At 33.3% G+C, this 72,089-nt stretch overlaps 5 protein-coding genes across 6 annotated transcripts; 2 read left to right on the top strand and 3 right to left on the bottom strand.

Moving 5' to 3' along the window:
- Positions 1-666: 666 nt before the first annotated feature.
- Positions 667-12,174, bottom strand: LOC133303798 (uncharacterized). Its single transcript, XM_061503773.1, has 9 exons — positions 12,031-12,174; positions 11,716-11,908; positions 11,391-11,472; positions 11,121-11,196; positions 10,371-10,451; positions 9,609-9,745; positions 6,241-6,493; positions 3,152-3,215; positions 667-1,692 (listed from the first exon to the last, which is right to left on the bottom strand). Exons 2-9 carry the CDS (start codon positions 11,885-11,887, stop codon positions 1,061-1,063), a joined length of 1,497 nt encoding a protein of 498 aa, XP_061359757.1. The 5' UTR covers positions 11,888-11,908; positions 12,031-12,174; the 3' UTR covers positions 667-1,060.
- A 17,316-nt stretch (positions 12,175-29,490) lies between these two features.
- On the top strand, positions 29,491-31,340 carry LOC133303797 (uncharacterized). The gene is made up of 5 exons (XM_061503772.1): positions 29,491-29,715; positions 29,818-29,872; positions 30,066-30,314; positions 30,357-30,555; positions 30,668-31,340. The coding sequence occupies exons 1-5, from the start codon at positions 29,491-29,493 to the stop codon at positions 31,338-31,340; spliced, it is 1,401 nt and encodes a 466-aa protein (XP_061359756.1).
- A 4,803-nt stretch (positions 31,341-36,143) lies between these two features.
- Positions 36,144-44,250, top strand: LOC133303796 (protein GAMETE EXPRESSED 3). The gene is made up of 10 exons (XM_061503771.1): positions 36,144-36,168; positions 38,773-38,942; positions 39,464-39,772; positions 40,494-40,740; positions 41,352-41,636; positions 41,737-41,823; positions 42,067-42,099; positions 42,834-42,893; positions 42,970-43,112; positions 43,810-44,250. Exons 1-10 carry the CDS (start codon positions 36,144-36,146, stop codon positions 44,248-44,250), a joined length of 1,800 nt encoding a protein of 599 aa, XP_061359755.1.
- A 1,226-nt stretch (positions 44,251-45,476) lies between these two features.
- Positions 45,477-55,628, bottom strand: LOC133303790 (isoprenylcysteine alpha-carbonyl methylesterase ICME-like). 2 transcript variants are annotated; one of them, XM_061503765.1, is made up of 11 exons: positions 55,274-55,628; positions 53,035-53,111; positions 50,340-50,409; positions 50,177-50,257; positions 49,439-49,513; positions 48,884-48,985; positions 48,648-48,788; positions 47,465-47,530; positions 47,238-47,381; positions 46,674-46,764; positions 45,477-45,973 (listed from the first exon to the last, which is right to left on the bottom strand). In XM_061503765.1, exons 1-11 carry the CDS (start codon positions 55,507-55,509, stop codon positions 45,812-45,814), a joined length of 1,245 nt encoding a protein of 414 aa, XP_061359749.1. In that variant the 5' UTR covers positions 55,510-55,628; the 3' UTR covers positions 45,477-45,811. The 2 variants fall into 2 exon arrangements, 1 of the variants encoding a protein (XP_061359749.1); XR_009750513.1 differs by having other exon boundaries at positions 45,917-45,973; positions 46,674-47,048.
- Positions 55,629-64,190: 8,562 nt separating this feature from the next.
- LOC133303799 (uncharacterized) lies at positions 64,191-68,763 on the bottom strand. Its single transcript, XM_061503775.1, has 9 exons — positions 68,538-68,763; positions 67,943-68,063; positions 67,687-67,787; positions 66,959-67,084; positions 66,741-66,861; positions 66,505-66,589; positions 65,696-65,809; positions 65,537-65,576; positions 64,191-64,685 (listed from the first exon to the last, which is right to left on the bottom strand). The coding sequence occupies exons 1-9, from the start codon at positions 68,712-68,714 to the stop codon at positions 64,533-64,535; spliced, it is 1,038 nt and encodes a 345-aa protein (XP_061359759.1). The 5' UTR covers positions 68,715-68,763; the 3' UTR covers positions 64,191-64,532.
- Positions 68,764-72,089: the final 3,326 nt, after the last annotated feature.

The raw sequence follows: 72,089 nt of genomic DNA, 5'->3' as shown, positions 1-72,089 counted from the left end.
TTATTATTATTATTATTTGATATATCCATAGCAGGTTCATCGGTTATCCAATTAGTTCGGTTCAAGCACCGTCTGAACCATTTATAAGGGGCAGCTTTCCGAAAACCATTTTCTACATTTCCAATATTCGAATTTGAGACTTCTACTTAAGGAAAACAAACTCTTTACAAGTTGAACCATTGTTGGTAAATTAATTGTTTTTCTAAAAAATATAAGTTTAAATTAATGACGGAACACCACTTTGCATTGATAAATAAAAAGTACCTTGTAAAATATACGAGGTCCCCCCCCTCCCTCCCTCCTCTCCTCTTGGAAATCGATCTGGTATTTTTACTTCTATTGGATCTTCCTTCTTGATCTTGGTGCCTTTAATCTAACTCTACTTGCTTATTTCACTTGGACATTATTTTGTATTATCTTTTCCTTTACCTTATCTACATTCGATTCATATTTATTTTAATTTTTAGAATTTGCTTTCAGGGTTCAAAATAACAAATTGGTGCTTCGATGATAGTGATTCTGCCATAAACTAAGGGACGATGCGCACAGTTCGAAAATTGACCAGTTCATTCTAGACCAATTTATTTACACCAGTCCAATCAATTATGTTTGAAATATTTCAAAATGGCATAATCACAAGATCACAAATTGCCTTGCCTTCGTATTTATCAAATCAATAATAGTAATTGGCAAACAGCAACTACCATGTTTTTATGAACTCTAGGGTTGATGACACTAAGGATTTCCTTTTGGATATAGGTCCACATACCCTGATAAAGAGACAGACAAAAAGAGAAAACTACAATGAAGTGATAATTAATCTTTACAAATAACCATATTCTATTCCAAAGATTTTAAACACAGGCTGAACATCCAGGGGTTGCAGCTGATATAGCCTAAAGATGAGTGCATACATACCAGAAATGGCTAAACCTGCCAACTTCCTTATAACTTTGTACAACCCCAGCAGTCCCTAATAAGGTGAGGTTAAATAATTTCAAGGTATGCACGACAGAAATGTACCTTTTCAACCTACCAATATGATATTGTTGATGCCATCTCACCTCCCACTACGATAGTGACGGTCTTCTGACTTGTCCTTAAATCGAGAAGAAAGATCTCGGTCTCTGTCAAAAAGGCTTTCCGGCGTCCAGCTTCCACGCCTACTGGAATCGCGGTCCAAGGGTGAAAGAAGCCTCTCTGAAGATGAATAATGAAGAGAATGGAAAGAAATAGGCTTTGGGGATTCTTCATCATGCAAAGGACTTCTCCGGTCTGATTGGGACCTTGACATCGAAGGACTTCTTGGTACAGAATCATGACCACCAAACCTAGGATGGAAACTATACTTGGATGAATTATATCCTGGGTCCCCTGGAGGACCATCTTCCCTGAAGTCCCCTAACAATCTTTGCTCTCGATAATAGCCTCTGCTGCCATATTCAGGACTTTGATTCCACCGATGCTGTGACCAGTTTCTTGGAACATCTGAACTTGAGGGTCCAGTCACAGCAGCCCACAATCTTTGATCGGCATTTCCAGGAATAGGTGCATTTATTCCGGGAAATTCAACAGTCATTTTCCGTTTTGGTTTTGAAAAATCTGCTTCCATAATCTCCCCATCCTCCTGTTCTGAAATCTCCCTATCAGTGTATATTGTAATGCCTGAAGGCTGATCCTCATCATCCACATCTAAATTCAAAAACATGAGTTATGAAGATAACTAATTTCATATATCAAATAAGAAAAAATGAAAAGGAATGAAGGATATATCAGAAAAAGGTAAAAAAGAAAAAAAGAAATAAGATTGAAACTTAAAATATATAAATAATAGCACAAGTTCATTAAGTTAAGAAAGAAACTTGTGCAACAACCTCATAGCAGATTTTTCAAAAATTTATCCAGGAAACTTATACATACAACATTAAATTTAAAATATCAATTAGAGCTTACCAAAAAAAAATATATATATCAATTAGATATCAATGCACAACTAAGAACCCAAGATGACCATTTGTGTCAGGCAATGCGATAGGAATACACCAACCTTCACAATGCTGAGTGTTCATAATAAATGAAGGGATATTATTATGGGAGGATTCCGTATAAATTATAGGTGATTCTGTATTTATGGTGTCGAATTATATGTGATTGGTTACGTAATTATGGGTGATCAATTTTGTAGTTATGGATTATGGATAATTGACTACGTGATTATTGGTGATTGATTCCTTTATTAAGGGTGAGTGATCATGTATTTATGGGTAATATGTGATAAATATGGTAGAAGGAAGAGGTGACGAGAGACTATTGAGTATTAGAAATTGGGAGTTGGGGGAGATCAGGTGCCTCTCAAATACCTTGGATGTGAGGTTGCAGACCCTCGAAGTTCTATAGTACTCAATCCTAATTATATCTTATTACCAGTGTTTTGGTTCATTGTACTTGGGATTTATCCCTATTTCGTTATAATAAATAATTTTTATTCCTATCACATTGTAATCAATATCTTTAGTCTTTGCCCTAAGCACAACTTCAAGTATTGTTAAAAATGATATTAGAGTAGAAGAATATATTTACCTTGTATTTCGTTTATGCTATCTGATTGTAGTAGGTTAACATTAAATGTGTTGCTTTTAGCTCTGTACAGCTGGCAACTATTGCTGCAAAGCTATTTTGTTAGAACTGTCATATCTAAGTGTAACTGTCTCATCTGATAAGCTTGGGTAACAAGCTTCTCTCTGAACTCTACATATATCAGTTCTGTGCTTCCGAACTGTGTGATTTAACAACACAAGATTCAGTAGAAACACTTTCTCTCAGATTCTTTCATTTTTTCTCCTCTCTCTTCCCTAACTCTTAAATGAAATGCAATTAGATGCAATCAACATTTTTCAGGGTTAAAAAATTGAGTATCAGATTCTATGCGATTACAATCATACCGCCATTTGTATTGAATTCCATCTGCAAATGTTAGGTGTTTTGTCTTGCAAGTGACAATAAAACAGCTTACCCTAATGGCTGTCATATGAACAATTTCGTACTTAATTGGCTTACTGTCAATGCTTCTACAAGGTGATCATGAAAACAAGAAATACAACTTTATTCTTCCCAAGAATGATGTAATTGAGGTCAAAGAAATGTATTTTACCAAGATATCCAGGTGGGTATCCTATTTCTCGCATTCTGTTAAGCCACGGAGGTGGATCAAGCTCCTGCGTAACAGAGAACATTTTTCAATTTCATAAAGACTGAAAAATTCTGCCACATCACAGAAGTCTCCATTGTAAAGTTTAGTTATACTCCAGCAAAAGTAAAATAACAACACTATAAATAGTGTAATTTTCAAACTATTTACCACAACACAACTAATTTTTCCATTCTGCCACTTTTATTATAAGCTTAGAAACCATCAGTTGAAAAAGCAATTCATAAATTACTACACCTAACATATTCTATTCAATAATTTATTCCAATATTTTTACTTTAACACTTACACATCCAATTTACAATTCAAAGGTTGAGTAATTTGTAGAACCAAGTTCAATTGATATATATTTTGTTAAAAAAAATTATGTACATATACCTATATGTATGCTAAAGACTATTTAGTGTAAAGCTTTAAGTGAAGTCTTAGAGGTTAAGAGAAGGGTTTCCTCTTGTGCATCTAAAGTCTAAACCAAATTGTACAAGTGTCATTTGGTTGTCAAAGTCTAGTTTAAAAAGTTTAGGTTCAGTATGAGGAAATACACTCCATTATCAAGTCTTCAGCAAATCTATTTTCCATTTCCCACTCCTCTCTTCACCTTTTCATGAAATTATGTATTTAAGGATCTTAAGTTTCTGGTTCATAGTTATCAAATGCGGATTGCGGCATGTCGCGGCCAACCCCAAAAAACGTTATAGCGTTATAGCGAGTCGCGGTTGCGAAAATAGTGGAATAGCTATATGATAGAAATAATGACAAAAAGAAACATTTTTTAAAGACAGAGATAGCAGAAGTGACAGAGAGCGACATGGATAGACTAAAAAACCCTTAAATTTTTTCTGTCACACATTTAAATTTAAGACAAAATTAACAGTTTGCCTTATGACAACAATATGGCTGCAAATGCAATGGCAATGGCCACTATTGCGTTCCGGTGCAGCGCGGAGCGGTTTCTTGCGACGAGGCACCGCAACGCCCATACAGCGCGGCTCGCGGCGCTATTAACTACTATGTTCTGGTTTATGATGTGATGCTACCTATAGAGTCACACATCATCAATTCATCACGATGGATTGTGGCTTACTTGCAAGAGTTACATTTTTCTGCCAGGAAGTAGTGGCATTGAAGTTAAGTGCAAGGTGAAACTAGGAAGCAATAGAGTTTGTTTTTTATGACAAATTGTTAGGACCCATTTGCAAGGTATGGGACTTGGAGTTCCACATTGGTTGTATGGGCAACTAATGTTCATCACGATGGATTGTGGCTTTCTTGCAAGAGTTACATTTTTCTGCCAGGAAGTAGTGGCATTGAAGTTAAGTGCAAGGTGAAAACAGGAAGCAATAGAGTTTGTTTTTTATGACAAATTGTTAGGACCCATTTGCAAGGTATGGGACTTGGAGTTCCACATTGGTTGTATGGGCAACTAATGTGGGGTTTATAAGACCTTGGGCACTCCCACCTTTTGAGCTAGCTTTTGGGGTGGTGCACCTCAAGGTTCTTATCACAAACATTGTACATAGCTAATTTGGTTTCCAACATTACTTATTTCTGTTTTAGTCTTGGCTCTGGTTCTGGTATAGTTCTTGGTTTTGAGGCTTGGTGCTGCTATTGCGTCCGCTTTTGGGTGCCAATTTGCAATTAGCAGGTTTTCTACCAGGGTAATCTCATAATTTGATTGACTTAAAAAAGGCCAGTTGGATGGTTCTGGTAGGTGTTCTAAGATTTGGTTGGAAGCTGGAAAGTGTCTCATCTTAGTTGGATTACTTCTTTCTGGATCATTACTGGGCTCTCCTATAGGTGTTTAGATCCAATTCTATTGCTGAAATCTCAGTATATAGGTGTGCACAGTATTGTTTACTTGAGACATCAATAGGTCTGACTGGAGATCAGAATTTCTGGATTTTATTTATAGCATGTATAAGGATGTGACCCCCCAATTAATTTGGATAAAGGTGTTGTTGATGTTGATGTTGATGATGTATAAGGATGTGACCCACAGAAATACACACGGGCTGTTTTGAAGATAATGTGTGTGCATTACTGGGTCTAGAAAGTGAAGATGATAGTGTCAGATGCCCTGGCTTTGGTAGGCAAGCCATGTGCTTGATTATATTGTCCACGTAAGTATGGAGTTCTGATTTGGAATTGCTGGTGACTTTTCTGTGGAGTTCATCGTGTTAATTCGGAATTCAGCATGCAGCTTTGTAGCTTTTTAGTGTTTTGGCTGGTTCTTTGCAATTTTCTGATATAGAGATTGGACTGAGTTATATTGAGGTGATTGCAGTCAATTAATGGTTTTGAAGTGGTGCCCTGGTGTTTCAGAGGTGTGGCTGCAAGGAGTGTAGTTAAAGGATCTGATGTGGGATGATGTTATAAATATTGGTTGGGTATTCCTTTGTTGTTTGATTTGTTATGGTTCAAAATTCAAAGCTCCCTCAAAGATCAAGAAATTAGCATGGACAGCAGGACTTATCAGGGTTAACACAAATGACATTTTGCGCATTTGTAGACCCTGAACTGCTCTTTCCCCTGATGTTTGTGTGTAGTCCTAACTCAGAAATAGTATAAAACATTTATTGCATTGTAAGGCTGCTACTTTACTTAGGAACAATCATTTTGAGGGTTCCTTGGTGAGCACTAAGTATGTCCTCTATTGGAGCATTTGGTTTTGGAATGTATCACTCTTTAATAAGGGTACACATTTGATCATAAACCTTTTATGAGATCAGCAGGTTGTGTTCATGGCTACCCTCTAGGGTTCTTCTCAGGGCTGTTTCAAGGGATATGCTATCTCCGATATGCAGTCGGATTGGGCAGCTTTGCTGCACTGCTGATTTTTTATTGATTATCATCAGTTTGTTTTTCCTACTTTGGACTTTGAAGGATGTCCTATCCTCACCTAGTTGCATTTTCCCTCGTGTCGTTTCAATAAAACTTCTTTCTCAATCCAAAAAATATAGTAAAGAACTAAGGGTGGAAATATATTATAATACTTAAAATAACATCAAAACAGAATTTTCAATAACTCTTACCCCCATGCCCAAGAGTTGACGTGTTACATCATCAAGAGCACCTGGCCTCAAACCATCATACTTTCCAGCTGGAGAATTCTGATAATATCGAGTTGGATTGCGGGAAGAAGCATTCTGGTTCCGTCGGGACTTGTGTTGTTTGCGAGCATTATTGACAGCAACATTGTTACGAGGCTTTGGACACTCGCGCAACGAATGATTATAAGAACCACAATTGAAGCACCGGGCAGCAGCATCAATGATCTCCAGACCACTATAATATTTAAAAATAAAAAATAAAAATCAAAGAAAGCACAACATCATGATGGAAGCTAAAAGTATATTTTGTCAACAAATAGACAACAGCATTAATGAACAAGACACTGATGGAACCTAATATTATTCATAAGAAATTGCAGAAATATAAATGGAGACAAGCTCCTTACAAGGATAAATTGCAGAAAATATAAAGGAAATACAGAAAATAAACACCAAAAGACCTCACTCACTCTAAAGCCAAATACCTAGGCCAAAGAGATCCCAAGAGATCCTTTCTCAAAACCCCACTCCAAATATTCTGAATACATGAATACCTCACACTCTCACACCCCCTCCTTATATCCTATTATTTAGGAATATTCTAGAATAATTTCCCTAACAAACTAGCTAACTAACTAATTTTGCATTGCTAAACTTGGGCCCACTAATCCTAGCCCATCAATACTCCCCCTTCAAAATTCACCTTGTCCTCAAGGTGAGGAAGATGATAGGGGATGTAATTGAACATCCACCTGGGTCCCATTGCTTGAAGCATAGTGTTCTATTTTTAATTGCATTTCTGCCCATAGAACAAAGTCTTTTGGAGGCTCCATTAACTTTAGTGTGTTTCAGGCATAAAGAAAAATCCCACACATATTGCATCCATTTGAACTGATCCACTAGTTCTGGCCCATTTAGCTTGCTTTTGCCTTGGCCCACTTCTATTTGAAGCACTAAATCAGATTTAACCCTTTCAATTTTTGGGCCTTGGTCCACCCAACTAGCTGGAGTTATCTTGATGGGTTGGATATAACTTTTCTTCTTTTTTCTTAACATAAAATAATTTTGGGCCGAGCCCATTAACCCAAAAAATTGACCTAATTTCCAGAATACCATCTCTGCCCTTCTTCTCTCTTTCTCCTTTTCTTTGACGCTTTGTTCACGCTGCAGGTTTTCTCTTTTTTTGTTTTCGTCTTGTATTTTTTTAGCTTCTGCCTTTGCCTCTGCGTCTGCGTCTACTTCTTCCTCCCCTCCTCCTTCTTCTTCTATTTCTTTGGGTTGCTCATGGTCAAGCGCATCCGGCCAGCAGCTCGTCTTCATTATTGGCCGTCTCTGGTGAGCCGCAAAACCTGCCGCTGCCCCTGCCTCCATTCGTGGTCGTAGCCACTGTTCGCGCGCGGTCTCCCTGCTGTTTCCAGATCTGTTCGTGCGTCGTCTCCTTGTTCCAGATCTGACTTTGTCGTCTGCTTCTGTTGCGTCTCCCTTTTCTGCTTCTGTTGCGTCTTCCTTTCCCGCGTCTTCATCTTTCTCTAGTTCTTCAGCTGTGTTTTCTTTTTCTGATACCATTTGTAGCGCTGTCATAGTCTCTCTGCTGATTTTTGTTTCGTTTTCTATTGCCATTGCTGCTGCATCTTCTTCCTCTGCACTTTTATTTCTTTTTTCTTTTTCTTCTTTTTCTGTTTCTTCTTCCTTTTTTTCTGTTTCTTCTTTCTTTGCTTCGATCTCTATTTTTTTAGCAAAAGTTACTGCTTCTTTCTCTTTGCCTTCCTTGATTTGTTCCTTTGCTACTTTATCACCATCAATTGCTGGATCTGTTTCTCCATCATCTACCAATAAAATTTCCGGTAAATATTTCTCTATGAACGCCTTCTCAAACTTCTTCAAGTTTGCGGTAAGATTCAACCACTTCCAACCTTGATACCAATTGAACGCACTCCCTCTTAGCCCTCTCACCGTTTCCCTATATTTTTGATCTTCATTGATTCCTTCGATCTGGAAATATTGTTCCAAATCGATCAGCCATCCCCAAGCATCATCTCTTTCTTCTCCAAAGAATTTTGGAACATCAGTAAATCTGAACTTCATTTTTTTTTTTTTTTTCAGATCTGGATCAAGAACACCCCTAGATCGGAAGTGCTCTGATACCAAATTGATGGAACCTAATATTATTCATAAGAAATTGCAGAAATATAAATGGAGACAAGCTCCTTACAAGGATAAATTGCAGAAAATATAAAGGAAATACAGAAAATAAACACCAAAAGACCTCACTCACTCTAAAGCCAAATACCTAGGCCAAAGAGATCCCAAGAGATCCTTTCCCAAAACCCCACTCCAAATATTCTGAATACATGAATACCTCACACTCTCACACCCCCTCCTTATATCCTATTATTTAGGAATATTCTAGAATAATTTCCCTAACAAACTAGCTAACTAACTAATTTTGCATTGCTAAACTTGGGCCCACTAATCCTAGCCCATCAGACACTCTTTAAAATAAGTAATTTAAAAGCTTCCTTAGAATTAGTAACAGACCACCAGAACACAAAAATGCATGCAATCTAAATGTTAAATCAAGACGCTAAAAAAAAGTAAAGCACATAAGAAGTGAAAGCAATGTAAAAAGGTCTGAAATTCAATTGCACCATAAAGAATCCAGAGAAGTTCCCATATTCCCAAAATTTGACCTCTTAACCCAATAAAACATTTTTCTCTTAGCCCATAACCCAATAGAACAACATAATTCACATAATCAAAGCCCTTGTACCATAGAACAAAATGTTAGCCATTCTACAAGGAAAAAAAAGAATTAAAATTGTTAGTCGGCTTGGAATGTTCTTCCTTCTATAGGACCAAAAATTCAAATTTTGCAAAACTAAATAAACATTTCTACAAAGAATTAAAAATAGGCTTTCCATCTGAAATCATCCCAACCATTTAAAAAATCTAAAAAAACAAGCCAATCTAACACTGTCAAAAATATAAAGACACCAATAAGACATATAAAGATGTAGTTTAATGCTAAACCTACTTAAAGTAGAACTTTGAAATAAAAACAAATTTTTGCAGTACAGAAGATCCAGAAAGAACAAATTCTGTAACAAAACTGATTGAGGATTTTATTGAGCCTCTGAGAAAAGGTTTCTATATGCCGGGAAACATACAATTGGAAAACCAAAAAACAAGCTAGCAGGCTAATCATGATATTAATACAAAGCAGATACTTCCACTAGTCATATTTCATAATATTGTATTTGAAACATCACATGATAACATGAACCACTAGAACTTGTAAGCTAAGTGCACCTATAATTTCATCCTAAGATAATACAAGTAACAGGGCATACCCATCCACATTACTTGAACCATCAGCTGAAGTCAATCCCAAAGCATATCCGCGATCATATAGAGGCACAGAATCACCATCTAAAGGAATGAAATCTTTATTCTTATCATTTCTTGTCTGGTTCTCCATCCAGAATGACTGCAATTCAAAGAAATCGTAAAAAAATAATGACATTGCAAACAAACATTTCCTTTTTACATTGCAACATAAATAACCTCAAAATAAGACAATGCGGGTGTGTATTAGCTAATACTATATCATGTCTGTTATCCTCATAATGGTTAATGGCGTAGCTATTACTCAAACAGGCTTACCACAACAACCCTACAATTCTCACGATGCAATAGTTAGAAATAAAGGAAATCAGGAAAAGGCAGCATGAATGCCAAATAAAAATTAATAAAGATAAAACGATGATGGAACAAATGTCACACTTGAAGAAGAGTTAAAAACAAAGAATATTAATAAAGGATGAGGCAATTTTTACAAAACACAGAATTCACACCGCGATGGCTACTGTAACCTTAGCCCTATTAATACAACCAACTGCACGTAGTTGCAGTTGAGGGCCACAACTAAAACCTTTATTCCAGATAAGTCAGATTTAGACCATGAAAGAAATTGGACAATCCAAGAACAACTCCAGCTGTCCTAACACTTGAAACTAGTGACAGAAAAGTTTCCTAGCAGTGGAATTGAAAGCTCCACAACCTGCAATTTTCCAGGTTCGCATAAACAGACTGAACAAACTAAGTAAACTTACCACGGAAGAGGTCTTTTCAAGTCCAACATGTAGAGCAGGAAAAAAAGTCTCTTCACCAGATTCCAAAACTTCGCTAGGATCCTGAACAGAAAACATAATAAACTTATCTCATTCCATGGAGAACTAAAAAAGCAAAACTGCATTTGTTAATAGCACATTTGCCATTCATTTCCTTGCCAATACACCAAACTTTTAAGAATCCTTCCATTGGATGTTCTCTAAATCACTCGAGTTATCTACAGGTAAATTTTTACAATATTGTGTCAATCTCAAGTCTAAAGCCAATTATAAACAAAAGTCATTTTTCTGTCGCGTGATATATAATCATCTCCAGAAAATAAAGATTTGTCGGATTGCCACATTTTGATAAGGGTTATTATGTCTGAAGACCAAGAATCACAACTCATCATCAATGCCAAAATCATTGGCCATGCATCAAAAACAAGCTTCAGGCTTAATTTGAAATTGAAAGCACCCTCACCTGCAATGGTCATATAGTTTTTTAATTGATTGTAAGCACGTCTTTGTATTTGTGCTTCTTTGTCAATCATTAGTCATTATTTGGATTACAGCTCAACAATGATAACTGTTCAAACTCTAATTTCATTTCAAATACTTATATTCACACATTCGTTCTTTTTCCATGTTTTCTTGTCATGATATTTTATTCTCTATCCTATATTTACTCATTTATTTACTATTAAGAAAAATCTTCTTTCACCATGAAAAATGAAAAATAATTGGCCTTACATTGGATGAAGTAATGTGTTTAGCATGCCATTCCGACCACTGTTGTAGTAGTTCCTCAAGCTTCTTTCTACTAGCTCTGAAAGTGTTCAAACACAAGGCAAAATATCAATCAAGGAAACCATACTGCAGGAACGTACAATCTAACATTAAATAATAATAAATAAAAAAACAACATATATAGCTCTTCTTCTTCTTTTTCACTTTGGATATATAGACCATACCCCATTGTACTTTTGAATAACTTGTAAAAAGGGAGGCAATACAACAAACCTTGTTAGGGAACTATAAACGAAATGAACTGAAGGTTGATGTTCATCAACAGTAATCCGAGCTCTTTTAGCACCTGATACAGCTAACATATCATGTTAAGGGATCACATAATAACAGGAGATAAAACTGTTCCAAAACAGTATTGAAGTAGAACTAGGAAGATGACTGCATAGAACTAATCCAAGCAAGCAATAAGTAAAACAGATTATAATAATTAAGATGCAAAAATTGCACTAAGTACATAAAAAAATCTAATTTACTTATGTAAAGTAAACTAGTAGAACCTCAAAGAACATCTTTTCATTGGGAATTGATAGAAGGATACATCTTCCATTCTCAGCATGCATGGTAACAGTCTCCGTCAACTCAATACCAACTTGCAAATCCTCAGGTTCAGCTTGGCATGACTTGTTCTCGTTATCTAAAGAATCACTTCTTTTGTTTTCAGCTTCAGAACCAGAATCTCCAACAGCATTCAAATGCTCATCAACATCCATATCCAATGAACCTCCTTTTTCCTTCAATTTCAATAACATGAAAATTTTATCACACTGAAAATAGCTCTCTCTCTCTCTCTCTCTCTCTCTCTCTCTCTCTCTCTCAGAACAAAGCGCAAAGAGAATTGTGAAGAAAAACATACCCTAAGAGCAACGAAGAAACGATAAGTTCGCGGCGAACGACGTCGTACGGCGTGGCGGAGCAGAAATTGCAGAGCAACTGAGAGGAATGGGAACCCTAGAAACCTAGCTCAGCTTCGAATTGAATTTGGGGTGGGCGAACCCTTTTCCTTAGACAAAACGCAGCGGTTCAACGAGCTGGTGCATTAGATTGGGGATTGACTAAAAAATCCATGAGTATTCGATTGGGATTCTATGGATTGAAAAAAAATTATGTGGTATTTAATTAAGATTTTAAAAAATTATTTTAAAATCTGTTCAAATATGTCAAGATTTTAAACAATTAAAAAACAATTCTGTGATGTTCAAAAATCTACTAATTTTAATAGATTTTTTATTAGTGTGAATTTTGTGAGACTTTTTAGTAAGAAATATAAATAGGATGTTTCTCCCACAATTTCACAACCTCTAGGTTTCTTGATATTTATCTATTGCAGTGTTTTCTTCTTCCTTTTGCATGTTGATCTGCTCGAAATCGAGTTCCGCCACGAGAGTTTCGTCAAAACTCAATAATAACTTTTTTTTTAGCGATTTTCATCACAAAATAACCTAGAAACAACAAACTAACGAGATTTTAATATAATCTATCTCAAAACAGGATATTTTTGAGAAATTTTAGAAGTTTAAAAAGTTATTTTTTAAATTATAGGTTGCGATTTTTCTTGGCGCAAAAAGATGTGATTTTTGTATTAAGAGCAAAATAAAATAGTAGAAAAATAACAGGAGAATTAAAACCCTCAAACTAATTTTCGTTTTATATCAATGAAACAATATCAATTTAAAGAAAGATTGAGACTTTCATAACATGACCCCTATATTTCGTAAAAAATTTCTTCACTGTAGGAAAAAATTCAAACAATCTTTGTATCAATATATAACTAAAAAATTATTTTTCAAAAACCTCCAAAGCAATTTAAGGTTTCAATGTATCGGTTGAAAAAAAAGTTTAGAAATTTTCTAAACTTTTATGTAATAAAACTCAAAAATTCATATTCGAAATTTTCTTAGAATATTCCATTAAAATATGTATATTATATGGTTAGAAAACTCTCATCACATAGAACAAAATTCTCAAGGTTTTTAAGATCAATTACAAAAAATTCCAAACAAAAATTTATCATGAACTTTAGGTTCTATATGTAAATTTAGAATTATTTTAATAATTAAAAAATTTGGGTCTTATAATCATATATGCATAACTTTGATACCAAATGAAGAAGATAATTTTCAACGGCCAAACCGAAGAACAAGAACGAGAAAATAGTAATGCATGGAGGACTAGTATAACTTTAGATATGTGAAAAGCTGTTGCTTAGTAATTTTGAATGTTTGTTAAAAATTAAATTATGTTTGATTAATTGATAAAATTATATTAGATTTTACTTTTTTTATTAATTTCATTGCATTTCTTTGTTTTTTTATTAACTCTTGTAATTTTGAATATTTGTTAAAAATTCTTATTGTCCTTTCAAATCTTGTAAATCCTTATTGTCCTCTCAGATCTTATAAATTCTATTAAAATACTTTAAAATCCAACCTTATAAAATCTTGCTTGTAAAAAAAATCTTTTAAAAAAGTCTTTAAAGTCCCTCCAATTCTAAATAGTCTTTTAAAATCTGTAAAAAAATTTATCTCAAAAAAATCTTTTAAAATCCTAATTCAATACCCCTTAATCTTGAAATGAATTAATGGATTCTTTGAATGAGTTTTGAGGTTAATGAATTATTTGAATGATTTTGGATGTAATCTTGAAAAATTATTTAACAGATAAAATTTTCATTAAAAGTTAAAAATAATTTATAACTTCAAATGGTAAAAAAACAGAAGAGAAAAGATTTTTTTTTTGGAGTTACCCAACCCTAATTATCTCTTTGAGACGAGTTGGCTCCCTCCGGTATCCCCACGAGCTTCGACTCTTTGAGCCGGCTATGAGACTAATCCGGAGTGCGGGGGAACAGTGATGGCTAAAGGTTCAGCCCCCTCCCCAAGAATGCATTCAGCGGGAATCGAACACATATCCAACCCCACTAACTCAGCGCCAAGTTACCAACTGAGCTGCACCCATTGGGTCACAGAAGAGAAAAGATAAATAGTTTAAAACATAAAGTTTACAATGAAAAAAATAATTACGTTCACAAGTAATCACAACCAGGAATTACATATAATATATATAGAATTAGGGAAAAAAGTTTCTGATGTTACTTTAGACAATTTTATCTAATGTTCATCGAAACGACGTCGTTTTAAGATTGAAAAATTAAAAAAATTAGAATGATAAAGACTATTATAACCCTGAAATAAATTAAAATTACAAAAATATCAAGATTTCCGTCCCAAAACGACGTCGTTTCGATGAACATTAGATAAAGTTATCTAAAGTAACTTTAGAAAAAACAAACTCATAGAATTAATAGAGTTAGGATATTCTTACTACCTATTTTTTTTACTATCACTTCACTACCACTCTAATCATCATTGGATTAGAGTAAAAGTTGAATGAAGAGAGAGAGAAAAAATAACTTTTGAATCCAATGGTAATTAAAGTGGTAGTGGAATGGTAGTAGAAAAATTAGTAGTAAGAATATCCTACCTCGAATTAATAACATATCTGTCTATAATTTTAAAAACCGCTTGTATAAAAAACCACGTTTACTATTATATTTGTAACAAAGTTGGCTAAAAAATAATTAAACTAGATAAATATGCCTGTAAGTTGGTAAATAAACGAAATATATTAGTTACACAGGATCATTAAAAAAAATCATTTTAAAAACTTCGTTCCAAATATATACAAAAAAAACTATCCCATATAAGAAACGAGTACTATAAATTTATTGTAGATATAAATTGGATTATGAATATATAAAGAATGGTTAGTCACTTTTACTGTTGATGCAGATGAAATTTTTTGTAGCAATTTGATTTATATTAGGATGCGCATGCGAATCCTGATGTTAAAAAAAAATAAAAAATCAGGATCCGCATGTGTATTTGACTTTTTACGTGTTAGTGCAACAAGTTTCTTTAACAAAGTTAAAAATTAAAACACAAAATAAAAATAAAAATAAAGTATATTTTTTATCCTCAATATAAATTATGGGACGTAATTTAATACCTTAAAAAAAAGTTGACTTGTTGTATCTCTAAAATTCAAAATAGACTCAATTAATCAAAATCATAATCTCTCTGAAATTCAAAGAAGATCCATCTTAGTCCCTTTGATCTCTTTTGGAATTCAGATGGACCACGAATCAATTTTCGTTTTAAAGGATTAATTTGGGCCCTGTTATATTTGTTAAGAACCAAAAAAGATATTTTACTTAACCCCAAGGGTAGCTCAGTTGGCAGCTGAGCTCCCAATGGATTGCTTGGTGCAGGGAGCAAACCCTGCCTCAAGCAGTTTCTTGGAAAATCTTTGGGGGCCAGAGGATAAGCCAAAAAATCTTCGGTTGGGGGATTAGTCTCGTCCTTTCTCCGGTTGCGAAGCTTAGTGCACCCACTGTTACAATGAGGGGCTAGCTCAAACGGGCCGTATCCCGAGGGCATGGTACCCGGAGAAGGTTGAATGGGGATACCTCCTGACAATGTACCAAAAAAAAAATATTTTACTTTAAAAATAACTAAAATATATTTTCTGAATTTGATTCTAAAATTAAAAATAAAAACAATTACAATTTTTTTTTTTTACAAAACAGGCTTTATTAAACATATTTTTTTTTCTTTTTTCTTCTGAAAATAAAAAAACAATTTTTTGAGACAGATTTCCAACCGGCCTATAAAATCAAATATGTTGAATTTTTTTACCATAAAAGATTAAAAGTAAAATAAATAATAGTCTAAATTTGTAAGACCCTCATTGTTTAATATATATATATATATATATATATATATATATATATATATATATATATATAGGATCAAGATCATTGTATATCGGTATAAGACTAATAAGTCTTACACCACATCTCAACCATTGATTTTCTTGCATCGAACAGTTATAATTTAGGAAGTCATACGAATTAATTAAAATTAATTAATAATTAATTATACTACAAATACAAATCGATGATTTTCGACTATCAACGGTTGAGATGCGGTGTAAGACTTGTTAGTTGTTAGTCTTATACTAGTATAAAAAAACCTACCCCATATATATATAATAGTAAAAAATACAAAGAAATAAATCCACCTAACACTTTAGATTCATGAACCTAAACAAAAGATAGCGCTGATACTTTTGGATCAGTACTAGATTCAGATCCTACATATAATTTATCAAAGATTTTAAAGACATCATCAACGTCACACGCTATGTTGCACCGACATCGATACGGGACATGATATGATACGACACGGTGACACAATAATTCTAAAAAATATTAAATTTCGAAATGTTAGGACACGTTTTGTTATTAAATAATATTTTTAATAAATATAATACAGTTTATATTTAATACATGTAGTAACCCATAATTAATTACATTGTACTTATAAATTGTTTTACATATAAATTAAGCTAAGTTAATTATATATTAAAAAAAATTCTAAACTATAAAATAAGTCAAAAATTAAACTAAATGAAAAATATACCAAAACAAAAAAATCAGACTTAAAAAAAGCCCAAAAGAAAAATAAAGAAAGTTTCAAAGAACCAATTCCACCCAAAAGATTAAGCTGATGGGTGAGGCTATATTAATGATTTTATATATCTCAACACGCTCCCTCACACGAGAGTCCAATTTGAAGGGTGGACAATGCACTGACCCACCTACTTATGCTAAGAGATTCCACAAGAGAAAGTGGGAGGCAGAGGATCGAACCCGGGACACGAGACTCTGATATCATGTAAAGAACCAATTCAACCCAAAAACTTAAGCTGACGGGTGAGGCTACGTTAATGATTTTATATATCTCAACAAAAGTAATAAATAAGGGAGATAAAAAATTGAAATTAAAAATAAAAAATAAAAATAAAAAGTAGAAAACACACTCTGTTCAATGTTGTATTGTTTGCAGTGTCTCTGTTCATCAAATGGTCCACTTACATTTCCCCACCTTTGCTTTCACCTTCGTGTCCAACGTCACTTTCAAAGGCAACCTGTTCTTGCTCTTCAGTCTAGCTTCAAATGGTCCACCTTCTCTCCAATGCTTGCTCATTACTCAAAATCTGAGCTTTCAGTAGTGTTGTGTTTTTTTTCTCATGCTCGAAGGATGGTATGGTCCCATCGTCGATGTCAGCGTCGCCGGAGAGTATGAAAATGGAGGTGGGTTGGTACACGAAGAGACGTCGTGGCGTTCTGCTCTGTTCTCCGTCGGAGCCTCTGGCGAGACTGTCAAGTTGGTTCCCAATATTTTTTATTTTAAATTTATTTTAATTTTATAAATTTTTTAATAATTTTATATTTATACCCTTTGACCGTGTCGGATACGGTGGTCAAAATTGCGTGTCAGGATAGTCAACGTGTCCTAAAATATTAATCACATGTCGGAACGTGTCAGTGTCCGACACGCATTTTTCTTAAAAAATGTCGTGTTTCGTAGGTCACACCTACTTCCTTTATGTTCAATAGTGTCTTACAGTGGTGTGTTGGACCTACTCGAATGGGGACAATTTTGAATAACAAGTTTGAATGAAATGTCTAACAAGTTTGAATCCCCGACAAGTAAGTTATAGAGCTACCTCACTTCCGTTACTAGTAATTCGATTAAATGTATGAAACGTCCATCTACCCAATTGATTTATGATATATGTGGTTTATATGTTCATGCATGTTTATCCTACATGATAGATGATGCGTGCATTAGGATTTTGAGAGACTAAAGATATTCTCGAGTGCATGCATTACATGCATGTTATGGGGACTTAGAAGAGGAGACAACATCGGTTGGGGTTGATTTAAGTGGCATTTTTTTGGATAAGAGACTCATAGTAGTTGTTGAAAATGGAAATTTGTGTTCTGCTGATACTTGCTGACGTCGCTCGATGTAGCAAGCAGGTGAGCGAGCAATCTCGAGAGATGAAGCCCTTTGGCCCTATTCTCTGTGAGATAAGTTTTGCTATATGATATTGTCCATGCACATGAATAATGCTTAATTGCTTTATCTGCTATTGTTATGATGAATAATTGTTATTAAGAGATTGCTAGAAATGTTACGGTTACAGTTATGAATATTATATATACATATTACAATTATAGGCATAATGCCATACATGTGTCACAATTACATTTATTAGATATGTCTGAATGTGTTTGAGCTCAATACACCTACAGATCCATAGCGGACAGGCACATATAGCCATTAGATACGGATTTATATGCGGATACAAATATAGTAGCTTATCTGGGACTTAAGAATCCACACAATAACTTTAGACGACTAGTGATTGCACACACACACACACATATATCTTAATATATATAATCTTAAACCCACCATTGGAAACTTTGATGACGTGTTGTTCTGTCCTTCTGTAACACCCCGTATATATCCGGTAATGTTATCATACTATCATATTAAGTTGCGCTTAATTAAAAATGCGGAATATCTTTTTCTTTTCAATTATGATGTCATTATCATTACCAACTTGCTTATTAATCAATTAATAAAACATCGCCTGTATGCAATTGCAATAAAACAACTAACTGAAATACCTCATTAATTAAAATAACATAATGTATGTCTCTAGTCATGGAACTACAACACGTAGACCGAACCACTAGCAGTTTATACAACTCGACTCAAAAGTACTAACAACATAGTGGCATGGACAACTCCCATGCTCACCCAAATAAGGCAACAAATCCCAACATAAGTCTCAACTCAAAACATAAAGAGCAGAAAACATAAACAGCATCTAATCCAGTCATGGCAGCAATACAGCATAAATATCATAATCAGCTAAGCTCTAGCCTCCTGCCGCCAGAGGCATCAGTCACCATACTACCTTAACCTGAAATAAGCATTCCCCAAACGTGGGGTGAGATCTCCAAACAAGAAATCTCAGTAAGACAAGGGGTCCTCAAGGATCTTCCACCCCAAGCTCACTTACATGTGCAATATAAGTTTAAAAGCAGTTCAGCAATATCATTTCTAAAAACAGTGCAATGCAGCAGATAATCATGTCATGTGTGTCAATTCTATTCTACTGGCCAGAGAAATACAGGATTTATATACGTCTAATACCCACAAATAGTGCAAGATACTACTTGCATCCACCCCGAATCACCGTCTTGTATGACGCCACATACTCAGGCTTACCGTCAAGATGGAACAACACATGCATATTAAAAGCCATTAACACATCAAGCTCAACAACATTTCATATATCAAAAGCATGTAACACAGCATGCATATAACCATACCCCCATGGGACATGGTGGAACCACAACATGGCTAAACCGAGGACACGAAAGCTTACCTTGCAAGCTAACACCCAAAGCCAAGAGTCCACAGCTCAAAGTCCAAACACAGCAGATTCACAATCTGTTATGGACCAACAATAAATCAATAACATGCACCGCAAGCATACAATATTAAGACAACGCCTTTCCATTACGTTTTACGTCTTAAGGCTTCTCACCAAGCCATAAGCCCTTAATCAAATGATTCTGACTTACATTAATTAATTACAGAAGTTCAACTTCCTCAAACTAGGGTCTACAAACCCATAGATCAGTTCTGGATGAACAGTACGCTACTGTTCCTCGCAAACCCAGAATATTCGGATATTCCTCGGGGACATGTTCGGATATGCAATATCCGGATATCTCACAAGCAATATCCGGATATCCAATATCCGGATATTACTTTGGCAATATCTGGATATCCAGATCCCCATATCCGGATATCAATATCCGGATATCCATTTCCGGATATCAATATCCGGATATTCCACGGCAAATATTTGGATATTTCGCGACAGAATGCAGTTTCTGCATTTCGCGAAGATATCCTTCCAAGGTTCCATTTTTAACACTTTCAAACGTTAAAGCATGCATCTTTATACTGTTTTAGGGTCATATCACTGTTGGTTACTGGTTTAACTCATTAAACATGCAAAGACACATCTTTTACTCAACAAAACACATGATCAAGGTTGGTACAACTCACCAAAGTCTAAAACAGAGGCAAAGGGTTGCTCTTGGAGCTCACAACCAACTCCCAAACTCTGACTTGGAAGAGTGCACGAAAATGCACAACAAGGTGGTTCCTTTCTTCACAAAGATGACCACTTGGAGCTTCAACAACCAAGAACAAAGCCCCAACACTCCAACCCACTAACTTAGCCCCCTCACAAGCTCAACACAACCACTAACACTCAGAAAATGGTCCCTTTATCCTAACCAACCACATACCCAAGTGTTTCCCCAAGAGAGAGTGTGAAGAAATTCAAAGGAAAAGCTTCAAGGTTTGAAAACTCAAGAGAAGAAGGCCAAGGAACCAAGTTCTGGTCAGCCACCTCAAAACCTCATGCTCAAAAATCTGTTTCCTAGGGTTGTGTGCCCTTAAATGGAGTATTTATAGCCATAGCTCATTTAAACACACAGTATTAACTTTAATTGCTACGCTTAGAATTTTAATCCCAAACTCAAGATTCTTAAACTACACAATTTTACAAGAATTATCATATTTTTCTTATAATTTTCCGAGCACTTTTTCGGTACGCGTTTTTCATAGCCAGTACCAGTTTCTGGCACCAGTTCTTATTATTTTAACTTGAAACTCGTTTTCCAAGTCCTACATATTATTATAGTTATTATCATGCACTTATTATAATTTTCCGGGATACTTTTTCGGTACACATTTATACCGACTAGCAGAACCGGTATCTGCAGTTTTCTTCCGAAAAGCGACTTTTAGCATTCTTAATCACTCACTATAATTATTAAAGCCTCATAATAATTATTAGGATCAATTATGGAATTATTTCTTAATTTCACATAATTACTTAATTAAATTCCTTAATTAACGGTGCGGGTTCTTACACCTTCATTCTCAGCTTTGTGTTCACACCTGAGAAGAGTTTGAAAAGTTGCCTCTTTTGGAAATCTTTTACTTTTCGCATAAAAAAAATTGTAAAATGGGTGGGATAATATTTGAAATTCAAAATTCGTTGGTGGCAGACAACTGTATAACTTTTCCACTATGAGCTGCATCGGTAATGGTGAAGTGTATTCTACAAGCACTCAAATTTTTTGAAATTTAAAATTAATTTTTTAAAATTAATTTAAAAAAAATTACGACTTTGCCTATAAATAAGATATATGAAATTGGCTATTCTCTTTTTACTCACACAATTCAAAATCCACTTCTACGGTTTGTTATTGGAGTTTTTTTTTGTATTCGTAGCCTTTTCTTCTCCAAGCTTGGTCCTCTTCGTAGCCTTACAGATTCATTTTGCTTCTATTTTTTGTGTTTGTGGCCTTTAGTTCTACATTATGTTCTCCAAATATGATTTCATAAGGGACCTTAACCCTACCAAAGAGGATTGGAGGATTAAGGTGAGAGTGCTGAGGAGTTGGAAAGTTCCTAATTTTCAACGTCGTAATTTGGATGACAACTTGGAGATGGTTATGTTGGATGAACAAGTAAATACACTCTCCTTTTTTTACTTTATTTTATCGTCTCTGTTTTGGATGAACGATTTCTTCATGTGTATTTTTGTAGGGGGGACGGGGCCATGCCACTGTTAAAGGTTCTTTGCCACGGCGAAAAAAAATTCGTGAAGGACAGGCTTATTTTATTAAAAATTTTGGGGTTGGATTAAATAGCGATAATTATAGGCCAACTAGACACGACTATCGCTTGTCTTTTAACCTCAGGACGGATGTTGCATCCATTGTTGATGTTGTTATTCCTGTATATGGATTTGATTTTGTTCAATTTGATACAATTGAGAACGAAGGAGCTGACTCTCCTTATTTAGTGGGTAATGTTTTTTTGTCTTCCTAACTATTTTTTGTTTTGATAACATTGTCGTAAGCCCTCCTTTTTTTGTGCAGATGTTATCGGTTTGCTATCTGGTATAGCGAAGTTCGCGAGCATGTAATCGCTGGTCGAAATACAAAAATGGTTGTGTTGGAGCTGGGCAATTTCAGGTATTACCCTTTGTCGATATGGAATGCTCTTGTGAAATATATCACTGTGTTATATGTGTGCTTAAAATATATTGCATGTTCCTTCTTATCACTGCAAAAATAGTGGCCAGAAGCTTGAGTGTACTTTGTGGGAGCAGTACGTTGACGAAGTGCAGACTTTCTTGGCGAGTAATCAGTCTGCTCAGAATTTTATAATCATTCAGCTTGCGAGAATAAAGGGTTTCAAAGGTATTTTTTCATGTCTTTCGTTCCTTAGCTTTCTATTTTTTTTATTTTTTATTTTTGTATATCTGTGTATTGTATATTGTTTTGTATAGGTAAGATAGGAATAACAAATACAAAGTATACAACAAGGATCATCACTGATTCCAATGTTCCCGAGATAGCGGCCTTTAAAAAAAGGTGTGGTGTGTTGTTCTTTATGTTTGTAGTGTAAATTGAGAAATGAAATCGGTTTTTCTTTGATGCGGTGATGTTGACATGTCTCCTGACTATTTTGTGTTTAATTATTTTTAGGTGTCTTTCGTCTGATCCTGTGGACAACAGTCAATTGTTGACTCAGTTATCTAGCCAGTCATCGTATTCTTTTGATAATGATTTCTTAAAGGATACTTAGAGGAAGTGTATCAATGATATAAAGGATTGCAGTGAGGTCACAACATGCATTACTTATGGAACCATAAAGTCGATTAAGAACAAGTACAACTGGTGGTACAAATCATGCAAGAGATGTCCGTATTCTGTTTCTGAAGATTTTGAGAAATGGTATTGTAATAACTGCCACAAACATTGGTCGGATTATCATCCAAAGTGAGTTAATTTGTTTCTTATACTATTTGCATAAAAGTTGATTTCTTTTTGATATGCGAACGTAAGACAACTATTGTTGACGTTTTACAGATTTAGTGTTCAAGTGAGAGTGGTTGATGGTACGGATTCTGCTTCGTTCCTACTATTTGATAAAGACTGTGTGGCTTTGCTGGGTATGAGTGCTGTTGTTTTACGCGAGAATCATTTCAAAAGGGTTTGGTCGTCACTCCTTTGTATTTTTATAATCGTCGAGTTTTATCCTTTTGAAGTTGTTATTGTTTAAATTATCTTTGTACAACATATTTTTTGTAGGGTGTTGATTTAGAAACTTAACCATCTGAGCTGAACGTTCTGAATGGAAAATCCATGTTGTTTAAGGTGAATGTGAAGCAAAATAATTTACACGCATATAGTGAGTCTCGATATCAAGTTGCAAAAGTTTGCTGCGATGAATCGATTATTGCAGCATTCCTCAAGTCTGTTGTTGACGTAAATGTGTGTCTTTTCCTCCTGAGATAGTCGTTCATTTTTTTTTAAATAAACCGTTCCTTTTTTTTTTACTTAGCATTTTGTTCTATTTAAATTAAAACTATTATTTTTTTCTTTCCAGGAGGAAACAACATTTGATGATACTGTTGATAACTGTATAGTTCCATCAGAACCAGAAAAAGTTGCGGTATTAGCGAATTATGTGAGCTTTATAAAATATACATGTGTTCTTTGTATAATGTAATCTAATTACTTATGATGTAAATTAAATTTTTTTATTTCTTGCCATGATTTTGAAAGCCAGACCTGTGGCAGTACAAATGATGATGACGTTTCTTTGACTTTGTTGACACCGTTTGTGAATTATAATGATTCTATGGAAGACAAATTTAATTGTTCAGTTGTGCGACCATTGAAAAAGATCAAACTGGAGAAAGAGTTAAGTGTTGCACCAAATTTTTTCTGTGCTTTGCCCATAACTATTTAAATATCGCAATGTATTAGGATGATAATGTGTACTAACAGATTACCAATTTGTTTTGTTGTGATATTTTGAATTTTTTCTTTTATAGTTTTGATGCTGAGGTCCGAGACACAACGAAGGAGAATGATGATGTGTAGCCATTGTTGTTGTGGTACCATTGGAAGCCAGTGCAACGGAAAAATAGTTAGGATTGCTTTGTAATTATTCGACGTTTTGATTGACAATGTCTATGATGGATAATTGTTTTGCAAGTGAATTTTTGAAGTTTTTTTATTTACAAATAGTTTTATATTATCAGTGTTTCTTTTTTATTGTTCATCGTATATTGTTTGAAATGAATTTGACTGTCTTTGAAATGCTGGTGAGAAATTTAGCATGATGTTGGTATTGTAATGCACCTACTATTATGTTTTTTTAATTAACATCAAAACAGCAACCATTATAACCCGAAACACCAGAGCATGAAATTGTTTGGAACAATATCGAGTCTGTAATGGCAATGAATTGAAGCGCTCTTGTGAATCATACAAGTTGTAAAATTAATACATATAGAGTTATCATCAGAATTGCAAATATGTACTTAGAATCGTTGTTAGGATTAGATTTTCATGTAAAATATTCCTCATTTAATTAAACGCTTTTTTGCTAAAATCATTATTCAGTCATACATATAAATTTAACAAACTGCCAATATATTTCTCGATTTATGTTTGCATGATCGTGGATGAACTTAATAAAAAAAGTCACTAAGAGTGTAATGCCCGGGAAACGAAGCGCTAAAGAAATATTGAAATTATTTTACTATCTAAACCATGATTTTAATTCATGTGATCTCTAAGCTTTGCTGTTGATGGATTTCAATCTGAGAGTCACCATGACTCAGACAATAATACCTTGCACGCTTTGCTGTCGTAGATTTCGATATGAGAGTCACCCGCTTAATTATTAAATTCGTGTGATCTCTGGATAGAACGAAGCGCCAAATAAATATTGGGATTATGCAGATCGTCGTTGGTATGTGTAATGGTGGTAATAATTAACTAGTTGGGAACGATCTAGCTTCAACCTTCTGTATGATCAGTAATGAGGGTCACCCGCGTAATGACGGTGATTATGATTTGTTTTATGAGCAGAAAATCCCTCGCGAAATGTACGTAACAGAGCCTCATCAAATGATATATTATCTTATTCCTCCCCTGCATGCTGTCCTTCATCCTTTCCTTTCAAAGGTACGACACGCTTGGCATCCTCAGTACATATCATATAGTCATGTTCGTGTCTAATTCATGTCGTGAATATTGTGTAGAAAATGTATCTCCGTACTTAGCCTCCACTGTTGGCGGGTGAGTTTAATTCATTATTTTATCTGTTTATAAATTTGAATTCTTATCGTAACATTGTTGCTGTTTGTATGTGCATATTATCGTTATTCACGTGTAACTACACAACCTTACGCAATTAACCATTTTACAAAATGAGTCGGGTAGCAATACACAATCACTTCGTGATATATCTAATGGTACGCAACTATGTTCTTTAGCAGTATGTACAGGGAAAAAAGTATGACTTCATTACGTTTTTCGGTCATAGCGTCTTATGTATTTTAATATTTTTTTATAGATGGTAGAAATGCCAGAAGAAGGCGCAAAAATTTAATCGACTAGAAGAAAAAGTCTAAGCAGTGGATAGATGCTCTCAATATCAGTAAAATGCCTGATTTAACAGGTAATAATTTTTGGATGAATCTACAATCTTAATTCGAACGTTAAAAGTTGTCAAATTATAGGATTTTTTTAATTATTTTTCCTGATTGTATAAATAATATCAAATTTATGTCATAAATATGGTGTAGAAAATGTATCTCCTTGCTCAGCCTCCACTGTTTGCGGGTGAGTTGAATTCGTTATTTTATCTGTTTATAGATTCAAATTCTGATCGTAACATTGTTGTTGTTTGTATATGGACATTGTGATTATTCATGTCTAACTATGCAGCCTTACCCAATTAACCACTTCACAAAATGAGTCTAGTTGCAATACACAATCACTTTGTGATATCTCTAACGGTACGTAACTATGTTCTTGAATAGTATGTACAAGGAAAAAGAAAGGACTTCATTACTTTTTTTTGTCGTGACGTTTTATGTGTTTTTATATTTTTTATAGATAATGGAAATGACAGAACAAGGCGCAAAAACTTAATCGACCAGAAGAAAAAGTCTAAGCAGTTCATAGAAGCTGTCAATATCAGGAAAATGCCCGATTTAACAGGTAATATATTTGGATGAATCAGCAATCTTTATTTTAACGTTACAAGTTGTTAAATTTATGGATATTTTTTTGTAATTCTTTTTCCTAACTGTATAAATAATATATTACCTCTGTCGGATTTTGTTTGCTCAAATAGAAATTGATGACGAACCTGATATGACGATGCATTCCACCCTCAATGCGTTATCTAATGAGCAATCAATATCACAGTACAATAGCATTGTTACTCGAATTTATCATATTCTTTTGCTTGATTATAAACGACATATTTTTTTGTTTTAAAGGTGGGGATATCGTTCTATAAGCAATACCCCAATTGATGTTGGTGAACTAAGGAACGTCTCATTTAATGATGGTATTCTATTTCTCATTGTTGACTGTTGCTGTGTCGCACAAAAATTATAAATATATATCTAATCTGTTTTTTTTTCACAATGATATTCTAGGAACAAATTCCACTCCTAATATCCAACATGGTACGTATTTTTATTTTTTTATTAGATTCAAGTTTCGTATAATTGGTTGTTACGTACGTCAACCAAAATACAATTTTGACTTTTATCTTACTTCTTTAATTTTTTTTGCCTGTTGTTTTGGTTCCAGATAATGATTTCAACGATCATCATTTACCAAACATTGCGTCTGTTAGTGAAGGTAGAGCTATGAATTTAATGATTTGTATTTTTAAATTCCATGACATAATTTTCTTTCTAACATGACTTATGCATATTTTATGTATGTAGATTACTGGGATGTAGGGGATCGTACTTTTGTTTGCGCTCATTGTGGAGCACATATGTGGTATGAAGAGAGATTAAGAAAATAGCGTAAAGCTAGCATGCCAGCTTTTAGTCTATGTTGCGCTAATGGAAAAGTTAAACTTCCTTTGTTAAAAGTTGCTCCCGATATGTTGATTCAATTGCACGATAATTCCAATAATAGGAGTCGCCATTTCTTACAAAATATTCGAGCGTACAACATGATTTTTTCCTTTACCTCCTTCGGAGCTAAAGTAGATGGACCAATAAATCAAGGTTCTGGTCCTTATTGTTTTTTTTTTTTTTTTTTTTTGATAACAAGTCCTTATTGTTTTAGAGTTGGAGGACGAGTGCATCATTTAATGGGCAGCCTTCTTCCGCCTGATAGTCAGACTCCAAAATTTGCACAGCTTTATATTTATGATACTGATCATGAAGTTGACTACAGATTGGGTTCCCTAAGGCATTGTGATTTTCGTTATTCATGTCGCTATTAAATGTATTTTATAACTCATTATTTATGTATCAAACATGCAGTTCCACCAGGAGTGAAGATATGCTTGATCCCGATATAGTGCAATCATTGAAGGATATGTTGGATAAACATAATACTGTTGCCCAATCTTTCCGTTATGCCAGAGACCGTTACAAGGAAGATGACTTCAATGGTGTGAAGTTGAGGCTTATTCGAAGACGTGGCAATGATTGAAGAGTTTATAATCTTCCATCTGCATCTGAAGTTGCTGCTCTGATTGTTGGAGACATAGACAGTGCACTGGGTGATAGAGACATCATTATTGAGACACAAAACTGACTTCTACAGCGCATAGATGTCAAACATCCATTATATCTTTCCTTGCAGTATCCTTTGTTAATTCCTTATGGTGAAGATGGTCATGATGATGTCCAACGTACTTCCATCTCCAGTGGTAGAACAAACCCAAGATCAATGATTAGCATGAAAGAGTTCTTTTCCTTTCGACTCCAGATGAGATCCGGAGAGTCCAAAGTTCTCACTCAATCGCGAAAACTTTTCCAGCAATTTTTGGTTGATGCTTACACTGTGATTGAGCATGAACGCCTCAATTTCATCCGCTATAACCAAAGTCAACTCAGAGCAGAGATGTACAAAAATATAATACATGCTTATGATAGAGGGGAGGATAGAGCAGATAGAACTGGTAAGCGCATTATTCTTCCATCTTCTTTCACAAGAGGTCCTAGATATATGGCTGAGAATTGTAAAGACGCTTTGCAATTTGCTGTTGGGATGGATATCCTTATCTTTTTATTACAATTACGTGCAATCCGAAATGGCCAGAAATAATAAGGATTCTTAAGGCCAAAAAGTTGAGCGCTGAAGATAGGCCTGATATCGTATGCAGGGTATTCAAGTTCAAATTGGACCAATTGTTACATGATTTAAAAAAGGGACATGTTCTTGGCAAGGTTAATGCGTGTAAGTAAACACATCACTTAATTTTATTTTGCAAAAAATATATGATCATTTCGGATTGTATTTGGATGTTATATATAATTTTGAATTTTGCTACATATAACTGTATTATTCTCTTCTAATTAATTTTGTATGCTTCTTTATATATTGTAGATGTTTGTACAATCGAATTTCAGAAGCGTGGACTGCCTCATGCTCATATCCTAATATTCCTTCACCCTTCTAACAAGCCTGATACTATACTTGATATTGATAAATTAATATCGGCTGAGATTCCTAACAAGGAAATCAATCCTTCGCTGTTTGCAGCTGTCACAAGTTACATGATGCATGGACCCTATGGTCCTGAGAATTACAAGTCACCGTGCATGAAGGAGGGAAAATGTTCAAAGAAATTTTCAAAGAAGTTTTGCTCCCGTACGACTATTGATGATGACGGATTCCCTCATTATAGAAGAAGAAATGATGGTAGGGTTGTCAATAAAAATGGGGTTGAGCTTGATAATCGTTATGTTGTGCCATATAGTGCAAAACTTCTCTTAAAGTATCAAGCTCATATTAATGTTGAATATACCTGTCAGAGCAGTGCCATTAAATATCTTTTTAAATATATTCATAAAGGCAATGATCGAGTCACAACAGCTATACATCATTCATATGATGAAATAAAAATGTTTTATGATTGCAGGTGCTCGAATTCATCTCCATTATTTTTCTTTTGTTCTCATCTTTTTGGTTAGTGTTTTCGGACCTAGTTGTGTCTTTATTCCTAATCTATGATAGGTACATCTCCGCATGTGAAGCTGTATGGAGAATATTTGGATTTGACGTTCACTACAAATACCCTCTTGTTCAGAGATTGCAATTTCACCTACCTAATGAAAAAACTGTTGTTTTTAGTGATGGTGCTTCGATATCTGATATTAAAAAAAGAGCGGAGTCTCGACAAACAATTTTCCAGGCTTAGATGGATGTAAATAAAAAATTTCCAGAAGGTAGGCATCTTACTTATGCTGAGTATCCAACTCGTTTTGTTTATAATGAAGATAAGCAGGAATGGCATCCGAGAAAAAAGGATTTTCAATTGGAAGAATAAATCATTTTTCTGCCAATAACGTAGAAGACTCCTATCTTCGAATGCTTCTTACTTTTCAAAAGGGTTGTACGAGTTATGATGACATAAGAACAATAAATGGCGTGTTTTTTCCTACATTTAAGGATGCCTACTATTCTCTTGGACTCTTGGATGATGACAATGAGTATATTGATGCAATTAAAGAGGCAAGTTCCTGGGCGTCAGCCCATTATCTTAGACATCTTTTTGCTTTGTTGTTATTTGTCAACTCTATGAGCAAACCTGACCATGTTTGGGGAAAATGTTAGGAATTTATTTCTGATGATGTTCTCTATCAGCATAGGAAAAGAATAGGATGTCCAGGTATACATTATGAACTGGAAAAAAAAATCATTACATTTTCAATTTATAATTATTTTATTTTATTTTATATGTGTAAATGTAAATGACAAAAGTATATACACAATAGAAAACGAAATATTTTTTGTTGTGGTGTTTGTTTCCAAATACTAACGTATTTTCTTTCATGTTTTTTTAGATTCGGTTCTTTGATAAGAGTCTATTAAGAATATAACACTTTCTGAAATTGATAAGGTTCAGCAGAGCAATGGCAAACGCCTCTATGACTACCCATCAATGCCTCACATCATTACTGAATCTTTGCATGATATCCAAAATCAATTGGTGCTTGATGAATTACTGTATGACAAATTTTTTTTGGAAGAAGAGCATAGAAGACTAATGAATTCCCTCACTAATGAGCAGAAAATTGTTTATGACAAGATCATTTCAGCAGTTTCGACAGGTACAGGGGGATTCTTTTTTCTATATGAATTTGGTGGTATAGGAAAAACATTTATTTGGAATACTCTATCAGCATCAATTAGATCAAAAGGTGAAATTGTGCTTAATGTTGCTTTTAGCGGAATTGCTTCTCTTCTTCTTCCTGGAGGAAGAATCGCACATTCTAGATTTCGTATTCCTGTTCAGATCACAGAGGATTCAACATGTAATATAAAGCAGGATTCTACTCTTGCAGAGTTGCTGTAAAAAACAAGGTTAATCATTTGGGACGAAGCCCCAATGATACACAGATTAATTTTGCGTCGAGGCTCTCGACAAAACACTTAGAGATCTTCTTAGATTTTCTGTTACAAGTTGTACTGATAAGCCTTTTGGTGGTAAAGTCGTTGTTCTGGGAGGTGACTTTCGACAAATATTGCCTGTTATTCCTCATGGCAGCAGACAAGAGATTGTTCATGCAACCATTAATTCTTCTTATCTTTGGCCTCATTGTCATTTATTAACTTTGACCAAAAACATGCGTCTTAGTTCTAGCAATTCTGCTCAAAATATGATGGAAATAAAAGAATTTTCTGAGTGGCTTCTTAAAGTAGGAGATGGTGTTCTTGGAGACGATTCTGATGGAGAATCTATTATAACAATTCCAGCCGAATTATTGATTAAAAAATCAAATGATCCACTTTCTGATATGGTTAATTTTGTGTACCCGGATATCTTGGACCATATATTAGATCCTCCATTCTTCAAAGAGCGTGCCATTCTAACTCCTAAATTGACAGATGTTGCTATGTTAAATGAGCAATTGATGTCTTTGATTCCAGGAGAGGAAAAAATGTATTTGAGTTCAGATAAAGTCTTGAAACAAGATGGTAATTCTTCACTGGAGGATGAAGAATTCTCACCTGATATCCTAAATACTTTCACATGTTCGGGACTTCCTGGTCATAAGTTGATTTTGAAGGTTAAAATTCCAATTATGCTATTAAGCAATATTGATCAGTCAAGAGGTTTATGCAATGGAACATGATTGCTTATAACAAGGTTAGGCAATCATGTTGTTGAGGCGACTGTTCTTACAGGAAGCAATATAGGAGAAACAATGTTAATCCCTAGAATGTCAATGAGCCCATCCAGCCACACATTTCCTGTGAATTTTCAAAGAAGACAATTCCCCCTTGTCGTTTCATTTGCTATGACGATCAACAAGAGTCAAGAACAATCACTTTCTCATGTTGGAATTTATCTCCCTAGGCCTGTATTCACTCGTGGGCAATTATATGTGGCACTATCTAGAGTGAAGAGCAAACAAGGATTAAAGATGTTGATTCTGGATGATAATGGATGTGTTACAAATACTACATTTAACATAGTATACAAGGAAGTATTTCAACAATTACTGTAGTTCATTTGGTTCAGGTAAAAAAGAAAAAAAAGGAAGTACCATAGCCCTTACTTAATTATATTTATTGCCATTTTGGTTTTGGTTACATCTGATTTGTTCTATTTTTTATTGACATGCAGAAACTGTACTTTATGCACAGTTAGTCATGATTAAATTTATTTTTTTGTTGATGTTGAAAATGTTTCTTTGTGAGAATTGCAATGCAAAAGGTAAGCGTTGCTCTAACACTATTTCATTTTTTCCCCGTATAGTTATTTCCCTCATTATGTGGAGATGATATATTTATCCTTGATAAAGGTACAATTCTTCGCTCAACTACGCTGTATTTTTTTTTTAATATACTGTAAATTCTACATGATGAAACAACATTTTATAATATGATGTGATAATTGTTGGAATTATATGCCATTAGCTGTGAAATTCTTCTATCCATTATATATAATTGTTATGATTGTTTGAAGAATTAATCGATTTATATTGTACTCACACATGATCTTTTTTTTCGTTAATAGTTTTGACACTGAAGTCAAAGTTCCCACTCCTTAGAAGGAAAATGTATACCTATTGCGGTTAAACAATAAATGTGAAATATATTTTGTGCTGATTACACAGTAAAGTGTATTTGGATTTATTTGGTGCCCATTGGACATTATGGACGCTGATTTTGGATTTTTCCATATCCATGCTAATAGTGTACATTTCACCTACACATTGTCATGGATTGTTGCTGTATTTATATATTAAGATTTCAGTTGGACACTGATGAGAAAACATCCTTCAAAGTTCAAATTCATCCTCCGCAATATATATTTCAATGGCATCCGATATTTTTTTTTCTTCACATTTTTTGATATAACAACGTCTTGGAAAGTTTAAGTTTGTAGATACAAATGTAAACAGACCTATGCAAATTACGTCAACTTGATCACAGGACTTTCTGATAGTTCTGCAGAAACCTCTACTAATAGTAACAGTGCGATTTGTTAATAAAGTTAGTTGTACTTTATGGCACTCCCAAATCTTGAAATACAGAAATATAGCTGCCTATTCAGAATCAGCCAATGGAATCCGATTTAATATATTTCATTGGTACATAAAATGAATGCAGTCAAAGTATAAAGTGAAAGGTTTTTTTTTTAACTTTCTATTCAATATTCAATATAGTAGTTCGCAACGTAATTTGTTTTCGTCAGAAAAAATACAAACCGACATTTTTCAATGCATTATCACTTTCACCTGTTATAATATGTGCTGGAAAAAAAAATTAAATTCAAAACCCCTAAATGCTAAATGCTAAATGCTAAACCGATGGAGTTGCCTCATTTTTTTTTTGTTATGTACCGTTTTCTGGATTTTGTTACTTAAACGTGAAGCAATGATAACTCTAATGTCTGTGTCAATTTGGATATGGAATTGCAATAGTCCTCTGTCACCCAATGAGCATTTTTTTCAATTGGAAAGTAATAACTGTTAAAAATTATTTGTTGGTACTCAAAGAACAGAAGAAACAGAAGAAGCCTTTTCGTTGTCTATCTGAGCATTGATTATCTCTCTCTGGTGTCTTTTAGTATTCCCAATGCATTTATTTGTTGTGATGGATATTGACAACACGTTATTATATATTAAAACCTTTAGTATTCCTTAAGCATCTAATTTTTGTAAACCGTTTTACGTCTTCCTACACTCATTGCTATTAACATCTGCATGTTTCTGCATTGGAAATAGGAAGCCACGATTTGAATGCAATAAGAAGCTACACTTACTCATTGGATATGATCTGCACACCACATCTTTTTTGTATAGCAGGTCACCTTTCCATATCTTTTAACCCACCTTTTTGCATGTTTGAATCATTATTCTGATTTCGTTTTAAGGAAATTAATTATTATACACATTGGAGTTTGTTGGTATTCGTCTTGGAAACATGGAGCCATGGTATTACTAAAATCCTGATCTATCGTGAAGATCTTAATAACCAATAACCAAGGCCCTTTTTTTTTTTTTATGGACAGATGGAGGAGACACCCATTTTTTTACAATTCATGTTTATGATTAATTTTGCAGTAATCAATATGGAGTGCAAAGCTTCTCTTTATATATAAGTCTACATAAGAAAGATAGCAAAGAAAAATACATTTGATTGAGTAGTGTGTCAACACTTTCAAAATTGAGTAAATGGCTGATTCATCTTATACAAAGAGGTCAAAACTTGAGAAGCGTGAGTACTGCTCCATCAACACCCTTCCAGACGACATATTATTAGAGATATTTGCAAGAGTGGTGGCACATCAAAATTTAAAGTTGTCTATTATGTCCTTATTATTCAATCAAAATTTGTGTAGTTTATATTTAAAAAATTGTGTGTGAATGTTATAGGTTTTTAAAGTTCACGTGACAATTGTGCTTTTTGTTTTTTTGTTCCTTCATGTTTATACCACCCTCGCAGTATCGTTCAGAATTTGATAGCAAAATGTATGTATTGATTTACCAGTGCAACGATTAACCACGACGGCGATAACGATTTCGTTCTTTTCCCCCGGGCATCGCACGGGTAATTCACTAGTGTATATATATATATATAAAAGGAAGTTATACTTACAACCTATTTTTGTTTACAGTTTTTTAAACCATATTTTATCTAATGATTTTCGTCAATCAATGATTATCATTTATTGCGAATTAATATTTAATTAATGAGTTTGATTTACGAAAATAATAACCGTTGATTAATGTTTAATTAATGTTTGGATCCTCTCTTTTTTAAGCTAGAAGCTACTTATAAGATAAAGCTAAAAAAAGAACTAAAAGCTGTTTGGTAATTACATAAAAATTTTAGTTTAAAAGCACATATTTCAAGAAAATTATCTCTCTCTATATTGCTATAGCTGTCCATTTAAAAAAAAACACAATTCAAGAAGAGCATATAAGAGCTTTTAGCTTGTTTCTTCATTATAAAAAAAGAGTTTTTTATTATAAGAACTTTCCTGAAAACCTATTTAGCCTAACTTATATTTATAAGTAGCTTTTAACTTAAAAAAGAGAGGATGCAAATATTCAGTTATTAACTTTATAATTTATTGGGATATACATTTCACCTATGTTGAGAATTTTATTTCAGGTAATCCACAGGCGAGGGTAGCAGTTCTATAAAAATGTGATATTGCGCACGCAGTCAATTTTGTTTTTTTGTAATAACTGATGAATAATGTTATGATGTAATTCTGACGTACTGATGGATGGATGTATCTATATATTCAGTTTAGCTGTGTGTTTCCCTTATTTTAGTGTAAAAATTCCCGCAAAGCGGGGTGTTAATTTTTTTTTTTAAAAAAAAAAAATAGAAGACAAAAGATAAATTTAAGGAAAAAAAAGACAAAATTTTTTTATATTTATTTTCAAACAAAAATACTGATAAACAAATGACCTATCAATTAAAATTTAAAAGCTTTAACCAATTAACTAGAAAAAAAATAGAACTCCAGGGAAAATTTTTCCAAGTGTCTGCATCCTTCTAATTACATGTAGGAGAACCAATAAAAAAAAATATCTACATGTTATCAGGCAAGGGTGTGCACACTCTAGTCTAGTTTAGTTTGAGGGTCACTCTTGAACCAAAAAATACTTGGATTTTTATGGATTAAACAAAACGATTTTTTATTATTCTTATGTTACATAATATATATTCTATCTCCTACACACACAAATTCAAGATGAGTCTCATTTTATTTTTTTTCTCTCCCGTTGAAAATGAATCCCACCTCCACAAATGAGTCTATAAAAAATAATAATTATCTTTTATTGCATAAGAAAACTTAAACAAATTTCATTCCACGGTTTATTGATGTTTGAAACTTTTACCCTATCAAATGTGAGAATTCTTGTATAGTCTCATGATACTACTACACCTAACGGTAAATATTTAATCTAGATTTTATTATTCAATTTCAATATTACAAATTTAATCCAAGGACATATATAGAATATTTTGTTCACGTGTTATAATTTTAATGGACCCGCTGTAATTCTGTGCAGAAGTACATAAGAAATTCTGCTATCAATGTTACGGAGCATGGAAACAACTTAGCTAACTCCCAAAAAAAAAAAAAAAACGATAAACCTCTAGAAGTGGCATATTTGGTAGGGAAGTGTGTCCAGTTTTGGGACTGATCTGTTGTAATTTTTGGACTAAAAAGGTCAAATCCTTGCCCTCTAAGTCTTAATAAAGGATTAGTTTTATCCTCTTTTTGGTGAGAGATACATTTTGGTTATAAAAAGAAAAAGAAAAATATGTGTCATTTTAAAGAATTAAAATTGTGTCATTTTAAATGAAAGAAAGAGATAAATCATGTGGAGAGAGAGTGGATAAAAAAATAAAATAAAGGTGTGTAGGTGTGTAAATGGACTGGGCTGGGCCGGGCTTTGGCCTTCATGGCCCAAGCCTACGTAAAAAAAAATCAGCCTATCTGGCCTACTGGCCTATTAAAGGCTTTATTTGTAGGTCAAGCCCGGTCCATTTTTAAAAATAAGAAAGTCTGACATGGTCTACAGGCCTTGTTGGCCTCCCACTGTAGATACTAAGCGAAAAAAATAATTGTATAGAGCAAAGAAAATTCCATTCATGCATGCACTAGTACTTCTCATAAGAAAAATATGACAAACAAGAAAGAGTCAACATAATACCCTAGCTCTAGAATGTATATCATAGAGGAATAGAGTCAAAGAAATGAGAAAAATAAGAAAAATACAATTACTGGATGCTGAAATAAAGTCTACAAGATAATATCATTCATCTAAAATTCTTTAAACCACCATCAAGACAAGGAAAAGAAGACTATTATTGAAAGATCTTCATCAGTAACATCATAATCCAGCAAGGTACCCATTGCAACAACACGTAAAATTTGGAGACATTAGACAAGTTTTCCTTTCATAAAATAAAATAGCACAAAAAGTAAGAGATATTGGTATTTGGTACTTTGCGTCTTTGCCACATAAAATAAATATTATTTATTATTTTATTTTAATAAATTAAATAGGCCAGCCTACAAGGCTGTAGGCCGGGCTTGACAAAATTGGCCTATGGCCTATTTGTTAAAAAAGTTTTTTTATAAACCTAAGCATACTCTACTTTTCTGAAAGGCCGGGCCTGAGTTGGGCTCAATGTAGGCCGGGCCATAGGCTGGGCTGGGCCAACCTGGCCCATTTAAACCCCTAGGTGTGGGTCTCACTTCTTTGTGAGAGAGAAATGACATAAATTGTATAGTTTAAAAGGACAAACACTTTTTCTAAAAAAAACTTATTACTGAACAGAAATAAGAAAATTGGATATAATAGTAAGGGAAAAAATTCGTTTATATATTTTTTTTACAAATTTTTGCAAATATACTATGTACTCCAGGAAGTACATAGTGTACGCTAGTATACTTTCGGGAGGAGTACACAGTGTAGTTTGCATATAAAAATTTTGTAAATATAATCCTCCATGAATAGTAATAATAGAAAACAAAAGTTAATGGCAAGTTTGATTGTGTTATGCTGTTTTTTATTTTTTAAAGTTATTTTGTAGAAATATCAATAAAATGAGTGCTTTCTATGTTATTTTTTTAAAGTTAAAATTTAAAATAAAATAATAAATAATTAAAATATGTTCTCAAAATTTAATTCTAAAAATTAAAAAATAAATATAATTTTTGAAATTAGTTTTACTAAACAAAGTAACAAGCATTATCAAATATATTTTTTATTTTTTATTCTAAAAATAAAAAAAAAATTAAAAACATAATTCCAAAAACTAAAACTAAATATAATTTTTAGACATATTTTTATAAAAAAATTTCTGAAAATTAATTTATTATTAACTTTTAAAATACAATTCAAACTGGTCCCAAATCCATAAGCAGAACAATAAACATAAACAATGTGAGAAGTGTGTGTCATTTTAAATTATGTAAAATTGTGTTATTTTAAGCAAGAGAAAAATATAAATCATAAGAAAGAAAGAGTGGACAAAAAAATAAAGATGTGGGTCTTAATCTTTTGTGAGTTTCTAAGTTATTTAGAACGACAAACATTTTTTACGTATCTACCTTGAATATAAACGGTTCCAGTTCGGTTTATCGTTGAATATAAAATCATAGAATTGTAACCGAAAATCTGTGAATGTTTGGAGAGAAAAAGAAGATGAATGAGTGGTAGTATAGTACTCTTCTAGAAGGTTCTCTGGCGATTCCGTTTTGGGACTTCTTAGACATGGACGGAGGCCGTTTATGGTAAAAATAATATTGAAAAAATATTTATCATTTTAAATAACACATAGTTATGTCATTCTTAATCAAATTATGTCGTTTTAATGTGTTTTTCATTCTCTTTTCTTCATTTTCTTTTTATTTCTAATTTTATAAAAAGAGAAAAAAAGACATAATCTCAAAATGAGAGACAAATGATAAATGTTCGTTGAGATTCTAATCAGACGATATTGAAGAGTGGTAAGTAAAATAGATATAATAAAATAGGTTAAGAAAAATAGAATAACCTCTCGCTCATTCTATCACTCAAAGTTCGCACCAATTTCCAGTTTTTTTTTTTTGGTTTGGTGTTTGTCATTTTAAACGACATAAGTTATGTCATTTTAGGAGAGAGATAGACACAGAAAAACAGAAATCATGGGAGAGAGAAAGTGAGTGATTTTTTTAATTTAAAATTCAAATTTTCTGTGTCTGTATTTCTCTTAAAATGACATAACTTTCTGTCACTTAAAATGACAAACACTTTTCCTTTTCTTTTTTGAAAAATAATTACGTTGAGAGCATTTTTTTAGTGTGATAAAATATTAGAGCTAATTGCAAGCACACACATATGCTGATATGCACATTCAATTGTTTACCACTTTGCAGGTTGATAACCGTTTATAACTGACTCTAACCGTTCACTGTGTCACATACATTTATGCTAATAATACACAGTGTTTCTCTCATCAGTTTTCTCTCTTCAGTTGCAATGCCAATGATCCAGTTACTAGTTCTCATGTTGTTATCGGTTGCTTCATTCTCTTGTGTCTCTTCATATCATTGGCTTTCGAAACCTCTTATTGGAGATGATGGAAGGATCTATATTTGTTCTGGTAACAACTTTTTCGCATTTGAAAACAATGGTAGCATTGCATGGACCATGCATATTGATTATAAATGCAACGTGGATATGGCTCCAGTTCATGGAGGTCCTGGTAAGGTGAGAGCCGCTTTGATTTCTATTATTATGAGTTTCTATTTTACTAAAGACTCAATATGTCAGTTGCTAAAATTGGAAAAAAAGTAATTACCCCTCTTCTTAAATATCTACTGGGAATTTTCTTGTGTTAAGCATTAGTGATGTATTGAAATTATACTCTTAAATTATTTTCCTGCGACATATAGAAATTTGAAAAAGGAGGCGAGCCGGAACAGTGGTAAAATTGTTTCTTTATAACTGCAAGGTTATGGATTCGAATCCAGAAAACAGCATCTTTGCAAGTATGCAATGGTAAGGCTACGTACAAGGATTTCCTCCACTCTACACTCATTAGTAGGGTTTAACGGGGAGTGGTTTTTTTTTATATAGAAATTTGAAATCCCTATATTTGGTGTAAATTAGAAATGGCAACAAGGTCTAAAATGGTGTGACATTTGATCCATGTAACTGACCAAGTGGGAAAAGGGAAAGGCTTTTTGTTGTTGTTGTGGTGGTTATTAATTCCTGTAAGGAACTTGCAGATATACTTGGTAGCTGAAAACAGGATATTGAGGATTAATTATGGAAACATTGGAACTTCTGAGCCTTCCTTAGATGTTTTCTTGGAAGAGGCTGAAATTATTGGGCTCTCAGTAAGCACATTAAGCTCAATTGTATTCATCAATGTCAAGAATCGAGGACTCTTTGCATATATGTCACATGGGCGTTTGCTTTGGAGTGTAGGACCTGTGCTTTATCAATTTGGTTACCGTCAAGGATGCAGGAAAAATATTACAGATTGTTACTTTGCATCAGTTCCTGTGCTTGATCAATGCGAGGCTAGTATATATGTAAGCTTTACTCATCCTTGATTTTTTGTAATATGTATTCTTCAATTTGGTTCTAGCAATGATGACGGCAAGTCCAATGATAAAGTTGTTCCTGTGTAACCGAAAGGTCACATAAATTTTTATCGATGAAATAGCCTTTTTACAAAATGCAATGGTAAAATTGCGTACAATGAATATTTCACCCCTACCCTTGCAAGTTAGGGTTTAATGGAGAGTTGTTTTTTTTATCTCTAGCAGTGAAGTACATATTGAATAATGGCTTTTGGAACTATTATGATTTTGATGGCTGCGAACAAATTCTTATGTAGTTTATATCACAAGGGGTAGACACTGGCAATGTGGAAAAGGGCTATATGTTATAATTCAGTAATAGTAATTGAACCTATAATTGACACTAATTATGTCATGAAATGGCAACACTTATTTTTTTAATTTGAGTAGTATGTTAGTTACTGAAGGAGGTGAACCGGAGCAGTGATACAACTGTTCCTTCATGACTGAAAGGTTATAGGTTCGAATCTAAGAAACAGCATCTTTGCAATTATGTAAAGATAAGGCTGCGTACAATGATTTCCTTCACTCTGGGAGTGGTTTTTTTTTTTTTTAGTATGTTAGTTACTGTCTGAAAGTGTGATGTGTAGTTTTCTTATATGATAAACCTTTCATTTCCCTGGATTTATGTTACTTACTTTGAAAGTACATATGTTTTTGCACTTAGCAGATCTCAAACACAGAAGGAGAACTCTATAGTTTATCAGTTCGTAGCCGTCACTTTAGATGGATACAGGATTTTAGTTCATTAGACAAAAATTTCACCATCACTGCTGGAAATAATGGTCATCTCTATGTAACAGTTCCAGCAAGGGCTCTTGTATTGGCTCTAGATGTCTTTTCAGGTAATGTCTTGTGGCAGAGAAGTGTAGGGCCATTAAGCAAAGTTGACTCTGAACCTGTAGTGGACTCTAATGGTAAGTCCTTTTCTCTTTTAAGATTGATTATTTTTAACTTCTAAGCATTACTCATTGAAAACATAATTTCATTATGAAATTCAATTTGTTATATCTGAGTCTATCAATTAGTGAAGGCATGATCAATGTTTTAACAAATATCTATGGAAATTTTGTAAAGAGAGGTTAAAATTTCTTTGCATGCAGCAAATAGATTCCTTATAGTACACTTTCTTCTTCATTTATGGCAGTTCTTCTGAGAGTACCTTTGGTTTCCTTTATCTCACTCTCTCTTTGCATGAATCCCTTTTGCAAGTTACTGCATGCTATGATCTGTATGAAGGATCTATCTTTATATCCATTACATGCATAAATTTTGATACCTAAATTAGAATTTTATATCATTCTATCATAATGGAATAGTCTTCTCTAATTTTTATTCCTAATATTTTCTGGCATATCTTGACAATTTATGCATAATAGTGCAGCATCTATATTTCCTCATAGTTGCCCCTTGTATTTATAATGTCTTTGTTTCACATATAAACTTTTGCATTAATCTGATAAAATATCTTAACAACCAATGTTTTGTGGTATATAAACTTACTTTGCTGGAGCACACGATGTAACAGGATGGGTGTCTATTGGTTCATTGGATGGATTCCTATACTCATTTTCGCCAACTGGGGTTCTTAAGAAATTCTCAAGAAAAAATACAGAAAACTCTCTGGTTCAAGTTGGTCCTTTTCTTGATTGCTCTGGATTTGCAGTCTATAGTTCACAAACAGAAATGGAAGGAAAAGTTAGCCACACTATTGGTGAATACACAGTTGTTTCAGCAATTAGACCTAAAGCTGCATTATTCACTATGCTGGTTCCTGCAACTGGATCAATCTATTGGTCTGAAGGCTATCCTGGTACATGTATTCTCAGTCATTTCCACATGACTCTTTGCATTGGAAATAAAGTTTGCATAACAGCACACTGTATAGTTTTCTGAGTGGTTAATTCAATCAGGTCAACTTTCAACTTTATTATCCAAGAGTGATCTAAGTCAGTTTGTAGTGGATGAGGAGATTTTTCTTGCTTTCCTTGCCGCCTCAAGTAAGAGTGCACTCTCTTAACTAATCATATTATTTTTCTTTTGATCAATGTGCCTATTAAATCAACAGATGAGAAATTGGACATTTGCCTTTGACATCTTGCAGATAGTTAGTTATTCATTTAAGGAAGTAACAAATTGGATAGCTCAAAATATCATGGACTATTTACTTTTGAGAATTATATGTTTATAATCAAGTAGTTTGTTTGAATGAACTAATGACTTGGTCCTGATATTCAATGCAGTGATTGGCACCCCACTACAATGCCGTACTATAGGTACAGATATTTTCTACACCTACAATACCTTTAGATAAATAATCAGTATTTTAACCACTACTACAAATGCAAATCTAAAATACAGCTGTTGCATCATATTATTAATCCTTAAGTGCCATCCATTATTGATGAGAATCCCTTCTAGCTTCTATACATTTTAAGACTATTCTTTCTTGATACCAAAGAAAAACGTTTCTAACCCCCAAGATTAGCTCAGTTGGCAAATGAGCTTCCAAGAATTTGCTTGGGTCAGGGGTTCAAGCCCTGTCTCAAGCAAATTTTTGGAAGATCTTTGGGGGTCAGAGGACGTGCCTGTGCCTCTCTCCTCGAAGGGGGATTAGTCTTATCCTTCCTCTGGTAGCGAAGCTCAATACACCCGCTGTTCTAATGAGAAGGTAGTCTTCGGGCCATACTCCGAGGACAAGGTGACCGGATGAGGTTGAATGGGGATATCCTCGAGGTTATACCAAAAAAAAAGAAAAACGTTTCTTTTCTCCAAACTTTTTTAACTGTTCTTCTTTCTATGCACAATAATTGCATTGATTTGGTGCAACTAGGTATTCTTAAATAAGACTGTAATGACTTATAGCAGGAATCTAACAAATATGAGTTACTTGATATTAATTAATAAACTATTCAATTGATACTTACCCTTTGCTTTATGCACTTTGTTGAAATTATTAAATACTAATAGACCTTAGATCTGCTGAGCCTAATTTCTCATCACTTTATAGGTCAGAAGCTTGCATCTAGCTGCTCTCAATCAAGGACCAAGCTTGTCAGCATCTATACAGGTGATATACGAGTCTGTAAATTAACTAGAGAATGCTGCAACATTTAGAAAACTGAGTATATTTAAGTTTTTTGTAGGCAACGAAAGGGCAATAGTGTTGTTTCTGCTCTTTGAGTCTGCTCTCTTGGCGGTACTAATTGGACTTGTAAGATTCTTCTGTACATTCTGGGCAAAAAAGAAGCTTAAAGATCAAGGCCTTGGAAGTTTCCTTGACAAGAGAGTAAGTTCGAAATCTTTTGTTTGTTCTTCTTCTTCTCCTTCCCCTTACTCTTTCTTTTTAGAGTAAAGACATTTTTGGGCCCCTAACAAAAAACATGATTCTCACTTTCGTCCTTTACAAAAAAAAAATTAACTTTTGGTCCCTCTACAATTCCAGTTCTTTGAAAATACGGTCCCTCAGAAATTCAATAAAGACCCAATTTAGTCCCTTAAAAAAGACTAATATGGGTAAATTTTTTGTATGGGACGAAAATGGAGACCGTATTTTTTGTTAGGGATCCAAAAAGAGATTTATTCTTCTTTTTATGTATTACTTCTCCACCAAGTAAGAATGTACTTGTAGAATATAAATATATTAAAAATATAATAAAGTCATTCATGTGCCTTAATTTAAGTTTTTAAACTTTTGGGATAATTAGTTTGTGACATGGTATCAAAGCCTCTATAGTTAAGAGGTCTAGAGTTCGATCCTTGTCATCTCATTCTTCTAATAAAAAATTAAATTTCGATATAGGATAGGTGGGGCTTTTGTATTGCTCACGCGTCAAGTTCAAAGGCTCTTGCACTAAGAGTGTGTTAGATATAGTATGAATATGTTAGCGATATAATAAAACCATTCGTGTGCCTTCATCTAATAACTTAAAATTTTGGAATAGTTGGTTCATAATACACTTATTTTTACCAATTGGACTTTTCAGCGCTCTCTTCAGCTCCAAAAGAAAGCTTTGGATAGGACAATTACTGAGCTTGATCAAAAAGCTGAGGAGGAAGCAGTGGACAATGAAGTTTTTGAAAAGGTGGGTGATATAGTAAGAAAAAGGGAAAGCATAGAGAGGAAGCTCTCAACCACATATAGTTTGGGTAGGGACAGGAGTGACTCACAACCAAAACCTATGCTTCCTTTACATATGGGAAAAACAAAAAGCTACTCATTTCAGGGTGCAAAGCTGCAGAAACTGACAATGTTCCACACATTAAGTGATACATCTTCAAGTGAAAGCAGCACTGAAGGAGATACTAGCATGCTTGAAGGCATGGACTTATTGGCTAAGGCCAAAGCAAAGTCACCTATGGTGGAGGATACTTCAACTTCAAGTAATGAAGAGTTTAGAAGGAGAAGTCCTTCAGACATAACATGACTTGAAGAGTGAAAAGGAGAGTCTATGCAGAAAAGGAGCACCAGCACTTCCTTTGAAGAGAAGAACAATCTTGTCTTCTATTCTGTTGTTATACTAATAATTCTGGTTGTTAAATCATGTACAAACTAGATGGCATTTAAAAAGAAAAAGAAAAAAGAATACTATTAAAAACAACCCTCTTGTATTTTTATGAAAAGAAAAACAATATTATTTGTTTATTTTTTTAAAAATTATTCCACCACCTATTTCGAACATTGACAATAGTTACTTCTTACATAGAAATTTGGAGGATTCTTGATAGTTTGTAGAAGATAATAAATTTAAATTCCCATACCATTATATTAAAACTTCTAGTTATTTTTATTAGAATTGAAAATTAACTTATTTAATTTTTTACATTTTTTTTAAAAAAAATCTCTCAAACAATTTGCATAGAGCGTATCATGGTGCTGCTGTCATTGTCAAATTCTTTCTTTGAATACAAATGCGCACAAGAATTCTGAAGTTTAGAAAATTGCAATTATACTTCTAATGTTGTTATAAAAAGAATTTTTCTGCAGCAGATACATATTTATCAGGATATAAGCTCGGATCTTGACATTTTTTTTTTTTTTTTAAATTCAATGGATTCTATTTTTTTGAACTGCTGCAAAATTTTGCTTTTTGCATTAATTGCAGAAAAAAAAGAACTCTTAAAAAATACGATCATTTATAATAAAATTAGGGAAAGGATTAACTTGTACAAGTGAGTTCCATTTTCCTGTGTTTGCTGTAAAATTTTGTTTTCTGTAGGAACTACAGAAAACCCTTAGAAAAATACAATCATTTATAATAAAATTAAAGGATGCTATGCCAAAAAAACAAGTACATAAGAAACATGTGATACAAACTAATTAGAGAAAGAATTAACTTGTACAAGTGTTTTTAGAAATTTAAATTTTGCATTTTTTATACATGATTAAATTTTATTTTCCTATGCACATATTGTAAATATATAAACATTTGAAATAAACTTATTTTTTAATCTTTTTCTTTAATAAATTTCATTTGTTATTAATCTGTTAATAATTGGATTCACATTAAGAAAATATGGATACGATTAAAAAAACTGAAAAAAAATATATAGAAATATTAAGGCTCAAATAGAAAGAAAACGGTATTTACAAAAATTGAACGACATTCAAATTAAAAAAAAAATTTATAACAAGAAATTCACTTTCAAGCATGAATAATCAAATTTAATATATGAAGTTAATGTAACATCAAGATCTGTAACACCTCAATTCTTACAGGATTTAAATTTATAAGGAACCTCAACCTATTCAATACATAAAAGTGAATGTAACATGAAGACCTAGGTAACACCTCGCATTTTGATAGGATCTAAATTTTTAAGTAACCTCAATCTATTTCTCCTAAGAACTATGTGACTCAATGAATGAAGAGTTTGAGGTATATGCATACTATAGCCAGAGGAGAAGTTCATGAATGAGAAATACAATAAATACTATATGAACAAGTGAAGGCCAATTGATGATGAGAACCCTGACAGTTGCAAAGCTTAGAAGGGACTGATCATGCGAGCCAACTTTAATAAAATCTCAGGAACAAGCCGTCTTCTTGTGGGTGCAGTGCCGTCCTTTGCAAGAGCATCACTGTCATTGGGATGTATGATACCAACTACATGATCAAATAGGTCATCTTTACCACCTCGAAGTGGATCCTGTACAGCATGGTTGAGAATCAGAAGTTCATAGATTAAACTAAAGGCAGAGACAGAAAATTTTGTGAAGGAGGGCGAAATCGCTAATGTAATATTCATTGTAAGTTACAACTACCTATGTTATCAAAAGAACAGAAATGATCTTCACAACTGAAGACTTTTAAGAATTTGTCGGGGGACAAACACTTCTTATATAACCAAAAACATCACAAATGACGCTCACAACTAAAGACCTATATAAATTTGAAGGGGAAGACCGCCCTCCCTCACTCCACCAGTCACATAGTTGTCATAAAAGGATGAGCCTTGGAGCAACAATAAGGTTGTTCCTTGTGACCGGAAGGTCACGAGTTCGAATCTGAAAAACAGTTTGTTTCCAAAATACAAGGGCAATATTGCATATAATCGATCCTTACCCCTACCCTTGCAAATAATGGAGTCTTATGCATTAGAATTTTCCTTTTTTCCCTTTGCAGCACATAGTTGTCATCACAATCAATGATGAGGATGACATCAGTCAACTAAAACAGCACCTATTCTGTCACTTTCATACATGGGTGGAAATAGATAGGAAAGCCTATTAGGGCCTACGGTCTAGCTTATTTTTGGTCGAGTCTATTTAGTACATAAGTCTGTATTATTAAGTGTACAAAAATTTGAAATTAGAGACAAAAGGAAATTGGCATCACTATTAACTTACTTGGAGAAACAAATCTGTATGAGTTTTCCCATCATACAGAATAAGCTCAGCTCTTGCCCCTGCCTTCTTAAGAGCATCAGCAAACCGTTCACTGCAAACAATAACTTTTTAATATCTAAATGTGAAACAAATGACACTGACACTTCCACGTAAATATTTGAAAGTCTAGCAAAGAAAATTATCAAATTGCAGTTTTCATTTATAAGCATAGAATTCCATCGTGGTGTTTTGTCCTTGCAGGTAACACAATACTGCATAAATGAAAGGATGAACCACAATGTCATAAAAGTTATTTGATTTGAGGATTAACTAATAGTCATCAAACTCTGCCTATGCCGTGCTTTTTTGCCAATCTTTACACAGCTGGTTTCAAGGCTGGATAAAAGAAGAGGATTTTGTTAGGCAGTTGAGAGCCAACCTTGAACTCTGTTGAATCTTTATGATATAACAGTAGTCATCAGGTTTTATTTATAGCATGAAAATACAGCTTATGAGTATATTCTTCAATACAGTAAAAGAATATGATACCCCAATGAATTTCAAGTGTATACGGTATATACTAACCTGGCAACTGATGGTATGGAATAATCTGCAGTCCCATGGAATAAAATTATAGGGGGCAAGAGAGGAATTGAACATTTGATGCATGGATCTTGAATTTTGATTTCAGGAGAAAATTTCTTCAAAGATTGTTCACCTTCCATTACGCTGCATGATAATCGCAGTTATATGGAGGGAAAAAACTTTAAGATCCTCATAATTGTAATGAAACTCAGCTATTTGGGACACACCTTAAAAAGATGGAACGATACAAGCCTCGATTGTGGAAGTGATCAACTAAATCCAACAAGTTGTATCTGTAGACATGCGTCGAAAGGGTTAATAGATGATCCCTCAACATGTATAAACCAATTGATCAGGGAACATAATTCAGAATCACAGTTGTCATTGATCAGACTTCTACACACACAAAAAGCCTGAAACCACTCTTTTATTTTTAATCTCTGCCTTGAGAAAAGCAAAAAGAACATGAAAAAAGATTATGGAAACATACAAGAGACCAAACGTTGTACCAAGAGTCTCCACTAATTTTCTGATCACTTAAGTATACAGATAAGAGGGCAAGCTTGGAGCAGTGATAAGGTTGCGTACAACGATTGCCCTTATCCCTACCCTCGCCAGTCAAAATTTAATGGAGAGTGGTTTTAAGTACATAGATCAAATAATTTTCCGCCTCTACAATAAGTGGGTGCCTTTTGCAAAACTAGGCTTGATGGACATAACCATGATCATTAGCAACCACAAGATCAATACATTTGTGAAATGACTTTTCATTAACATGAACACAATCACTGCCCAAAAGTCAACATTGACATTCAATTTTGAAAAATGTGAAATCTGTGGTTTTTCTGTCACAAAACTAATTCTTAAGATAGTTCATTTAGATTTAAATCCTTTTTAATGGTTTCACTTAAAAGTTTTACTTGGTCTTCTTTTACCTTTATATTGCCGTCCTCTATCTGATCAAATCTTTTAATTGGGCTTTTATTGATCTTCTTACATGTTGAGACCATCTTAAGGCGTGATTCTACCATCTTTTCCTCAATAGGCGCCACTCCTAATTTCTCTCTAATACATTCATTTCTGATCTTTTTCCCCCCCTAGTATGGCCACTCGTCTAACATAACATTATCATCTTTGCAACACTTATCTTATGCTCTTGTTGGCTCTTTATGACCCAACATTTAGTACCATTTGGTCTTATGGCAGGGCAGCGCAGTGCAGTAAAATTTTCCTATTAGCTAGGAAGCTTTCTATCATAAATAACATCAATAGTGGATGACATGAAATTCTACGAAGGAACTACACCTATGTTTTATACACAATCCAGAAAGAACTGAGATATATTATTTAAATTGACCATTTCCACATAATTCAGTACATGCCCATGAAACGCTAGCCACAATGTCTTACCCTCCAGATAAACCAAAATAAGCTTTTATCTGGGAAATGCTCCAAGAAACACTATCTCCTTTTCTAGATTCTCTGGTTGCTTGGTCCAGCAAAGCACAAGAAGAAATATGAGCACCGGCAGATTGCCCCATTAGATAAATCCTATGACATAATTATCAACAAAAAAGAAAAGATCAATCTCATAGAATGTCTAAAGATATGATGAAAAGGAACCTTATATAGTAGTAGCATGTCACCTATCAGGGTCGCCTCCATAATTGGCTATGTTGTTGATGACGAAGGAAATTCCCTGAGAAGTATCATTCACCATGTCACTGATAGTTCCTTGAGGAAAATTTCTGCATTTTCAAATAAATGAAGATCTATTAAGTCTGAATGTAGGATAAACTTTGCAAATTAAATCTAACAAATCTTCTACCCTTTAAGTTATAATAGTCTATAAAAGAAAGCTCCGTTACCTCGAAACAACTATGTACATTCTAAGCTACAGAACATTTTAAGATATCAATTACGGATATGCTTATCCTAAGGGTGATGTACTACATTTTATTTTTAAAAATTAACAAATAACTCAAGTAAGATATGCATCACTGAACACCATTAAGTTTAGGAACCAGTGTGAGGCAAACATCCTTGTGGTAATGACTTACGAATAGCCTAGACTCAATGGCCTAAAAATAGACTATAAAATGCACCCAATTTGTCCATCAGAATACCTCAAAAATAGAGGAAGTCGGACCAAAGGTAAATTGTAGACTCAATCGTGCACTGCTTGAACTGAGACCAGGTACCTGTAATCAATGCATGCCACCATAATGTCTCTTTCTGCCAACTGTAGTCCTAAAAGTGAGCCCCATGCTTTATACCTAAATCAAAATCCAAATGAAATCATTTAATTTTAAAAAGATAAAGATAGATGAACTCATGTATGTGTGTGTACATTTAAATTGTTCCATGTCATGGTGTTGGAGACAAATTATTTTTGGCATGAGAAAGTGATGAAGAATTCAGACTAACTGTTACATCAACCGAGTCCTCCAAGACAATGTCTGAATTTTAAAAATTCAATTTCAATCACCTGGTATACTCCTTAAATGAAGCAGAAATCACAACCAGTTAAATTATGTTGTCCCATGTACACCCAAGAGTTCTTTTGTATATTTCAACACAAAATCTACAACATGAAGTTATTTTCAGCTTAAGAATTTAAAGCACAGACAACACTGCTTGCCACTTGAAAAGATATGGCATTTCCAACAGCATAGGAATCCTTGCACTATAGCTTAGTGACAGAATTATTCCAAGTATAATCCTAAAGTTGTTTGTAAAATTTGAAATTGCAACATATGGTCAGTTGGGGAAGAGTTCTGTTCTTATGAAGTCAGCAGCAGTGTGCTATTGCAGAAATGGAAAGGTTTAACATGCAAAAAGGAATTACTAAAATATGCACTGAATAAGAATCAACACCATACAGAGTAAATTAACACATGAATTCAAGCAAAACCACAGATATATTTCAAACCACTCACCCAATAATCCATGCTCCCCCAGTTACAAATATCAAAACTGGCTTAGGTTCACTGATATCAGCAGGTAGATACAGATCCAACCTGCAAAACCACAAGAATATTGGGCACACAATACATGGAATGACCAACATCACAAGATAGATTTACCAGTGTTTGAATTCACCTGTTTCTAGGCTGATCTCCATAAACAATGCTTCGCTTTACCTTGCTTGAGAAGTAATAATAATATGCAACTGCAGAAAGTCAACAGTAAGAGAGAGAGAGAGAGAGAGAGAGAGAGAAAGGAAAGAGAGCAAGCAAACAAAAGAACCATTTTCTATTAATGTAGCCAGATATAAAATTTGTGAGTGAAGATTCCCACCCCTTCCCAAGTTGAAGGAGAGATGGCAGCATGTAATATATAGAAGAACCAAGTATCAGTATGGGCAATAGGAGAATCTGTTAGGCATTTAATATCATTTATTAGCTTCCATTAACAAAAAGATTAGATTGGTATCAATTAATCCCGATTGATACTGTAAAGAACCAATTCAACCCAAAAGCTTAAGTTGTTGGGTGAGACTATATTAATGATTTTATATATTTCAACACGCCCCCTCACACGAGAGCCCACTGGGCTTGAAGAGTGAACAATGCACAAGCTCACCTACCTGTGCGAAGAAAGAAATTCCACTTGAAAGAAAATGAGGGGCGGTGAGGATCGAACCCGGTACACCGAGGCTCTGATACCATGTAAAGAACCAATTCAACCCAAAAGCTTAAGCTGTTCGGTGAGACTATATTAATGGTTTTATATATTTCAACAGATACCAATTAGGAATAGCACTTATTGTCTTTGACGTTATAGCATTTCAATTCCTTGTTATAAAATGTCAATTGGCTGACTGGAATGAAGAAGATAATTATTCCTCCCAACAATTCTCTGATTCTCTCACTGTGAAGCAATCTCTCATTCTTGCCCCTTTCTCCCCCTTCCTCTCTAATTTCAATATAAATTCACTTAATATTTTGGTGCTTTCATTGACTCTCATTCCCATCATGCCGGTAACACAATCTCAAGAGAACGAGGAGGCAATCGTAGAATTATGCCACGATTTCTGTGAGTTACAAACCTCTTTCACTGCATTCCAAACCAAACAATTGACGGTGGAAACTCTTACGGGTTTACTAAACAAGAGGGATGAGCATCTCAAGGCCGGCCTTTGACCCATGTAAAGAACCTTGGGATACACCACCCCAAAAGCTAGCTCAAAGGGTGGGAGTGCCCAATGCCTTATAAACTACACATTAGTTGCACATACAACCAATGTGGGACTATATATCTCAACACGCCCCCTCACACAAGAACCCGTTGGGCTTGAAGAGTTGACAATGCAACAGGCCCAGCCTACCTGTGTTAAGAAATGCCACAAGAGAAAGTGGGGGGCGGCGAGGCTCTGATACCATGTAAAGAACCTTGAGGTCACCACCCCAAAAGCTAGCTCAAAGGGTGGGAGTGCCCAAGACCTTATAAACTCCACAATAGTTGCACATACAACCAATGTGGGACTATATATCTCAACAACCCACAACCTCAACACCAGGTCTTCTGGGTCATAGTCCCCAATGGCCACCGCCTTCCAATGAGCCCCCATTACAAGGCCTTAGCATATGCCTCATGTTTCCATGCTTTTTTTTCCAGGTGATCCAATAGTACAACTTTTAAATGTGGACCACAATTTTCATTATTAGAACACACACCCGGATGATCAACTACTTTTGAATGCAATACATGTCGACATGCCAGCACAACATGGTACCAAGGCCTTTTGGGTGATGGTCTCATAATCAATTGGGACACATTTGCAGGCATAATTTGTCCTTGATTTGGCTCACGCCAAGCTTTCTCAAATAGGTTCTGTGCTAGATTATCAAGCAGCCTTTGAAAATTTGGCAAACAAGGTGCAAGGTTTTGCTCCTGACCATTTGAAGAGTTTCTTTAATGCTCAAAATCTGAATGGCTGAACAAACTCACCGACCAGTCAATGATGCATTCGCATTAGCATGCATGTATGAGCCTCAACTTAGCAAGTCGCACCTCAGTAATCCACCATTTTAGCCACCGTCCTCGACAACACCAAGCCCGACAGCCCTTGCCGCCTCCGAGTCCCTTGTCACACGATTTACTATCAAACGTCTGACAAAGGAAGAGATGCAGGTGTAAAATGAAAATGGACTATGCTTCAATTGCAACGAGAAGTTTGTCTGCAAAAATTGATGCAAAAGCTAGGCTCTTTTATATTTGGAGGGTCTTGGCACCATGGAGGATTGTACGCTACCACTCGAGCCTGTTGAACTGGATCCACTTGACTCATTCACATGTCGAGTCTCGACTTGAGGACAAGTCGCATATGATAGGGAAACGAATGTTAGGCATTTATTAGCGTCCATTAGTAAAATGATTAGATTGGTGTCAATTAATGTTCATTGATATCAATTAGGAATGGCATTTATTCTCTTTACCGTTTTAGCATTTCAAATCCTTCTTATAAACTGCCAATTGACTGAAAGGAATGAAGAAGAAAATTACTTCCTTCCAACAATTCTCTAATCCCCTCTCTCTCAATCAGTCTATCATTCTTGCCTCTTTCTCCCTTCCTCTCTGATTTCAATAAAAATTTACTTAATAGAATTAGATCATGAAAAAGCAAGATTATCATTGGGCACATCACTGACTATTTTAAGTAAACAGAATGTATAAGAAAGTATATGATGAGTTATACCCATGAAGCTAAAGCTTCCACAGTAAATTTACAAAGCTTAACATTTACCATTAGTAGAGATAAGAAAGGAGAACTGCACAATTATATTGAACAAACCTTGTAGGAAACCAGGCATAAGTAGCATGGCATAACATCCAAGGGCAAGTAATTTTGTAATCCAACGGGAACCAATCCTGAATAAATTATCAATGCAAAATCAGACACGCCACAAGTTTCTATGTCACAACAAAATAATCCTTATGGCTAGATATATAGAAACTCTTGTATCAGGAGTTTGGTGCATATGTTTTGAGAGGAATGCTAAAACATTCAAGAAGCAATATTAGTATCTGCATATTCTTTTGAATAGGATTGCTTACTTCTCTTATTCTGCTTTGGGAGTTTATTTTCTTGCAGGAATTTAGGAAAATTCAGGAAAATACTAATGAAATATTTGAGTTTTTCCCAAAATTGTTGGATGTGTGTATATGAACTGTTTTAGGGTTACAAATGAGATTATGAAAAGTGATGAACAACTTTTGGAAATTTGTTTGACCATAGTTCAAGAAAGCAGCAAACAAAAGGGCCTTGCTTGTAGTTCCCCAGTCGAGGTTTTGTTTGAGACAATTTCTTTCTTCAAATTGTACCTAGCTAACCCTTTCAGCTTCCTCTTCCATGTATTGAGGCATTGCAACCTTTCCATTTATATAAGATTTTGGCAGTATTCTTTTCCTTATTGCATTCATTTACACTTTTGCCTACTTGTGTTACTTTTCCAATAATACATTTCCTAACACATTGAGACCATAGTTTATCAATAGTGCCGCTATAGAGGCATAGCATTGCGTAGCGGCCCCCTCCTGCCGTTTTGAAGCTACTATGCTACGATTTTGTGTATCACAGCTAAAATCAAGGGAAATAGCAGGCTATAGCACCAATCCTTTGAAGGTAAGATAAAGATCCCTCTTTTCCTCTCCGTGTGCAATGTTCTAGCAGCAATTTATGGGGGGAAATCGAACTTTCTACCCCTTTTTTCCTGAGGTATGTTACCGCAATGACCATCTTCTAGCAAAACTCTACCGAGCTCTCTCTTTTCTAGTCACCAACTAATTGCTTTCTCTCTCTCTCTCTCTCTCTCTCTCGTTTGTTCCAACAAGCCCGCCACTTGGTGGCAGTTTTCTGGCCTATGCTCTGTCCAAGTTCTGCAAGAACACCTTAGTTTGCACTTTGTTCCTCTATTCTGGCCACTGCCTCTGTAAGTACTTTGATATTGAATTTTGATTATTAATTATGAATGTCTAATTTTGGATACTTTTTATTTTGGGTTTAACATTTCTGTTTTGCAGCAGATTTTTTTTTTCTGCCACACTCACATCAAAATGCGTGGATTCCACAATTTTATTTTATTTTTTCTGTTTTCTTTATAATGGAACTCATTCACTTTGTGAGTGTGGTAGAGAAAAAAAATTTGTAGCAAAAACTGAAACATTTTTCCCCTTCATTGTTTATCTTTTATGCATGTATAGTATAACTTTGTATAGCATTTATATAAACTTCAACATAGTGGCTATGCTGCTACCTGCTATCCCACTATAGCGGTTTTGAGGTGTGCTGTTATGCTGTTCAAGATTGATAATTGTGATTGAGACTCCATTTGAATGAGCTTGTTTTTTAGATTATTTAGGCTTATCTACTGGAATAAGCACTTATAATTAAAGCATTTCAAAAAACCTCTATAAGTTGTGTTTGCCTTATTTTCATGAGAGAGGTTATACTTGCAACCTTTTTTCACTTACAACCTCTTAGAACTCAATCTTAATCGTTAATTTCCGCAATCTAACGTTTATAATTTATTGGGTTATAATTATTAAATTCTAATAAATTATAACCGTTAGATTGACGGAAATTAACGGTTAAGATTGGGTTGTAAAAGGTTATAAGTGAAAAAAGGTTATAAGTATAACCTTTCTCTGTTTCATAAGCTACAAATTGAAGCTTAAAGCTTAGCCTAATAAAAACAGCTTAGGCAGTAACTCTGTGTAAAAATAATTATGACTAAATTAACTATGATAAGTTATTAAAATCTCATCCATGCATAAGCACTCGTTGAAGGTTCCTATCCAAATCCAATTCAACTCATTTTAGCATATCTTCGGAAAACAATTATTTCTGAACAAAATCACTCTATTTTCAAAGTTCACTCAGAGAGCTTCTAATCAAAAGTTTTTTTTGTAACCTAAAATAAACTAAGTCAAACACTGCAATGGATTTATCACAGTAACAAACTCTAGTTGGCAGAAAAAAAAGTGTGAAATGAAAAACGAAAGAGAGATTAACCAAAGTTCGAAGTACGTACCCGAGATACCGAAGAAGCGTGAAGGCGAGACGTGTAATCAAGTAGGTCTCCGAGGCGACATGACCAATATCTTTCCTGAAAGAGCTTTGCCGAGCAGGGCGATGCCGGTGGCCGTTTTTTCCGGCGACTCGCCGGTGCTTCTCAAGGTGGTTGTTAGGAATGGACTCAGCCAGAGAGTGGGTGTCGACACCGTCCACCGCCGGGAGTACGCGACGGCGATCGGAGAGAGCGGCCATCTAGATACGGAATCAGATATGGGATTGGATCGGAAAAATAAATTATTGCATGCGTGAGTTGGTTTCAGTAGCGCGAATGTTGCTTAACTATGTATAGATATGGACAGGGTTGCTTTTTCAAAAACATATCAAACATAGCATTGGTAAGCGAAAAAAAAGGCATATATACCGTCGTTTGATAAGAAACATTTTGTCATTTTTTTTTTTTTTTGAGATACAAATTATGTAATTTAAAATGACATATATCCTCTAAAAAAAATAAAATATGTCGTTTAAATTGACACACTTTTTATATACGGAAAAAGTGTTTGTCATTTTAAATGACAGAAAGTTATGTCATTTAAGAAAGATATAGTCAGAGAAAATTTGAATTTTAAATTAAAAAAAATCACTCACTTTCTCTCTCCCGTGATTTTCGTTTTTCTGTGTTTATCTCTCTCTTAAAATGACATAACTTATGTCATTTAAAATGACAAACATCAAACCCTTTATATATATATATATATATATGAAAAACATTTTCTCATGTTATATGAGATTTTAATTTTTCATGTAATGATCCTAAGATTTGCGTGCAAAGCTTTTTTTTTCTTTTTTCTCTTTTTTAATAAGGGAAAAATATTTTTGCAATTAATGCAGACAAGTTATCTACATTTATTCCCAAAACGACGTCATTTTGGTATTGAAATTTTAAAAAATAATAAATATAAAGACTATTATAACTCTGAAATAAATTAAAATAACAAAAACACTATGATTTTCGCTCCAAAACGACCACGTATTGAGGTTACTGCAGATAAGTTATCTGCAGTAACTGCAGAAAAAGTGAACATTTTTAATAAATGTGGAGTCCACCACTAGTTGAGTCACAACATGATAATTTAATTCTCATGCAATATGAGAAAATCAAACCCCGATATATATATATATATATATATATATATATATATATATATATATATATGGGTCAGGATCATTTTACACCAGTGTAAGTTACACTCTCAATCTTATCCGTTGATTCCATTTATATCTAACGGCTAAATTTTTTTAGTAATGTGAGCCATTGAATACAAGTGGATCAATGGTCAAGATTGAGTGTAAGACTTCTAACTCTTACACCGGTGTAAGAATATCATGCCCCTATATATATATATATATGAGTGAGGATATTTTATCTACCAAAATTTCTTACTACTAGCTTACTACCCATCACATCACCATTGGATCAAAAAGAGAGAATGTTAAAAAGTTTTTGAAGAGAGAGAAAATGTTAATCTAATGATGATTAGATAGGTAGTAAGTTGGTAGTTAAAAATTTTGATAGTGAGAATATCCATCCTCTATATATATATATATATATATATATATGAGTGTGATTTAACTTTTCTTCTAGATAAAGTTATTTTTTACAATTTTCAAATCGATGTCATTTTGAGATTTACAATAAAAAATAAAGAATATTTTAGTATAATACATGTTATTAAATGAAAGTAAAAATTTTAAAATACCTTTTATTTTTATTCTAAATCCAATATTTTGGGTTACAGAAGCTAATTTTATGTTTTATAATAGGAGAAACACTTCTCCTATATATGTATATATATCTAATTAATATTTAAAAACAAATTTTGGAGGGTTTTGTAGTGCAAAATAAATTTAATCCAAGAAGAGAATGAATTTTCTTATGTCCATTAAAAGGTTGGATTTCTTGCTATTTTGATAGCGTGTCAATAAGTTGCTTGAAGAAAGTGCCGATCCGCATAGCAACTTTTATTTTTTTTCTGTCCTCACTTATGATTAATATTTAGTATTTAATATAATAATATTTTATCAATACATAAGAGAAATAATTTTGTTTTATAAGAATAATAATAATTTATATTTTTATAAAAATAAATAGATAATATACATGATTTTTTATTTTTTTTAAAAAAATTCTTAAAAATTATATTTTAATTTAATATAAAAAATAAAATATTGATAAGAAAAGCGAGAAAGTAAAAGCAGCATGAACTTGTTCACCAAAAAAAAAATGTTTTGGTCAGAACGCGGGAAAATTGCATGTATTGAATATTTTAGCTTAATAAATAATTTTTTAATAATATTTTTGGAAAAATTACTTTTCCTTAATATTTTTGGAAATTATAATTTTCGGGCATCAAAATTTTTTCCTATATCAAACATTTTCTTAATGCTAACGGTGCATTTTTTGGGAGAAAATATTTCAATCGGTTCATTGTTTTGCAACTAATTTAATTCGGGACGGATCCAAGATTAAGACTTTAAACCTCTCTCACCGGTGCATCTTTCACTTATAACATGACATATATCTCATTTTTTATCAAATTGTTCTCTTGCCTAATTTTAAAATAAATTATTTATTAATAATTTAATAAAATGAAAACATGTATCATATGGTGAAAGGAAGATGCTCTAAAAATTCAAAGTAAGACACGGCACTGAGAGGTTGGGGATTGGATGTTGTGTTGCCAGATGTTAGTCCACCACATTTTTGGTCCACTCGTTAAGCCGTTAACTTTGAACCAATTGAAGTTTTTTTTTTTTTTTTTTAATTTTATTTTGGTACAATATTCGAGACCTGGCTTAACGGATATCTTTCTTCGGTACCTTAATAACTAAGAAATGATTTTTTTAAGAAAGAAAACTTTTATGGTCAAAGGGCTCTCCTTTATTAAGTTTATATAATGAGTTATGATATTTTTACGATCACTTTTTTTTACTACTACTCCACTATCATTCTAATCACCATTGAATTAAAGAAAAAATTGAATGAAGAGAAAGAAAAGAAAAATAACTTTTGAATCCAATGATGATTAAAGTAGTAGTGGAGTGGTAATAAAAAAATTAGTAGTAAAAATATCCTACCTCTTATATAATAAGATTATAAATTGCTTATCAATGTAAAAACTTTGAATTTAAACATTAATCATTGTTATGCATAAAAATTGATTATATAAGGCAAGTTTTACTGAACATGATTAGTTGCAATGTATTTATTATTAAACAATTTCATACTAAATTAGCCAGAATAATTGTTGAATAAATTAATTTTATTATAAGTATCCAAATTATTATTTGATCTTTATAATATTACAGGAAGTGTATTATTGAATAGATTCTGTCATGTATAATTTAATATAATTAGGTCATGTTAGATAATCTCAATCATTTATAAATAAATTAATGATTATTTTTTTTATTTCAATATATTTTTATCATTAATTTATCTATAAATGATTAATATTATCTTATTTAAAGTCATGTGATATATGTGAGGATGATTCCCTAAAAATATACTTATAATCCATACCATTGAGTGTCCAAAAAAAATAACATGGTTGAACAAACTCAACATATCTAATCAATAATTTCTGTAAGAAACTCTTGAACGCACTTGCATGTGTAATTGGAGATCATTAATGTCACGAAAGTTGGGAACCTTTCTTTCCAAGATGAACCATTTCCACTCTTTTTTTTTTCTCATTGATTTTTCATATCCGTTCGTTTTATTAGTGCCATGAACATTTCATAAGGAGTTTGCAAACAATTTTCAAATAACATTATTTAATTAGAAAGATAATTTAAATGAGATATTTATTATTGATATTATTTGGTATATCAATTTATATACATATAGATAAAATTATCTATTTATAATCTGTTTAAAAATGATTAATTAAGAAAAACAATTATTTTTTTATTCTCTAAAATATGTTAAAAATTTTGCATGATTCGTGGTAAAGAAGTGTGTTCATCATGTCAGTTGGATTCTAATCCGGATAAAATATAAGCCCAATCAGAGCCCAAAAACACATCGCGAAACACAGACGCAATGCACTCATCGCGACACACAAGACGCGATGCCTTCATCACGTCACACAAGACGCGATACCCACATCGCGTATGAAACCTTCTATAAGAAGTAAACTTAAGGCCTAAGGCAACTCCACCGCGTCTTAACTCCAGTAAACAACGGACAGCTCCAGCTTGCCACAACTCTACTACTAGACACTATGGAAGATAAGGCTACTCAGGTCCCCTGACTGACCTGCAGCCCAAGGCTGGCCACTCAAAAGCCAAGCCGCCTTAACTAAGGCAGCATCTTAACTACTATATAAGCAAACGATATACCACCAAGGTACGATCATCTTTACTTAATCAACACAAAAACACATGTCTCTGATACTGACTTAAGCATTCTTCGCAGGTACCCCCCATTTGGTGCAACACACCAACGAGAAGGACAAAGCTCAAGCACTCTCCAACAGCAATACCAGGCCCAGACCACTAACAACGTAAGCTCATTCAACCGTGTGTGATTGGGCTCGATACATATAGGCCAGTCCATACTGTATTTGGTCTGATCATGTTCACAATTAGAGACACTTCAATATATTTTGAACTTACGAGGACAAATTTTATTGACGAAAGTTATATTTATAACTAATTACATGAAACATTGATTTTTCTTGTTAATTTCTTCTCCTATTTTTTAGATTACAAGACTAACTTTTAAAAAATTATCTGAAGTATTGTTTAAGGGATATAAATCTATCATGTAATAGGAATTTCTTTTTCCTACATACACAAAATTAGTTGGGGTCCACTAATTTTTGGTTTTCTCTCTTACTTTCACTTTCTCTCTCTTCTAAATTTGTGTCTACATGATAAATTAAAATTTTGCTGTGACATGATACATATATATCCCATTGTTTAAAAGGGTTAGTTTTATAATAATTAAATGCAACAACAATTTAGTCAAAGATCAAAAAATTTAACCTCTACAAAATTTAATTTTCTTAAATATACTATAATTAACTTGAGTGCTTCCTTAAAATAGCATGGAAAAAGTAGTCTTCATCAAGCTGAAAATTGACTTAAAAACATTATTATTGTCAAAAATAAATCTTACCCAAAAGACTTCATATGAGGATAATGATTCAATTGCAACAAAAATATGGGATATGTTATACTTAGTTATCACCTTTTTTTCTTCTTTCTTATCGTCTCTTATAACTAATCTTATTATCATTGGATCAAAGTAATTTCAATGGTTACAAAATAGCATCAAGTGAGAATTATTAATTTGATTTAAATCCAACGATAACAAAATTAATTATAAAAAGTGGTAAGAAAAAAAATTATAAATATAACCTGCCCAAAACATTACCCCTTGCTGCTATTAGTTACACAGTGCAAATTCACACGAATAATTAATAAGGTAATAGTTATTCCATGGAATCGTGTAAACATGACTATAATGTTGCACAAAAAGAAAAACAGATGAGAATGGGATGTAGAGACTTTAAGAAACCCACTTTAACGTGTTTCCTGTGAACTACTGATTAGTTTATATAAAGTTTTTATATTATGTGTGCGAAACAGGAGCAGATCTTTAGTTCTATTGGAGTAAGTACTCTTTTATTAAAATTAAGAAAAATAAGACTCAATTAATATTAATAATAGAGTAAATACTCTTTTTGGTCCCTAACAAAAAAACACAGTCCCTACTTTAGTCCCTAAAAAATAAAAAAAATAGTCAGTTGATCCCTAACAAATTTAAAGTGGACCCATTTAGTTGAAATCGTAGTCCCTTACAATTTCAAAAAAGACCCATATTAGTTCCTCAAAAGGACTAAAATGGGTTCACTTTGAATTTGTTAAGGACTAACTGACTAATTTTTTTTTATAAGAAACTAAAGTGGGAATCGTGTTTTATGTTAGGGACCCAAAAAGATATTTACTCTGAAAAAAGTGAAATACGTATTTTTTTTTCTTTTACTAAATGAAAAGGCTAGTTGTTGCTAGTTTCTTTGTTTTCGATTTCTTCAAAAACCAAAGTAACAAAAGCGCTTCTCCCTCGAACAAGTTGCCTTTTCATTTTGTAATAATGATTATGTGTCTCAGTGTCTCCATGCCATGATGCCACTACTGATTTATCTAAGTTGCATCCTTCATCTTTACGTAAGTAAAACGAGGAAGGTTATACTTACAATTTTATTTTTTACAACCTCTTGCAATCATATATTATAACCGTTGATTTCTGCTAATCAACGGTTGTCATTTATTATGAATTAATTAATGAGTTTAATTTGCAAAAATCATAACCATTAAGGAATGGACATCAACAACGGTTATAATATATAGTTGTAAAAAAAAAAAAATTTGTAATTATAACCTGTCCGGAGTAGAATATTTATTTTGTCAGCATCATTAGAATTTGATACGGCTCACATTCTAAAACCTATCAATGTCATGATGGTGACTTAGGATATGCTTGGATATATATGGTGACATGTATGGTTGGATGCAAATGAATATGAAGAGATACCTTATTTTAAGGGTTCTAGAGAATACTCTTATTAATTTATAAATAACTTTAAATAACTCGATACTTTTTTTCTTTTAATCCTGTCCTTTCATTTTCTCTCGAGACATATTGTAAAGCAAACAACTGTGTTGAAGAACACTCGGGAGAATGAATAAATTCCCTTACCAGAAAGATCACGACTTCAAGGATAATTTATTGTGCTATTGCTGCAAATGGGACTCTTTGTTCGTAATTTTTATACTTCCAATTTCTTTTCTTTACAACCTCTTATCATAACTATTATAGTATTGTTCTGGATGACCCAAGTACTGGAGTGGCCTAATTACTCAGGCTCAACCCTTAGCTGGCTCAGTTACTCAAGCCCAACCCCCAGCCTTGTTCCGCATCAGCCCTTAGGGCTGACGTAAACCCTCGCGATCTCCAAGGCTGCAGCACGTCCAAGAGATACACCAAAATGTCCCACTTCGGGACAATAACCGCTAAAGGCAGTCACCATAAGCACTGCAAAGGAACCTGCCCCCTTTGTTCAGCGTTGACATCGTCAGGTCCAGCGGTAGCAGCGCTGCCATTGTGGCAGCGCCAACCACGCCTAACACTGCCATCATGGGTGTACACCCCAAGAAGGGTTGACCCCCACCTCACCAACCCGCATCATCTTCCTTATAAATAGCCCTTAGGGGACACACCAGAAGATCATCTTTTATGTACTGTTGTTATGCCCATTTACTTCTAAGTCATACTCTTGTCCTTTATCTGCTATTGATATCAACTTGCTACCTCTTGGAACTATACCTCCTAGCCTGATCTTTACCTCAGCTAGTGGTGTAATCTATATAATAACATTACCCTCAAGGGTATATAGTGGGCTCACAGAACTGAACGGTACAAGTATTATTAATTTGTTAAATCAAACTCAAATCAACAGTTACAAAATTACATTAAGTGAGAACAATTGAGTTTATTTTAATCCAATAATCGTAAAAAGTAAACGAGAACAGTTGAGTTGATTTTAATCCAATAACCATAAAAATAATGATAAAGGAAGAGAGAATATAAGTATAACAGCCTCATGAGTAAATTATTTTTTATTTAAAATATATTTAAAACATTTTAAGATAATTAAATAATTTTTTTTTAAAAAAAAAACCTCTCTTGTAAGATAAAACACATACCTTCTAAAAATTAAAAATAAATTCAAATGAGTAGATTATTCTACCTACTTTTTTATGCTTATATTGTTTATCAATTCTCAATACCATTAGATCAGAATCTCGAGAGAAGAGAGAAATGATAATGTTAGTTGAAATTCTGATCTAACGATATTGAAAAAATAAAAATAAAATAAATATAAAAAAAGATAGATAGAATACCTTATTCTAAAATTAAATCATAAAAAGTAATTTCAACGCTTGTTCTCTCTCGAATGTCTCAAAAGTTTTGCAACCCTAATCAAAGCGACTGTTGTTAGTGCTAGAAAATTCCATGCTTTAAAAGGAGGAACAGCTGTCTTGATTAATAAACACACGTATATACTAATGGTTAAGGTTTTTTATTTTGATTTATTATCAGTGTATATATTTAATTGCTACATTATTGATTTCTCTTATATAATTAAAAAAAATGAAATTATTTAAGGTATGGCCGTTCCTGTAGACTGAAATGAAATTGAAGTTTCAATATTTTTGTTGTTTACTGATGTTTGTCATTTTAAATGACATAAATTATGTCATTTTAGAAAAGAGATAGACACAAGAAATAAAAATAATATGAGAGAAAGTGAGTGATTTTTTTAATTTAAATTTTAAATAAAAAAATATTATTTTGTGTCTATCTCTATCTTAAAATGACATAACTTTATGTCACTTAAAATGACAAACATTTTTTCTATAAATTATATCCTTTGTCAGACAGTAATGTATTTTTGTTTTCCAAACAAATTAAATATGGTGTTAGACTGGAGTATCAAGGCTTTTAGAGATCGAATGGGTATGTAGTGAGTGAGTTTAAATGAAGCGTAGAGGAATATTGTAATCCTGGGCCTATTTCCTTGATATTTTTAGTCCAATCAGCATCCTACTATTTCTTTTGTACTTCTAATTTTCATTTTGTGTTCTCTTGAAATAGTATTGATAACACTATAATGGTTAATATTAGACTTAATCTCTGTCTAGGATTGAAGGGTTTTGAATTAACCTATCTGAAGATCAATATTTTTGGAGACCAAAGAGCCTTGTAATACCTAATTCTTCTAGTTGGATAAGCAAAAAATTATGTTACTTTATATTTCCAGAGAGAGAGAGAGAGAGAGAGAGAGAAAGAGAGAGATTGGTTGTTACTGTAGACTGAAATAGTTGTTACATAATTTTTTATCAAGTCAAGCCACTGACAATAACTCCTCTAAGGATATATAAAATCGCTTTCGCCAATAACCAACAAAATTGAAAAACAAAGTACTTAAACAAAGATTAATAGGAATGATATTAAAAGTGTACTTAAAACACACACTAGTAATCAAATTGTCATTCACTGTTAGATCATTATTCAACCCAAAATCTACTTCAGTTCTCTGAATATGACCAACCAGCCATTTGATCGTTCCCGTGAAATCAATTTGTATTTGAAGATAAAAAAGTCTACTTGGTGTTCATATGAAATCACTTTAACCAAGCTTCTACCTTAGCCACCATCTTTGCACTGCAGATAGAGGAGTCTTCAAGAATGGTGCATTTCGGTGGATGATTGGATTAACAGTCCTCCCAATTTTAGCCCAAACACTCTGATGGTAAGCAGCAGTAACAGGAACATTATACATGAGCTTCAAAAGCTGCAGCAGCAAATCCAAAATGTCATTACATCTGAGATAATATCTTATCATATTTATTTTTAAGGAAAAACTTTTGTTATTTTAAAGGACACAATTTTGTGTCATTTTAAATAAAACGACCGTATTTTTGAATGTTTTGTTGGACTTTTATAGTTTCTCACTTCCATAAAATTAGGAGGAGAGAAATAGAGAGAGTATTATAGAGGAAAGAGAATGTAAAAAACAATTAAATATGCACTAAAACTCTATCGTTTCACTCAAAATGACATAAAGTTGTGTCATTTAAAATGACAAACGTTTTTCTCTTATTTTAAAGAGGAAGAGCCTACAACAATGGTAAAGTTATTTTTTCATTTTTTGTGACTGAAAATCACGAGTTCAAATCCGGGAAATAGTCTTTTTACAAATATGTAAGAGTAATGTTGCTTACAATGGTTTTAAGTGGTTTTTTTATTTTGATTCATTTAGATTTGTTGCAGATTGGGTTGAAGGCAATACTTCCCAAGTAAAAATTGGAGAAAGATGGGGATTAAAAAGGTACCATACCCACATTTATTCAATCTTTTTTTTTTTGGGAGGAGAATTCTAATATCACAAATAAGTTTTTTTTATTTTTCCCTTCCACATTGTATATTTTTAATGAATTAGGCATTAAACAGATTAGAGGTATCCTTTGCCTTCAACAAATAAACACGTTAAATACAGTTTACACAGTCAAGCAAACGAAATGATTCAAGACTGCATGGTCAAAGCATGAGCAAGCACAAAGACATTTAATAGCTTCAACTCACATTACTTGAAAAAAGAGAGAACCCAGTATGCATATATATTAAGATAGCAATGAAACTAACCTGCCAGTACATGAATGTTTGAATTATGTTGCGCTGCCACCTGCATGTGTGGTTCAAAATAAGGGTTCCATGAGGCAAACAATAACTTTATACACAAAAATGATATGTAGCAAAGGAACATTAGGGAAAAAAGGAAAGGGAAAAGCTTGAGAAACTGACGACAAAAGTGAGATGACCAGCAGGAATCCAAGTCCAATCTCGGCGTGTGATGTCAGTATATTGAGGGTAGTATTGTTTGACTCCACCCAAACACAAGGCTCTTCCAAGTACTTCCTATTCAAGCAAAAAAAAAAATAAATAAATAAATTTATTACTAAGATGTTCATGCACAGTAAAAAATAATGTCCTCAAACAAAAATTGTGTCCAATTCAGTATATGAATTTGAGCTAGGGAGAAGCTGGGTACAATTATAAACAAGAAACAAGAATGCCTACAGATGTGAAGATAATAATTCAGAATGAATTTAGTATTAAATTTACTTGCTAAGTCCATCCAGAGATCAAAATGTAATTCTAAAAAAATGATCCAGACAGTTCAACATAAAAAACATAGTATACATTGAAATTATATAAGAAATTCCACACTTGGCTTTAACTATTGAATTTTAATGCAAGACTCAACTTCACAAATGTCAGAATTATAATTAAGGGTTGCGAAATGGTTCTTCATGTCACAGACCAAGATGTTCTTTTAGCCTATGATATATCCAGGAAACCACATATTCAAAAAGTGAAAACAATAGAGAAAGAGAAAGCCAAGTGAAAAGGCTAGAAGTCCCGATGCACAATAGTGAATGAAGGCAAGGTATTTATGTTCTAGCATCTGACAGTAATCTAATGAAATATACATGAGATAAAGGAGGGTGTATCAGTCCTATGCTTAATGAGAACAATGCTTAATGCTGTCTCTTTGAGCAACATTATTTTCTTTGCATGTTACTAGTATGAACTTTTAAAAGGTTATTCACCTGTACAAGTTAGAGCGACTGAAATTGCGTCTAAGGAACTTGGCAACGTGTTCAAATGACCAGCATAAGATAGGGATCAAAGCAACTGCAACATAATTAAAACACATTATAAAAAGGCAGGACATGGAAGTGACATAAAGGAATGATAATATTACTGCCCTCCAGGAAAAAGGAAACAAGAGTATTATAAATGTAAGGAAAAAGGAAACAAGATTAGCTGACCAAGGAATACTCACATTTAAGGCAAAGATGTGATGTAACAAATGTAAGGCAGTAGATGAAGTATATAAATTCCTTCGTGGCTATTATTGACTGAAAGTAAACTTGCAAGGCCTGCAAATTCCATGCCCTTGGCTTCTGCAATAGCACAAGACAATGCAATAATGTATTAAAGATAGAAGAATTAGAACATTAAGAAGATAATGTTAACTGTAAAATCAAATAAAAAACTTACCCCATATAGCGAGTACAATGAGTACAGGGAAGAGCAAGTAGTACCCATAAAAGAAAGTCGATAAGCCCTATGAGAAAGATGCCTAGGTACCAGTGGAACGGCTGCAAGGACAGCCACGACAAACACCTAGAGAAAATGTATTTGATAAAAGTATCAGCAACAGAAGTGATTCAGATCAGCAAGCAAACAGTCTAGCGGAAAAAAATAAAAAATCAATATCTCAATTGTTTCTGTTTTGTGTTTTGACTTTTGACTTTTAAAACAAAAAAAGAAAACACTCATTTTATTGACTGCTCTACAAAATAATTTGAAGAAAAAAAAAAAACATATAATTGACATGTAGAATTCTTAAGAAGCAAGCTCTGTTAAGAAGCAAGCTCTGTTAGAATATAAATACTAAATATCCTTTTCACAATTTCAATCAAATAGGCCACATATAACTCGGCAAATTCACAATTTCAATCCCTCCCTTCCTAATTCTAATATCCTTTTCACTTCCCTACACAAGTGCTCTACTAGCATATAATTGACATGTAGAATTCTTAAGAAGCAAGCTCTGTTAGAATATAAATACTAAATCAAGTGTTCATAGACAAAAGTAAGAAAAGAACTAAACAAAACAATCAGTCAAATGTGGTCATCCATACGGTCATATGAAAACGAGGCATATCTTAAACAGAAATCATATTATGTATGAATCTATGACTTCAATGTAGAAAAGACTGTACCCAAGCATTAACAGAAAATAGAATTGTCTGCCGATCCCAACGCAAAGATGTTGGATTAGGTCCTGCAGTTGAAGATGTCCCTGAAGTTCTATTAGTTGTTCCTGCAGAAAAATTCAAAACATATAGTAAAACTCAGGCTAGCAAGCAACAAAGAACAAACAAAATGATTACCATTTACCAAGATGTGCTTCATTATGAGTTCTTTATTCTAATATAATTCAAAAATCTATCAGATTCATAGTAATGACATATTCACCAGAGCTTCTTGCACGAGCTTGACCATTTGTTGGAGATGGTGACGACGACGATGTTGCTGATGGCCGTGCTGGCTGGGATGAACTGCCAAAAGACATTGGTTCTACCACTAGATCAGGATCCTGTTTATCATCCAATAGTAACAAACAATTTACCAAGTTAGTCAAAATAAGACAAATTCTCCAGATACAAATACACACTATGCAGCATCAAAATATGAAACCTTGTTACAAATGACTATCTATCCAACCCTCCAAAACAGTTCAGAAATAAAAACATAACAATGAATTCTAATCAATATTTACTAATTCACTAAAATTCACAAATTATCCAATAGTTACAATCAATTTAAAACTATTTCAGTGAAAATAAAACCAATTAATACATGTAGCACCCAAAAAATAAAGCATTTACTATAATTGATCATAAAGTAATAAATAGAAAACATGAACTAAATTTTCGAAAGACACCCAAAAAAAATTGTAACAAAAGGAGAGTGACCCAATTGTCCAAACAGATAAAAAATCGAAACTTGATGAGACATTAGGGTGTATAAGGGGAAATAAAGAAGTGGGGTTTGTTGAGAGTTTACATACAACGTAGCGTTGGTAGAACTTGCGCTTGAAGTGAGAAACGACGTCGGAGCGTGAAGCCATGTGGGGAGGGATGAGAACGTTGTTCCAATAATCGGGCCATCGTTGGTCGTTGTCGTAGTCGTATGAATCCGCCGCTATTCGTTTCAGCTTCTGTGGATCTTCTCTCTCTTCCGCCATTTTTTTTTTCCACTCTCTTTCTTTTTCTTCTTCTTCTACTACGCACTCTCTCTCTCCTCTTTCAGTGTCAACTTCCTCGGATATAAGGGTCGTTTCGGTGCAATTTCTGACCTTAAACGCAACCCATCAAGTGTCGTTTGCGTACGAATTCATTGAAAGGGCAAAAGTGCAATGCAATAACCTCCTTTCATTAGGAATATTCTTCTTTCAAGGTTAAAATTACAATAGGGATTGGTATTTTTTTTTTTTGGTGAGGCTAGGGATTGGTATTTATCTTTTTTAAATGATACAAAATTATATTATTTTAAGTAAGAACAAAAAATATACAATGAAAATCACGAGTTAAGAAAGTGAGGTTTTTTTTTTAATTTAAATTTTAATAAAAAATACTAGCTGGAAGTAAAATGACCATCCTTTTAAAAGGATAAAACATTTTTTCTTTATAATAATATATATACATAATTAATAATTAGAAAAAGTTCTTATGACTTTAAAGTATGTATTTTTATGTTATTTTAAGTGAAATTATAGTATTTTAATGATTTTTTTATAGATTTTCTCTTCATATTTTATTGAGTAGAGAAAATATAAAAAATATCAAATATACAATAAAATACAACCGTTTCATTTAAAATGACACAAATGTGTGTTTTCAACAATGATAAATATTTTTCCATTTTAAAAATTAATAAACATATTTAAAATTATAAAGGAGATAGGTACAATTAATTTAAAATAATTTAATTTTAAATTTTAAAAGTTATAAGTTAAGAATGAGATGTTAAGAAAAAATGTTAAAAGAAAAGAAAAGGAAAAAAATATTTTACAACTATTGAATTTCGTGTCTAATAGAGGAAGATGATACAATAAGAGATCATCTTACTCTATTTTATAATATAAGGGGTTTTATACTTTTATATCTATAAATCCTTCTGTTAATTGCTATTAACTCACAAACTTTGAGCTAATCTTAACTAACAAAACATTGGATTGGGCCAAACAAATGAAATGAAAAAGATTTTTGTTAAACTTGGTTTGGCTTGAGTTTGCGATGGGCCGAGTCAGCCCACAAACCCAAACATGTCATAATTAATTATTATGATAATTATTTTTTTATAATTTTTTGAATGATATTTTAAATAAAGTAATATATTTTCAGTAATATTTACTTTTTAAGACTTTTATAAATTAATAAAAAAGTTATTCAATCAAAATAACCTGCAACCTACGTAGAGCAAGCTGAACTAATAATTTACTTACCTAGAGTGTACTTGATCCGCTACGGATAGACCCATGTTAGATCCAGTTCGCAAACCCAAATTGATAAGCCCGAGGCATGAGAGGTATATATTATATTTAAATGTGTTTAAAATCAATTTGATTTATAAAGATGAGATATTATGTCTATTTTCCATGTTTATTTTATTTATTTTTTTCAATATTTTTATATCATAATTAATCTCGATCAATTTTTAACCTTTTTTCCTCCTGTTCATTGTTGGCTGAGATTTTGATTTAATTATCGGACGGAAGCAGAATGTTCGTATAATATTCTATCTCTGAATTATATGTGTATAATTAAAATAAAAATAATATATAATTAAGTCAATTCTTATATTATAACTTTTTAAATAAGAATTTTTATTATTAACTCTTATTTCATAAAATTTTAAGCAGAATAAATCAAATCAATTCTCAAATTTTACATTCTCAAGAAGAAAACAGAATTTAGAAGAAATTATCATCTTGTTAATCCTTCACTATTAGGGTTACCTTTTTTATTTATTTTCTTCATTTTAAGTAGTTGGATGATACAATCAATAAATACCTGTCTCAAAGAGATAATTAGGGTTAGGTAACTCCAAAAAGACCATATAGGATCAAGATCAACAACTAGATTGTTAGATGGTTAGAAAGTAGTTGAAGAATTTGTTGTATTATAATTTATAACATACTTGGTGAAGGTTCTACACCTAAGTCAACTAGCATAAAAAGAGCTCAAGTTGAGGTATTTTTTAGCAATTTGATGTGGCAGGACGGATTCAAGGGAATTGCGAAAATTGACCATTCTAGTTCTCTAAATTTTTATTATTATTATTATTATTATTTATAAAGTAATGTTTTTATAATAATAATAAATCATTAGTATTAATAGTTACTCTCTTCCTCAAAAAATACTTGTAGTAATTAACCTATCTTATTAATCTTAATAATATTTGTAAGTTGATATTTTATTTTCATTTTTCGCCCCATCTTAAAAGCTAGGCTTATCATTCTCGTGCTTTCACTCGTTCGAAGGAACAAGTACATGAACACATGGACGAAGGCATAGAAGCTGCTAGATTTCAAGGCAAACAAATATTCTCGCATATCATTGTAGTGAAAATCTATTCTAAGTGTCACAGAGCGGAAAATTGGATCTTCAAGGTCCAAGAATTCTTCAACTTATACCAAAACTTGATCAATAAACTATAAATAAGCAAAAAGAAACTGTCATTGTAGTAGGTAAAATTTGTTTTTGTTATTTACAAATTCAAACCACCAAGCACAACAAACAATGCAAATCTTCTCCAAGAATTTCATCACATGTTTGCTGATTCACAACATATTATCACCTTGGAGAGCCATTGACCATCTTATTCACTTGGTTCCATGTTTCTTGACTAGTGAGGGTTGCTTATACAAAGGTTGCTTCTCAGACTCGAACACATGGCCTTTTGATCGCAAAAAATAACCTTACCGCCACTCTAATGCTTGATATTAGGGCTATATATCACCAAATAAAATGCAGAAATAGGATGAGACAATGACAACATTTTGAACTTGCAAAATGCAATGTAAGTCCATTTTCTATCAGGATTGTCAAATGGGCAAGGGACGAGGAACATTATCAATGAGCTAAGCTACATCAACTGTAGTGGGTCTGATTCAATGTCTCAATTCAAAACCTTAAGACAATAGATTCATGGATCCTCTCATCTATGTAGTCTTCATTTAGTCCATTATCAATTAAAATGCAGAACTAACTTTTTCTTTCCAATTATGACGTCATTATTATTAACCAAGTTGATTACTTAATCTTCTTTCAAAACATTGCCTATATGTAAATTGCAATTAAACAACTAACTGAAATACCTCATTATATAAATAACTGTGTCTCTAGTCACGGAACTACTACACGTAGACCGGACAAATCCTGATAGTTTATACAACTCAAAGCTACAAACATAACTAACATCAATGTGGCATGGACAACCCTCATGCTCACCAAATAAGGCAACAAAACCCAACAGAGTCTCAAATCATATAACAATATAAAGACAATAAAACATAAATCGGCATCCAAGCATATCAGCATAAACATGCATAAATAGT

Source organism: Gastrolobium bilobum, unplaced genomic scaffold (assembly GCF_033153095.1).
Source record: "Gastrolobium bilobum isolate Gb01-03AN ecotype WA unplaced genomic scaffold, APGP_CSIRO_Gbil_v1 utg23138, whole genome shotgun sequence".
In the NCBI taxonomy this organism is placed as follows: Eukaryota; Viridiplantae; Streptophyta; class Magnoliopsida; order Fabales; family Fabaceae; genus Gastrolobium; species Gastrolobium bilobum.
Note: the sequence above shows the minus strand (reverse complement) of the source record. Positions and strands in the feature narration are given on the sequence as shown.

Excerpts from the sequence above, each read along its gene's own strand:
- LOC133303798 (XM_061503773.1), bottom strand. The coding sequence starts at position 11,887 with ATGGATGTTGATGAGCATTTGAATGCTGTTGGAGATTCTGGTTCTGAA. Across the intron at positions 11,197-11,390 it reads GTTTATAGTTCCCTAACAAG|AGCTAGTAGAAAGAAGCTTG; the intron begins GTTTGTTGTATT and ends GAACACTTTCAG. Across the intron at positions 10,452-11,120 it reads AACACATTACTTCATCCAAT|GATCCTAGCGAAGTTTTGGA; the intron begins GTAAGGCCAATT and ends TTTTCTGTTCAG.
- LOC133303797 (XM_061503772.1), top strand. The coding sequence starts at position 29,491 with ATGGCATCCGAGAAAAAAGGATTTTCAATTGGAAGAATAAATCATTTT. Across the intron at positions 29,716-29,817 it reads ATATTGATGCAATTAAAGAG|GAATTTATTTCTGATGATGT; the intron begins GCAAGTTCCTGG and ends GGAAAATGTTAG. Across the intron at positions 29,873-30,065 it reads GAAAAGAATAGGATGTCCAG|AGTCTATTAAGAATATAACA; the intron begins GTATACATTATG and ends TTCTTTGATAAG.
- LOC133303796 (XM_061503771.1), top strand. The coding sequence starts at position 36,144 with ATGGCCCAAGCCTACGTAAAAAAAA. Across the intron at positions 38,943-39,463 it reads TTCATGGAGGTCCTGGTAAG|ATATACTTGGTAGCTGAAAA; the intron begins GTGAGAGCCGCT and ends AGGAACTTGCAG. Across the intron at positions 42,894-42,969 it reads GCTTGTCAGCATCTATACAG|GCAACGAAAGGGCAATAGTG; the intron begins GTGATATACGAG and ends AGTTTTTTGTAG.
- LOC133303790 (XM_061503765.1), bottom strand. The coding sequence starts at position 55,509 with ATGGCCGCTCTCTCCGATCGCCGTCGCGTACTCCCGGCGGTGGACGGT. Across the intron at positions 48,789-48,883 it reads TATGGAGGCGACCCTGATAG|GATTTATCTAATGGGGCAAT; the intron begins GTGACATGCTAC and ends ATTATGTCATAG. Across the intron at positions 47,531-48,647 it reads TATTTTGGTTTATCTGGAGG|ATACAACTTGTTGGATTTAG; the intron begins GTAAGACATTGT and ends GCATGTCTACAG.
- LOC133303799 (XM_061503775.1), bottom strand. The coding sequence starts at position 68,714 with ATGGCGGAAGAGAGAGAAGATCCACAGAAGCTGAAACGAATAGCGGCG. Across the intron at positions 67,788-67,942 it reads AGCTCGTGCAAGAAGCTCTG|GAACAACTAATAGAACTTCA; the intron begins GTGAATATGTCA and ends ATTTTTCTGCAG. Across the intron at positions 66,862-66,958 it reads CATTGTACTCGCTATATGGG|AAGCCAAGGGCATGGAATTT; the intron begins GTAAGTTTTTTA and ends GTGCTATTGCAG.